Source organism: Lutjanus erythropterus, chromosome 1 (genome assembly GCF_056507025.1).
Source record: "Lutjanus erythropterus isolate fLutEry1 chromosome 1, fLutEry1.hap2, whole genome shotgun sequence".
Taxonomy (NCBI): Eukaryota; Metazoa; Chordata; class Actinopteri; order Lutjaniformes; family Lutjanidae; genus Lutjanus; species Lutjanus erythropterus.
Genome location: NC_139317.1, coordinates 41,554,082 through 41,626,170, shown reverse-complemented (window position 1 = coordinate 41,626,170; position 72,089 = coordinate 41,554,082). Strand labels below are relative to the sequence as shown.

The window sequence follows — 72,089 nt, the reverse complement described above, 5'->3', positions numbered from 1 at the left end:
ACATGTTTTCAAAGACGTTGACCTAAGTCTGACATAGTGGTGGGGTGCCTGATGAAAGTGGAGCTGAGTCTGACAAGCTGACCCTGAGATGTCCTACCAAGGCCACCATACAGTACATGAGACTAATAACTTCTGTCATATCTCCAAAATATTCCAGTTCCAGTGTATCAGTGAACACTAGACAGTTTATCTTCTATAATTTATGCGTATTTGTGTGTTTGTTGTCATCTCTCTCATCTCCCTGTCACTTTTCACAGATGTACTTTCTCGTTGCACTGTTTTTCTTTGTCAGTCACTCTGTTGTGGACATGCTGTGAGAGCATACAGCACGTCATTTACCGAGACAGGCTTTCCTCCGTCGAGCTTTCGCTTCTCTTTTCTTCCACCTCTCCCATCGCCACTCCTCCTCGAGGCCGCTCGGTATGCAGACGAGACGCTCTTGATGGTTTTTGCTGTGAGCTGAGGTATCCTGTGATTTCTGATTCAGCTTTCAGCGGCATCAGACGCGGGAGCCGCCATTCTCCCTGAAGCCTGACAGCCATGTTAGGATCTGATGAGAGCCACAAAATGCAAGACCGACATTTTTTCTGTCATCCTCTCAAACGCCCAAACTCCAGACATCCTTTTCATCTCCGGCAACCTTGCTTTGTTATTCTCTCCGCTGATTCTTCCCTTTCTCTTTCCCCCCACGCCCTCCTTCTATTTTCAATAATATATACATTTAAACATGAGATCTGCCTGATTCATTGTGAGGTCTCACAGTAGGCCGCCTATCAGTGTGATAATCAAAACATGTCACTCGGTGGCCTTGTTGCTCCATGATTAGAATTTCATTTCATCACAAGCAAAAGCGCTCTTAATTTCCTTTCTTTCTCTTTCCCTCCTCTGCCTCATTCCTTTTTTTCTGTCTGTTGTCAATTTGTCCTCATGCTGTGTCCACTTTTGAAGTCAAAATCTTTTTTGTGAAAAGTCTTGAATGGATGTTTTATCTACAGGGGCGAACAGTTGATATGCATCACAGTAGCTCACAGTGAAATTAACATTTGCAAGATGTTTAATGAGTCACACAGCAAGACAGAAAAAAAGAATAGAGGGAACAGCAAAAAAGTAAGAAAGGTAGAAAGAAACAAACAAACAAAAGAGGAGAAAGAAAGAAAGAAAAAAAAGACCAAAAAGAATATAAAGAAGGGAAGATAGAAAAAAGAAAATGAGGAGGAAGAAAGAAAGAGAATGGAATAGAAGGGAAGAAGACAGAAAATGTATGAAAGAAAGTGAGGAGGAAAGAAGGAAAGTGAAGAAGGAGTTAAGAGAAAAAGAGAGTACAGAAGGAAGGAGGGGAGGAAGGGAAGCAAGAGGGGAAAGAAGGGAAAGAAGAGAAAGAAAGAATAGAAGGGGAGAAGACAGAGAATAAAGGAAGGAAGGAAGAAAGGCAAATATAAGAAAAGCAGGCAATAGAATGAAAGCGAGGAAAGAGAGAGAAAAGAAGGATGGAGGGAAGGAAGGGAAGCAAGAGGGGAAAAGAAAGAAAAAAAAGAAAGAAAGAAAGAAAGAAAGAAAGAAAGAAAGAAAGAGAACAGTGTCAGAGACTGTGCCAAGATGGGGTTGGATAAAGAGAAGAAATCCATATAAGATGTTAGATGTTTTCCAGAGGCCACATCCATACCCAGATCTGTCAGATTATGCAACTGATAATATATGGAAGTGTATGATCTCACAGTCGGATGCAGAGAATTTCCCAACATCAAGTTACCAAGGGAGGCCAATCAGAAGCAAGTAACAGGTGTTTAATGTGTTTCTGTGGAGTGTAAAGAAATGACTGGTAAGATCATTTGCCTGCCCCTTGTACAGAAACCCTGAGGGCAAATGAGAAAAATGGAAATCCATTTTCTAGGTCTGACTCTCTATTTTATAAGTCTAATCTAAATATTTTTCTCTCCTGTGTTTGAGTCAACAGGTGATAAAAAGTTTTTTTTTTTTTTGGCAGGATAATTTTTCTAATTCGCTAAACTTGTTTTTCATCTGTGAACAAGGTTTCTCAGTGAAAGAAAAACCCAGCATAATTTTTTTCCAAGTGACTTTTTTTCATCAGGGGCAGGGGAATTATAACTGTTCGTTGTTGTAATACTCATTCTGGCCACAAGAGGCTGAAGTGCAACACCTCAGTTCTAAATAAATTCATGTTCTCATCCAGGTGAGTTTCAATTTCTCCATAGATTTTAAACACACGGTATATTGTGTTTTAGCAAGTTGTGTAACCTGTTGATTCCACCAAGGTCTGTGCCATCATTCTGATCCTTCCTCCACACAGCTGCAAGCCCCACCAGCAGCATTTCAAAACCATTTTAGCAACAGAGCATTTTGCCCACCCACCATGTTTACTTGCTCAGATTTTCTTTCCTTGCTCTTTGTCCTTCTACCATGGAAAAGAAGGCTAGTTTCTTTTCTGTATGTTTTTACGATCACGAGTCTGTGCTAGGTCTTTTATTTTGAAAATTAGCTGGATTCTCTCTGCCTTTTCTTTGTCTGACTTCCTGCCAATTGATCTGCTCTGTGCTAATTGAAACGGCATCCACCAAAAATAGACTTGGGGTGAATTTGAAAGAGAGCGGAGAACCTCCTCTGGGATGAACCGAGGCGCTGCTGGTGGTGGAATCACAAGCATTGTGTAGAACGGTCGCAATCAACTCTGGCTGAAGTGGTGCAGCCGTAACACAGTGCAGTTGCACCTGGTAGAATTTAGCCATAACACTACTGTGAATTTGGCTAGAAAAGTGAATGTATTTTGTATAAAAAAAATTTCACAAAAACCCACGAACAGCCACTGTCGTCATAATTCTTTTTCATTGGTTTGAACTGCTTCTTTGAGACTGTGCTTTACATGTAAACCTGAACTTACAGTGATAATTTTGTTACAGCAAAAGATAGAATTGTATGCATCTCCACCATCTTATCCTCTATTTGTACATCCATCCACATCTGTGATCATTCATTATTGTTAATAACTTTGTGTTCTCTGCCTTTACATTCACAGGTTTTTTTTCATATTAGCGATAAGACAATGATGAGACAAGACATAGACATGACCTAATGTAACAACTAACAAATTAAGTATTTTAAAAGTTGGTCTTATTATCACAGCTGTAAGACTATACTATACTGCAAAACTGGAAGATTCTTAGAAGCCCAACTGTGAAGGACCGAACTGATGAAATGATTAAGATTTCATCTTACGAGCACTTGCTGGGAGGAATCAGTAGTGTGGGGAAAATAACAGAGGCAGGGGATCAGTTCTGGCTGCATGTTAAACTGACCTTACAAATGAATGTAAGTGCTAATTAATGCTCAGAAATCTTTTTTATCTATGGTTTTAATTTACTGTATGTGAAGGGATGGTTATATTCTGTTCTGTGTAAACGTCCTGTACTGTATCTGCCCTGTAATATGCTGCACTACTCCAGAGAATAAATAAAATATCTGGCATGTGTGGGACCCTGCTGTGGGTTTTCAGGGTGATGTAAAAAGAAAAAAACAAAGAAAGAAAATCACACCATTAAGAGTGTGACCAAAATCTGTATCATGTTCTGAGAACCGCCTGGTGCAGATGTGCTGATAAAGGGACACTCCTCACACCTTGTAACAAACGGTGACAGATGGTAACAAGCAGAGAAGCAGGAGAAGTGACTACATGTGTGCTATCTTTAAACGGTTCATGCGCGGCTGAGCTCTTCCACTTTTTCATTCTCTGCTCATGATCATTACCAGCCAGAGGAGTGTGCACACCTAAGAGTAATACAGTGGGTACAATAGGTGGAAATCCTATTTATAGATTTATACAATCTATGGTTTAAACGAGTTGACCCCACTCCATATTTGAAGAAGCGCAACATTGTAATCTGATCAGTTTATAGTGAAGGACTCGTCATCAATTATTGTCAGATGTTTTTAACTGTAAGTTGTCTGTCATTGTAAAGTTAAGTCAATTGTCCTGAAATAAAAAAGACCCAATGCTCTGAAAATACACAATGGAGTTGAGTCACTGCCCGTCTCACTGCCTGCCAGACTCCATTAACATATTGCTCAATTTAACCGTTATAAACATCTACTCCTTCTAAAAGATTATTATTGATTTCTTACGAGTAATAACAGACACCTACTCATTCAGCAAAAATTTGGCTTTAATTTGAACTAGAACAGTTATTCCAGCCAAGTACCAAGTACCAAAATATAGAAAATATGGAAGTATTTATTATATATGAGACTACAGAAACATGTAGTGGGAATAACATAATATAAAATGAAACACAAAATGAAGAAAAAATATAGCACTTAAACATTAAGTGCAGGACTCAAGGTGGGGAGACAGAACTGGAACAGCATGCAGGTGGAGGTGCTGTTTTGAGTGCTGGCAGGACGGTGGTTATATGGCTGAAAAGTGCACGGTCAAAATTTAATCAGTAAATGGACCATAGCATCTGTTAGACCAAACAGAACTCTGCCAGGCTGAACCACGGTTAATCAAGTTCATGATTCAGCCAACACTGACCTTCCAAACTTCCCCAGCCGAGCCTCAACCGCCGGCAGGTGACACCGCCTCTAAGCATTGAACTTTTCTGTGCCATTTTGTAATGTTCGCCACCAGATTTAGTTAATTTAGTTATATTTATGCTGTGAAAGCCCCTACGCATCCATAGTTCATCCACGTGGGTGTTTTCACTCGCTTTTTCTGATTTGATTCCACCTGATACAGCTCTAACAAAGATAAGGTAAGGTAGGATGAGATGAGATGAGATAAACTTTATTGTCCTGAAAAAAATTTGTCTTGGGCAAAAACGCTGAGCAGAGCTGCAATTCAACAATACATGACTTGTATAATTTACAGGACAATGTAGACTCAGGCAATATAGTAAATATACAATTTACACCAAGGATTAAAATGAAATATTGCACATACCCTGTAATAGAAGTTAAATATGCAGGAACACAAACCATAAGACCATGAGACCATAAGAAATACAAGAACTTAAGCAACAAAAAAGGTGAGAAAACCTGCTATGCACTAACAGACACTACAGCAATGATGAATTAACTGCTGGTTATTAAATGGTGCTTTAGATGCTGGGAGGAAGGAAAGCTTAACACATCTGCTTTCACATCTGTTGGCTCTGTAGAGTCTACTGACGGGAACAGTTCATATTCATGGAAGAGGACATGTGTTAGAATCCCATATACATATATAATACACAATATATTTGATTGGTTTATTACATATTATCCATTGTTTTAGATTAAATTCACCAGCAGTACCCTTACAGAAAAAACACATGGATTTCACATGTGCAAAATCTCATGTATTCAAATGTTAAAGATGTTCTTTGCATGTGGGAAATGTGGTTTTAGGACATTTTCATGGTTACATATGTATATTCCTATGTGAAACATGCCACATATTACAGCATGTTTCTTATATGTGATCACATGAGAAATTCATGCGTTTTTTCCCATAATGGTATAAAGTAGTTAAATTAATTAGATCAACCTTCCTTAAAGTGATGCTTATAGAGTGAAGCATCAATAATATGACAATGACAGAGGTCATCCTGCTGCATAATCACTACATCTATTTTTAATACTTACATTCATTTAACAATACCCCTGTACTTCAGTCAAGTGAAATATTCAATGCAGTAGCGTTGTAGCACTTGTGATACATCTAAAAGGGACAGTTCACCCCAAAATCAGAAATACAGAGTTGCCTTCTCTTCAGCATGATGTATCAAGTAGTACTCGGCTTGGGGTGCTCAAAGCATCAAAAAGAAAACTGGAAAAAAAAAAAACTTAAAAATTGAAAACCAGCATCTTTTTCCAAAAATCATGACCGAGTTACTCAAGTTAGCCCACAGTCTCTGTAGTGAGCAGTTTCATGTAGGAATTACTTTCTTGCTGCTGAAGAATCTCTCTGATCTACTTAAGAAACTACAGAAACGATGTCTTGACTACAACACTGGAATGCAGGACATTTACTTATGATGGAGTATTTTTATAGTTTGGGATTTCTACTTTTACTTATGTAAAGGTTCTGAATGCCTCTTCCACCATTGGTTATTCATTTTTTAACCTGTGCTAAGAACCTGTCAGTCACCTTAGTGACAGATCAGTTCACTTTTTGATGCTGACTTGACTTAAAAAAGAAAACACACAAAAATCTTCCCAAAACCTTTAATCACAAGTCCGATCAACACACAATCATACTGATGATGAGATATAAGATACATTCTGGTGTTAATGTGACAGGTCACCAAATACAGTATAGGTATATAGTATAATTTATATCAGATGGTTTTGTTTTATTAGTTCTGATTACCTTTTCAAATGAATGACTTTTAATAAAACATTGTATGTATTTATTTTTGATGACATCTCATGGCCAGCCTGCAGGGCATTCAAAACCCATCAGTGGGCTGTGGCCCACACTTTGGAAATCACTACTGTAGCGCACCGATTTTCAAACTTGTGTGTCCGAGGCACACCCAAAATCTCATGCTACAGCTGTATGACCAACCAGTAGCATACTAGCCAATCAGAGTAACTGATTATTAAATGTATCGTTGTTCTCTCTTGAAAGAGAGGGTTGGTGTTCCACCCTCTGGAAACTGCGCAAACAGTGGAAAGTGGAGTTTACTTTGATGGAACGTTTTTTTTTTAAGAATTTGCCTCCGATTTGGGAAATGAAAATGTGCACAGTACTGTTACAGTAAATTAAAAATCATACATGACTTTCTGTATAGTTGTATATTACAATAATAATGTGTGCTTGTCACAAAATCCCAAGGCACACTTGGACTTGCCTCAAGGCACACCGATGTTTAAAAACCACTGCTTTAGTGGATTACAAGCCAGAAGTTAATTATACAGATAAAATGCAGTACTTTTATAAAGAAGTTGATACAAAGTCATTGTTCAGGTAGAGGCTATTCAGACAGAAATTAGCCATGCATTAAAACAATCCAGGAAGCTGTGCAGTGCAGTACAGTGCAATGCTTATTCTCAACACCCTGGAAGAGAGGTGTTGCTTAAATAATTGTAAAATCCATGAATGATGAAGTGTGACTCTCTATCCATAAATTTACAGCAGTAACATTTCCCTGAGGTCTTCATCAAAGCCAGGACACAGGACACATATCACAGCGCATGAAATTATACACAGCAGATGCTACTGCTGCTTACCTGAACAAAGAGGGGGGTTCAGCATATGTAAAGTATGACAATAATCATGGCAGCATTATTCATTACTGAGCAAAGAGGCGCTTTTTCTTCAGTTTCATCCTCACTGTCATCGTGCATCGTGTCAGATAAAGAACGCCTTTAAAACCTTCTTTGATCTTCAAGGAGACATAATGGACATCACACCCACCTACTGCGCTGCGCTTACTGCACCATCTCTAGAACAATGAAGCGTGTGAGAACAAGGCCAAAGGAGAAGCGTGTCTGATTACACTATGTACATATTTCACACACTGTGCATTTCAAAGTGCAAAATCAAAACAAGAAAAGAATGTAGATAGATTAGTGCAGAATAGAAGGAACAATTAATAAAAACTAAACTTTTTTTTTTTTTTTCAGAAAATGTTGCGGTAATTCTTGATTTAAAAGTAGCAAAGGTCACACAGTGTCAGACATGAGTTTGTTGCAACCATGTGTAACTGTGCTCAGCAGGAGTGGGATCCAAGTCAGGGGTCGCGTTAACCGAATATTTTCCGTCATTGACCGGTTTTTTAAAACGGTGACGGAAAAATCTGAAGGTCATCTGTCATTTTGACAGGTTGCAATTCACACCCCTGACCACTTGGTGGCGAGTGAGCATATTAATTAGCTATTAGGTGCGTTCGAGATGAACTGCGCCTCGCCTGGAGAGTAGACGAGATCAGGCGGCCACAGCAGGAGGTGGAGACAAAAAGCTGCAGTCAAGTCGGACAGTTTTCAGCAGACTTACGAGAGAGTAGAGGAAGAGACACGAACATCCTGTTAGATCACCTGTAGGTTACCTGTAGTCTGCAGGTCATGATCAAAGCTGAAGAAATAAAGTGCGTTCTTGATCGCTGATTGAAGTTAAAATAGAAGAGATCCTCCTTTTGACGCATGTAACATCTGTTCTTTTATCTGCCTTGTAAAGCACTAAACTGTTCTTTTGATAAGTCTAATATAACCCTTATTATTATCAGACACTAAATATCTGCTTGCTGACAGATTAAAACTTCATTGCACAACAGAAGACTGATATGTCCAGCATTAAATATTACAACTACACAGAAAATTAGTATTTTATACAACACGTGGTGTTTGTTGTCAAAATTATGAGCCAATCAGAGCCAATCAGCTTGTCGATCAGGTGACAGCCAGGCGTTTGCAGTCGGTGGTGGGCAGCTGCAGCATCTGGCTCTACAAACTGCGGCCGCCTCGATCTCGTGAGGTTATCGTTGCCCACATGTGCATGACGTCAGAGCAAGTCGGGATCAAGTCGGACACAAATCTAACCAGCATGCACTGTGTGGCGATCACCGCTGATCAATTCTGGGCAGGCCTGGATCATTTCAGACACACCTAGTGTCACGGCAGCTGAGTGTCAGCAGCTGAAGTTTCTTCAAAAAGCCCAATAATGATGATGGTGTTGATAAAAGAGGTACGGTGTGGATTCTCTGTTCAGCTTGTTTGGACTGAATATTAATTAAAAATGAATGAAAAGTAAATGCTATTGAATATGTAATTATTATCATTTTAAAAATTAAAGTGACGGGTAAAAATAGATTATAACGGGATTTTTATGACCCTGTCCGTCAAAATGACAGACAACGAAAAAGTCTAGCGCAACCTCTGATCCAAGTATTGCAATATTAAAGTACTACAACTTGATTATTTTCTGTTACTTTTGGATTACCTCCAGTTTTAGCAGTTGTTCTGTGTAGGTAATGTGAGCAGTTGGCCTGTTTAGCAAAAGTTGGCAGTTGATCTGTGTAGCCATCAGTCGGTCTGTGCAGCTAATGTTAGCAGTAGAGTTGTTGTGTAGGTAATATTAGCTGCCGTGCCATTACTCCTCAAGCCTGAGGCTCAGTCGCCATTTTTTTTCTTAAAAGGAACATGTACTCTCTCAAGAACGAGGGGGTTCATATTATAAAAGCACATGAGATGTTTTTTTTTTTTTTTGCCATGTGCAGTGGGTAAATGAGCAGCACTATTTTAAACCCAGTTCTGTGACACAATGAAAGCACAACTGGGTGCTTGTGTTCAGCTGTCATGAGCCGTAGCTGTCTAACAGGCTCTTTTGGAAAAACCTGAGAAATAGTCCAACTACTGAGATAAAGGCAGGAATATGCTTTTGAAAGACTTAAAAATAAATCTTTGAAGTCTTACCATATTATCTCAAGAATAAAGGTGGTTTTATTACCATCATTAAATTCATTCAAAAGATCTAAACCAACAATATTTTTCTTGCCAACATGTTTTCTCTATATAGCTTAATGCTCTCAGTATAGTTGGTGCTCGACACGTGCCACCTCTTCTGCTAGCGTGTGTGTAGACTGACAAAGGTATACTTTATTATCCCCAAGGGCAAATTACATTCATTTCACTCTGTTGTAATTTTTGTACATACACACACAGGCCCTAAATACACACACATGCAGCAAGACCTATTGACATGCATCTGTGAGAGGTGTCAGAGCAAAGAGGCTGCACACATACATATAGTCAGGCACACCGAGCAGTCAGGGGGTTCAGTGTCTTGTTCAAGGGCACCTCGGCAGTGCCCAAGAGGTGAACTAGCATCTCTCCACCTACCGGTCCACACTCTGTACTTTGGTCTGTGTGGGACTTGAACCAGCAACCGGTTTTGTTTATTTTTTGTTGTTGTTTTTTTGTTTATTTCATTTAAAGTAGAACCTCCTCTACCAGGGATGCTGGAGCCTTTATAATGGTGTCATACTAAGTGGTGCATAATATTCATATTTTAATTTGACATCCCAGGACTAATTATATCTATAGTTATTAACAATAATTCACAACTATTTGAGAATGTTTTACGCTACAGCAAACACCAGCATACTGTGGAAATTTCCATCTGATAACTTTAAATTTCAGGTTTCTTGTGCAAATTGAACACTGCATAATACATGAGAACTGCAGGTAGATGAAGAGGGAGACAAGACAGCGGAGCAGAGAGACTATAACATGGATCTATACATCTGTTTCTCAGTGTAAAACAATCTCCAGTGTAATTCATACACTTCATGCTGCACTGTGACAAAGTGTGTGAAATCACACCATTTGTCCCCATTTTTCAGACTGCTATATAGTTTAACCATGCTTGAGTCATAATTTCATCATTCATTTCTTTAATGTGCACAGGCATACTATTCTGGGTTTGTTTGTATTTTGCATTATATTTAGATACAGTTCACACCAACATTTTGATTAAAGTAAAACACAAGCAATATGAAATCAATAAAAAATTAAATTTAACCTGACTTGTCTAAGTTCATTCATTTATTGCTTGTTACTCACTGTATCTACCATGTGCTCATGACATCATGAGGTCAAACCAAGTATCGGAGTTGTAAATTAAGTATATTTTAAGTCCATTTTGACTTGATTTTGTATGGATAAATCAATTAAGGGGGGAAGTGAGGAGAATGTGTATACGGTTTAGTGAAAATGAATTAAATTTAAAACTGGTCTCAGGTACAGAATTAAGTTTATCTGTACAAAATGGCACAGCCCAATGAACTCCAGCTGACAGGAAGCTGTATTTAAGGAGTTGCTTTGGCTCTGCCTCTCTCTCTGCTGCAATCACATTTTTATTATCAGCTGATAATGTGATCACTGTTGTCTCTCTCGTCACTCACGTTCATGTTCATTAATGATCTGTTCTGTTCACCGTTCACAAACCATATGTGTACATTCAACGAACCCCGCTCTTTTAATGCACTCATGAACAACACTGGTGCTCTAAGCATAGAAGTAAACAAAAGCAGCGTCTCATTTCTGGCTGACAACCATAGATTTTGTCAGCTAAATTAATGACACTCACTGGCAGTTTTCATAAGTGTATCTAGATAATGCTACTGCTTAAACTCTTTGAGTCAGCAGACAATTCCTTCTCCAGTGGACTTTTTAATGTTTCTATCTGAGACATTTTAAAAAGAGGACCTTGTGAAAGTGTATTTAACATGTTAAGTTACTCAACAGCTGTGTACATGATGTAATGCTAATGCTAAAAGACTGAGGCTACAGCTAGCTTACACCCCAGCAAACATTGGTCAGATGGTGAAATACAAAACATACCTAATAGATACATAATATAGATACATAAATACATAATAGATGACAGAAATACAGTCATCAGTATGGGAAGAGGACGTACAGGGAGCAGATTAGTGCAGTGGACCTTGAGACGGTCACCCAGCCAGTGTCCCAAGCCCAGATAAGAGCTAAACAAACCCACTTAGATGAAAGTAAGCTAGCCAGAAAGAGATGCTGTCATCATCGACTTGGCAGAAACTCCCTACATAACAAATGCAAATAAATTTGTGTTTAACACAAGTTTGGTTGGAGGTAAATTGCCTGCAGCTAGTATGCTAGTGTTAGTTAGCCGTACATGTTAACATTCACAGCCTACATTAGAGCAGATAAAGTTTTATCCATTCCCCACACGTGTGTAATTGTGTTTTACGTTTTTGAGATACCACAAAAAAAAAATGCCATCATCCACACTCATGAAACATGGAGTATGGATGGTGTCAGAGCGTTCTGTACACCGCTTCAACATGGAGAGAAAAGCAAGGCTTGAAAGGCCTGCGGCACCCTAATTACGGTCGCTAAGCTATGATTGGACAGTTGCAGGAGGGGCTTAGCGAAGCATCAATTGGACTCACTGAGTCTCAGCTTTCCAGTCAAAGCCAGTTCATAATATTTCAATATCACGGTGTGAGTTCCTCAAATATTATTTTTAGAACATGCAAAAATAATATATTAATGCTGCATGCAAAAAAAAAAAAAAAAAAAAACTGCATGGCTTTTGACAAAAACTGCATGGGAGATCTTGATGTGAGAGGTCAGTGGACCCAATTTGAAATGGCATTATTAGACACCAGTGTCTTCACTCAAGTGGGCATAGTTGAAGTCACATTAAATCGTGCAAATGCTGTACTTTCTAACTTAATAATCATTGGCAGTGCAATTGTTGTACTTTCAAAGCATCAAATTGATTTTTTCAAGTTTTACAAATTGAACCCCACCACCACCTCCCCTTTAACTGGGGGATACTGAAGAACCGGAAACTGGAAAAAAAGTTTTATCTTGAACCATTGTGCTTTGCATTGGAAACAGTTCACTCTTTACAAGTAAAGGTATATAGAAAAATAGAATAAGAGAATCATCTTACATTTCAGTGCTACTGAATTGATGTTTCTTGATGTTCTAAAGTTACTGGAATATTCTACTCAAGTAAAAGTAAGTACTTGTAAAATGTACTTAAGGTAAAAGTTAAGCATTAGTTTGTTAAAATGTGCCCTGAATGTTGCTGTGTTTCATTTAGGAAATGATTGTGTGTGTTTGCGTTCAATGTCAGTCCACCAACACTAGTGGGACAACATCACACCAACAAGCTCTGACATCCAAACCACCACTAAATTCAATTTTCATGGACAGATTTTGCAGCATGTGCATAACACTGATTATCTATTATAAATAACAACGGCCTTCCTCTGCAGAGCCTGACTATAATTAACCAGAAAAGAGACAAAACTCAGACAATTAAACACTAATGACCAACACTGGGCCTAAATAAAAAACTATGGACACCACAGTGGGAGCAACAAGTAATATTAGGCTATGGAAATGAAATAAGTGCAGAATAAAACATCAGCAAAGCAGACAACACAGAGATGTATGAACTATAAACTCCACAGCAGCTGCAGCTGCAAACACACATATTAAAGTAAAGGCAGTTGCTCAGTTGTTACACACCGTGTAGTGCACACACACAAGGCTATGTTGCTGGGCAAGGTAGCATTTTTACTCACCTGTATGAAGGTCAATGTGTGAGTCTTGTGCACCATGAAGTCTTCAACCATCTGCTCTTGGTTCAGCTTCTTTGCTTGACCATTCTCAGTAGTCCACTCAGCGTCTGTGTCCCACTGCACTCAGCGCTGCTCAGAGTTTTCAGATATTTTCAACTGCAGTCACACTTGTGATAGAAATGGTCAGAAACAGCAGGAAGGCCTCCCACACCCCACTGACGGTAGAAATACATAAGCAATGTAGCTTTTTTTTTTTTTTTTTTTTTAGAAAATCTTTCTTGCAGAAAGCTCTGAAAGCTAACTTCTCCTAGATAAAGCATACAACCAAACCCACAATGCATTTCTTCCATACGGACCTCATTAAAGACACCAAAGTTACACTAAATGCAACTAGCTGCCTTATATAGCTAGCTAGCTGCCCCCCTGCTACAATGAATTAGGTGGACAAGACCACTTATGAGGGACCAGAACCATATGAAATAATAAATATCTACATAAATCCAATACCATAGAAACATTGCATAAATAATTAATAAAAAGTTCAGATCAATAAATTAATTACACATACACTAAAAATAATGAATTAAATCAGCATTGTAAATTGTAAATAAATTACCCTCTCCCCCTCATGTTAATGGTTTGATCCTGGAGCTCATAAGCAGGTCTTCAGGTTTCTTGAGTCTTTTGCTCTGCCCCTGCTGAGGAGACAACCAGGAAGAGGTGAGTACATTTGTTTGAATGTGCTGTTTGAATTGTGCTTCTACAACCATCCTCTGCAACTACCACAGCAAAGAAAGCTACCAAACATTACATAAAAATAGAAATATATATTCTGTATCACACCTGGGAGAATATTTGGTTTATTTTGCCACCGATTACATTATTTCATGTCACATAAACACTGAACCGCATTCTCAAGCAAACTTAATGGCATTAGCTTGACATGCAGCTCGTCTCCAGAGGTGTAAAATGAAAATGTAGTCATGGTCAGTGGTCCAAGAAGTATTCAGATCTTTTACTCAAGTAAATGTACCAATACTTCACTGAAAATACTCCACTACAAGCCAAAATACTCCTGTATTCAAAACCTTACTTAAGTAAAATTATTATCAGCAAAATCTGCATCAAGTACCAAAAGTAAAACTAGTCATTCTTCAGAGAAATGGTTCCAGATGTTCATGTGATGTTTTTGCTGAGAGACACTATACACACACTGCGGCCTCTGAGGAGACCAGTCTGGTGTGCATCATTTTAAAACAAGGCAATGATTATCTGTCTCTCAAATGAGGATTAGTTACAGCAAAAAATAAAAGTAAAAAGTATTCAGACCATTTACCAATGCAAAAGTACTAATATCGCATTGTAAAAAATACTGAGCTACAAGTAAAAGTCCTGCATTCACAAAACCTTCCTGAAGTTAAAGTATGGAAATATTGTCAGATAAATATACTTAAGTAAAAGTATTCATGTTGCAGTAAAATGTTGTCTGTCAGTGTTATTATGTCTGATGTTTTTGGATTCATATTATTGCTGAAGTGTTACTGCTGCAAATTGAGCTCATTTTAACTACTTTATAGGCCACTGTTGGCTGGTTTAATCTACAGCAATGCATCATGGTCTATAAGACCAAATGTCTGTAGCATCGCTGTCCTGTGAGAACCATGTATCTCTAGTAAGTAAGAAAACAGCCTTTTTATCAGCTTTGTGGATTAAAAGGTGCAGTGTTTGCCTCTGGAATGTAGTGTAGAGGCATTAAGTTGGATAAAATGGAACTCAAGTGAAGTACAAAATAAGTACAGTACTTGATGTAAATGTACTTAGTTACTATCTACCACTGATTACAACTCTGAACTGATGCAAGATAGAAATTAATGAACTGATAGTGACTCATGATTTATTAAATACTTATAAATAAATAAAAAATAAATACAAATTAGAAATCAATTAACTGACTAATTACCAGCAGCAGACCCAAATATCACTGTTATGATGATTTAGTATATTCTACGTGTTATATATTCTAAAATTTATGTAAAAGTCTATATTTACATATCCTAAGATTCTACACAAAATATTCAAGAATATGTTTTGTACCTCATTCTGGTCTATAAAGATCTATTTATTCTTTGACTAACAGACTGCGAACTGTTTGAAACGATGGAGGATTGTAGTAGTAGCACTGGGGTGACTGTGTGGCAAATGGTTTACATTGCTCTCCAATCAGTTAGGAGGTTTCCTTAGCAGAATTTTGCAGAGGGACCCAAGGAGCTCAGGACAAGCTCTGTATTTTTAGATTCATTTTACTGCAGCAGATGTTTAAGGTTAAGTTAATTTTAACTATTTCATATACTGCTGGGTTATTTAATCCACAGCACTTCATCATAGTTTTCATGAACTCAGAAAACCAGCCCTATTTTCAGCTTTGTGATGATGGATTTTCCAGCTAATCCAATGCAAAGTTCACACACCACACCCCACATTCCTTTTTTTTAATCAATCATTAACAATGATGGGAGAAGAGGCTGATTAAAAAATGATCTAAATTACAAATTAAAAATAAAGGTCAATACAATAGCTTTAGCAAAGTTTTGTTTGTTTAGTTTTCCCTTCATAAATCACATTGATTCAACTTGGTTTTTCTCCATATTTTCCTGGTCTTCCACTCCTGCCTGCAATGGCTCTTGTCAAGGATGGTTTTGTTTGTTTATGTCAAAACATCAGCATTAAATTAAGACTTTTTCATAACCAATTAAAGCAATAGTTTACCCAAAAATGAAAAATCACTCAATATCTACTCCCCCCTGTGCTGATGTGAGGATGGGTGAAGATCTCCAGTTCACAAACCCTCCTGGAGCTACAGCAGAAAACAGCGCTGCAGCCAAATCCAGTACAATTGAAGTGAATGGTGACCAGTTTTAAAATGTAAAAAAACACACAAAATGTCTCCATACTGCTCGTGTGGTGTACTCCAAGTGTTCGTAAGCTGCAACATTAAAATTTGACCCAAAAAGACGCCATTTACACCATGTTTTTAGCCTAAATGTCAACTGTAGCCTCTCAGACTTCTTCAGTACCAAATACAATTATCGTACATTCATCTGTCTCGAATTGGAGGACATTTTTGCATAATCCACCACTTGTTCCATCCCTTACGTGACAGCTAATGCTACATGCATTAAAGCATCATCAGCATTGCCAGTGCAAAACATGTATTCAAAACATGTATATAAAATGTGGAAGAAAAGGGATTTGAGCTTCACCACTTAAATTTGTTTGGATCCCGCAAATAGACACAAAGTAGAAGAGAGAGACATTCACATATTTGTTTGAATGACTCACAGTTCACAGAAAAAAAACCTCTTAAGGTAATAATAAAATGAGCTGTTGATACTGCAGCATAATTGAAAAGCAGAGTGTGTCACCTATCCCCAGACTGTGTGCTGCTTTTCTGTTAATAAACCACAACAATAAGTGAGGCTTTTCAGCGTGTCACTCAGCAGCTCGACGCTAGTGCCGCTAATACTGAACCACACCATTTAAACATTTAATTAGAGTCTCAACATGAGAAGGACAGAGCAGCGGAGACATACTCCCACTCACTTCTTCTCTACTGTTTCAGGCGAGGGTGCACACACACACACACACACACACACACACACACACACACACACACACACACACACACACACGTACATGAGGCTTACAGTCTCAAGCTTCTGCGAGTTTGAATGAAGCGTGCCTCCCTCCGATTAATTGTGGCCCACTTATTTTTAATTAAAGTTTCTTTGTGTGGTTCCATGCTGGTAACATGGGAGTAGGTGTTAAGTAAAAGAAGCCTGTCCTTGTTCCGTCAAATGTGTTTTAATCAAGACGGGCTGACAGGAGGTGGTTCAGTTAACCAATAGAGGAGACTTTTCACTGACACTCAGCGGATGATGGGCTGCAGCGGCTGCTTTTACTGTTTTTTTTGTTGGAAACTGAATGTCGATCTCGAAGTATAGAATGAATTAAAATGAAAAATGTCAGTTTTAAGTCCTGTTTCATGCTTGAGGAGTCCTTATGTCTTTCATGATGCTACTTAGAAATGATTAAGATGTCACCAATAGAAGCCAGTTTGTTTGTGTGAGGGGTTGCTATGCCAACAAAGCTAAATTACTCTATTCTTGAACCACAATCATCAATTCCCTGATGAAATATGTTAGTGTTGGTTTAAGCGTCTGTGCTACATGGTTTAGATTAAATCAATTCTGGTCTGTTGAGGTGCTTCAAGTGTCAAGTATAACATTGTTGGGAATTTCTGTAGATGACATGTTGAACCAGGGAGAACAACCTGATTGGATTAGGAGAAAAAAAATCATAAATGAATTGGTATAACAAGGTAGGTTTGTCATCTTGTCACCACTAAATGTCTCCTAATTCTATCCCTATTTTTCAAACTGTAATACAGTTTGGGCAAGTACTTGTCTGACTACCTCTATTTCTGAGATTCTCACTATTTATGATATTAATATATTTCAAATATGTGTTTTTATTTATAAAATATGTTTAGCTGAAGGTAATATTCCAAAGCACACTTACATTCATTCATTCATACATTCTTTATCCTCCTAAATTTCTCACTTACAGAGGTTAATTTTCAATAATTTAGGGAAGTAAATTATGGAATGACTTTTTCTATCTGGCAAAAAGCTGTAACCCTGTAAAATATTACAAAAGATGCTTGAAAAATAATTTAACAGTTGTTTTTGAATCTGCTTTTCACTCACAGTGATGCATTTTTTACTGTTGCTCAGGGGTCGATACAGTTTAAATGTAGGTGTCTGGGTGTATATATGCACTCACACACTCCCTTACATATCACATACTTACTTTTTTTTTTGCTTTTAAAGGGACGCTGTTACCATTTATTTGTTATATATCAAACACATTTTGTTCCGATTAGTTTGACATCATTAGTATTATTGTCTATTGTAGTTTTCTGTATTCTGAGTTCTTATTAACTTAAACTTTTATTTAGGTGCAGACTTCAGATAAGCTCTCTTGGTTCATTGCCTCTCCCTGCACTGTATACCATTAGTCATTTTTGTGTATATTTGTGTATATTTACATTGTGCCAAAAAAAAACTAAACTAAAATTAAAGGAAACCCTTTGAATATTGTGTTCATGTTGTAAGCTCACGAGCAAGACCTTTCATTTCAGATCAACCAGAAACTCGGGCAACCTGAGGACATCAGCTGACATGCTGGCTGAGGAGAGTGTGGCCTGGCTGCTGTCTGTCTGGCTCCTTCCTGAACAGCTCAGGTGTGTCTGACATATCTGGACGGAAATGGCCTTTCTGTGCATAAGCACCGTGTAATATCACTGCTCCGTCTGCCTCAGACTGGCTTCGGAACGGGCAAGTTAAAGGTCTGGGGCGCCCCCTAGCAGCGCACAATACAACATATCTATTTTCTTCATCACATCCATCATTTCCACCCTCATGCCTGATCTGAAACTCTTTGTCGTGGGCAGTGACCTGGAAGAAAAGCAAAAGAATTGAAGCTTTCACTTTGGGAAACTGTAATGTCCATCAAGGTGTGAGCAGGACCTGGTTTAGCTCCTCTGTTCTTGTCATCTGTCTCTGTATAGATGGTTACTTAAAAATACAATGTAAAAAAAACGAGACAACTCAAAATTTTAAAGCAACTTACTGCTATGGATTTATGACTTCTAAGTTTTGAAATAAACTTTAATGAAAAGGTTTTTCAACCTATAATCCAGCCAGTTTGACTGTTATCAGCCCATTGAAAAGGACATATCAGCACATTTACTTGAGTACAAATTTTACTTCCTACATATTAACACAAATATCAGTACTTTCTACTCCTTACGAGACTGATTTCAACCAAAATGGATGGGACAATAACACCCACATGAAAACGTTGTTAAAGATGCAACAAGACGAAAAATGACGTTAAAGCAATCTAGAAGATGTAATAAGATGAAAATATCTTCAAACATGTAACAAGATGACAATAACATGAACAATGTAACAAGATGAAAACGACTTAAACGATGGAACAAGATAAACAACTTCAGATGCGCAACAAAATGAAAATGATATGAAAGACATTATAAGGCGAATACAACGTGAAAGATAGTTAACAAGATAAATAAGACATAATGTAATAAAACGTCATAGGACATAACAAGACCAAAATGACTAAAAAGGCTTGCTTAGATGAAAACAACACAGCAAGACAAAAAAATGACATGACCATGTGAAACAAAATAAAAACAACAATAAAGATAAAAAAAAAAAACAAAAACAACAAAAAAAAGCAACGTAAAAGACATAACAAGACAAAAACAACGGTAAAAAGATGAGAACCAAAGGAAAGATCTAACAAGACAAAAACCATGCAAAAGACATAACTAGACTGAACTGTGAGAAAAAGTTAGGTTCAGCTACTTTTGCACAGAAAAAAGCCAGCAGCTTCTTTTCTCTTTTTTTACTTTGAGTACATTTCAGAACTTGTACTTTTTTGCTTTTACTTGGGTAAAGAAGTTGTATCAGTACCTTAAGTCATTTTTAGTTTTTTTGTTGTTTTTTAACACAAGTATCTGTACTCCTACTTGAATAAAGACTGTGTGTTCTTTTGCCCCTGCATACTAATCCTAGTAAGTTCAGTAGGCTGTTATCACCCGTTTATTTGGCTCAGAAATCTGTTTAACCCAATAATTTGGTTCAGAAGGCTGTTTTAACCCAATAATTTCATTCAGGAGGCTGTTTTAACCCAATGATTTGGTTCAGAAGGCTGTTTAACCCAATAATTTCATTCAGGAGGCTGTTTTAACCCAATGATTTGGTTCAGGAGGCTGTCATCACCTGTTTATTTGGTTCAAGAGGCTGTTTTAACCAAATAATTTGGTTCAGGAGGCTGTTTAACCCAATAATTTCGTTCAGGAGGCTGTTTTAACCAAATAATTTGGTTCAGAAGGCTGTTATCACCCATTTGCTTGGTTCAGGAGGCTGTTATCACCTACTTATTTGGTTCAGGAGACTGTTGTCACCCATTTCCTTGGTTCAGGAAGCTGTCATCACCTATTTACTTGGTTCGGGAGGCTGTTATCACCCATGTATTTCAAGGAGCAATCAGTGTGCCTGCACAGACCCCAGTGTGTTTTCTGCAGATCAGACCATTTAAAATAGAGTGATATTTAAACTGCTTATTTGGTCAGTAAGCAAAAACAATACAGAAAAGAAGTCTTGAGGTGACATGAGTGTTGATGTGAGAAAATTGTTTATTATAACCAATGTTTTGTGGTGCAAGCTTGAAGTTACAGCAAAAGGTGAGCTCATATTGTAGCTAGGCATGTTTTTACGTGTCTGCTTTGAGGTTGTCAGTGACGTTAGGTAGATGTTATTACAGATATATTAGTGTAGTTGTGGCTGATTGGTGAACCAAGTCATTTCTGATTACGTAATAAAATGATGAACTAATTTTACCCAGCATGTCCCCTTAAATTTCCCCAGTACCTTCAAAGTTAGCCTTGAAAAATTAAATTTTCCACACAGCAAGACAATGTTACGCACATATTCTGTATCTGCTCTCATAATACTCATATTGAGTGAAATGTTCAAATTTGATGTTTTATGGCTTCACCGGCAGTATTAATGTTAGGCTGCATTAAATTGAAAAGTCCAGATGTCTTGGGCATAAGGGTTGCCCTTCCAGAAGACAAAATAGGGCAAAATGCAGTCTGGGGTGTCCCTCTAGGGAAAAAATGTGGTGAAATACCCCCTAAGGTGTCCTTCCAGAAAATGTGATGCAGTGCCCTTTATTCTAAAACTTATATGGCCTCTATATGCCTTTAAGTGGTTAAAATCCCTGTGTGCTTTTATTATAGAGTTGTTGGACAATAAAACAATATTAATCTACAACCAGGAATTTAAACTTTTTTACTTTGAATGCAAAAAAAATTTGCCACTCTGGTGCCCTGGTGAAACAAGTAAAAAGAGCACCAGCTGTATGTGGTGTACAGCTGGTGCCCTTTTTATTTTTTTTTTGCCCCTGTCCCTAAGACAGACTGAGTCCACCACTGCATTTGATCTAACACGAGGGACTTTAGGGAAAAGTTAAATCAGGCCGCTCCTCTAGCAGCACACCTGTTACCTGTGAGTGTGAGCTACAGGTTTACAGTGACGTTTAATCACTGCCAGATTACTAGAAATACCTGGGTTTGTTTACCCATATGGTGATATCAGGGCTGTATCGGCTCTGTTGTGTTTTTGTGACTGAGTCATGTTGTTTGCTAACATAAGCATTAATTGCTGTCAGCCAGCCAGACAGACAAATACCACTTTACCTGACTTCTTTCAAGTCTCTGTTTCCCCTGTCTGTCTCAGGAAAACATGTGTTCCTGTATTTACCTGAAGGCCATGACTACATGCTGCTACCATGCTGCATACACAAATAATGTGAAGGTCACTGTCATTTTACAGTAACAAAAATTACTTTGATGTATTTAAATTTCTTGACACATTAAGGGATCCAATTCTATTCAACGTGGAGCAGTGATAACCTGTAAGGAATTCATCAAATTTGTGATGCATTTTTAGAAATAAACATTAGGTTGTAGGTGACGCACTGAAGTAATTTGCCTCTTTCAATATGATGATCTTTAAATTAGTCCATGGTCATGTCTTTATTGTATTTCCTTTTTTCAGTCACAGGATGTCAGGAGTTTGAGGTCTCTGTTGATGAACACCTTGAGATGGAGAAACAACGCAGAGGTAAGTCAGAGTTCTGAGATTTGAAGTCGTGTTTTTGAAATAAATGTTTCACTTTTGTTGAAGACTGATTTGAGCTTATGAGAATGTGAAAATTAACAGCCGCATACCATTCCACATCTTTTTCCTTGATTGTAGAACATTATTAATTATCACAACTAAAACCTTTATGGAACCATCTAGGATTATACAGTGGTATGCAAACTGACTGTTGATTTAAAAAAAGACATAAATAACTTTGTAGTGAACCATGGCAAATATCACCTTGGCGTACCTTTATGTGTAGAACTTTCCATATGTGCCAACTGCCAACTGATCAGAAAACATTTTTCTTCAGAACACATCATATCTGTTAGAAATTAGAAAACATGTGAAAAGACTAAGAACTATGTAGAGAAACTTTGTCAAACTTTGAGGCTTTGTGATCAAAGAAACAGATTATTTAGTGTTTATATCTTGACACTCGTGCACACTCTGTGCCATTTTCTCTCTCAGGACAACGCTCATGTTCATTTTTGCAAACTGATACGTTCAGTTCACCAAAAATATGAGGACATTCAATGAGTGCCTCTGTTTAACTGCATTCATTCATGCACAGCAGTGTATGTAGTCTCTGTGGTACTGTGTGTATAATTGTATATGACACATTATAGTTTCCTCTTTCTTGGCCCCGCCTCCCTGTATTAGCAAATGAGAAAGGGTAACTGCGAGAGAGTGCCATCAGCAAAAACAAGGCAGTGACTCAGAGAAATGAAATGTTATTTTGTGATTGTTTTATAGCTGTTATGTTCTAAAGCACAAATAAAAACGCCCACACCTCTACACAACGCCAGATTTTGTGTGAATACAGCCAAAGCGATCCTCAGTCTGCTCCGCCTGTGTGTGTGCATATGTGTGTGTGAGAAACTCTTCCTTCAGCTCTCAGCTGTTGAAAGAGCTGGAAAATGCAGCGTAAACGTTGGTCGCTACATTTTTATATATCTTTAACCAAAGAGTTCTGAACACGACAAAATGTGAGAAAAAAGGAAATGCAGGCAGAGAGCTGCAGGGCCTGTGCAGACACAGACACCACCACATACTTTTGGTGGGTCATAAGTGATGATTGAGAGGGATTATGTTTATGTGAGACTACAGATTTTTTTAAGGAAAATGTTGCATATTATACCATTAACAAATCAATAAATAAATGAATAAATAATAAAGTCTAATTACAAATGTTCAGTCATGGTCAGGTTCTCATAGCTTCATAAGTGTGGTTTTGAGTATTAATAGCTATTTACAGACTGTGTAGGCTAAAATGCACAGAAAACTAATTCTCCTTTACAGTAAATCCTTCAGTAAATATGCAATAATTCATGGATGGAATATTATTTGCCACAGAACACTAAATTTGTGCCTTTATGGCCAAAATCTTTCTCTGGGCTTGAGGGGTTGGCATGTCCCTGGACCCTCCAAGCTTGCAACTTTTTTCCACAATATGCAAGTTTACAGGTGGTGAGGGATCATGGGAGTTGTTGTCTTCATTGTTAGACAATCACCATGATGAAAATCTGTCTGACACAAGTTGGGTAGAAATCATGTTAATGGATGAGGTAATATTAAAGTTTTAATTATGATACGTTTAGTCATGTTCACAGACTTCCTTCATAACCAAATATATAACATATAAAATACAAATATTAAAAAACAAGTGACTTTTAAAATCTTCAGGCCACATTAACATTTACTGTATGGTGTTTTTGGACTGCAAACATTGATCCTAAATTCCTGTTTGTTACAGTTATATCAACTCCTCAGAGTGAAATCTTTTCTACTCACTTTAAGGCATTCACTTTTGATTGTTCCCTGAGCTTCTAGAGACAAAACATGTTCTTTTCCTCATTTTCAATTCTTTTTCTGTTTTTCTTTTTCATTTTGTTTCTAATTTTTTGTCTAAGTTTAGCCATACCAGACAAAACAATGTCAAATGAGGTGCAATTGCTGCCATGTCTATTCATGAATACATTATTAATTGGTTAAATTCTTAATAGCAATTAATCAATTATTGATTAATCATTAACATTCTTACACAAAATGTGTGGTAACAAAACATTTTGTTTTGTTTTTCATCCATATATTACCATATTCATTGGCCCGTTTGCAGTCAGATCACATTATTGGTAAACAACATGGATATCCCAAAAAGTCAGACTATTCCTTTAACTGAGAGAGGAAAAACAGTTTGGCTACTCTGGAAGCTAAAAAAAAAATAAAATGTCAACTAGTACTTTCAGTTTTTGTTGTATTACTTGTTTAAGAACATCATCCTAACATCATCTTGTATTTTGATGAGACAGTATGATCAAGATGTTGTCTGTATAATCATGTTTGTGGAAGTTCTGATGAAATAACACAATCTTTCAATAACACCATGCTTGCAAACACTTTGAACCCAAATCTCTAAAGAAAAACTAAACTGTGGGAACAAATGTAAATATGTATTAGCTTGACATTAATGCAGTTGCATCATTTATGTATTAGACAATCATGCTGCATTTAAGGCAGGCAATCTAAATAAAGCCCAGCTGGCAAATGATAGCTCAGCTGTGCAAAGGCATCTGTAAGAACACATCGGGTGTTAAAAACAAATCAATAAACTGTACCAGCGGGCATTCTTATGTGTGCATATTATTCTGTATTTGTACCCATTAATCAGTCTGAGGTTTTAAAGGCAGAAAGGGCGATTTTCTTTCAAACACATTATACATGTTAGAACATATTTGCTCAAAACGTGGGAACACTGACAACTATGTAGTACTGAAGTGTGGAGTTAAGGCTCCTTTATGCTCTCAGATATGCATACAGATAGAGGTGGAGCCTTCTGTCTGTTCTCTACGTTAATTTTGTCTGTGCTTCTGTACGTTTTCTGAAAGCTTACGGACAGCTTTCAGGGTCAGTCTGGTTATCAGTCTTCCACAGCCTAACCAGACAGTCAGAAAAGCTATATCCTCAGTTAGCTCCGTTACATAAAATATAATAAAATTTGACAATTTTTCACAAATTGGATTAGTGTTATGGATAGGTCCTATATTTTTTTAGGCTACCATCATGATAAGAATAGACAGATTAAATGAAGGTATTCTGTTCTGCACAGAGACATTGTTTTCAGAATTAATTTTCATGAAGTTAATTTTTAACTAAGGAGCTTAGATGTGAACTATACTGCAGCTGTCTATTTGAAAAGCATAATGTTGGCCTAATAAAGCTAAAACTGTGACAGGATGAATGGAGCACATCACTAAGGGACAGCTTATGAGTGGTTCAGACCGCCCTCCTAAAGGTAAACCTTTCAGAAAGTATACAGTAGCTAAGGACTCTGGGAAACAGCATGTAAGCTTAAGGGAGATCTTAAGGTATACCTTGTGATGCATGTAGCGCTAAGGTGGCTCTGTGAAACGGGGCTCAGAGCAGTACCTGCAGTAGTCATGGGGGCAGTGTAGCCAATAGTTTAAGTTTAGCAAAGTTTTAAAAATCCAATAAAATGGATTAATAACCATAGCGAGGCAGAATAAAGGTGCATTCCAGTTCCCTTTCAATTCACATTCCTTGCTACATCTTTTTTTATCTTGCTACTACGATATTTGAACTTTAATTTTGGGGCTTCATGGAAAAAAATGAAAAAAAAAATCTAGAAGAAATGAAATTTGTGCATTAGATGTTTTGTTTATACAAAAAATAATAATCAGGATACCAGCTGGAGCATTTTCATATCCTGACTATTATGCCCAATAAGTGATGAAATTTTGCAAGAATTAACATAAAATCTGAACTGACACAAACTGAAAAACTTGACAGTCAACCAGATAGAGATCTCAGCTGTTGGCGTCTCTCCACAGATGAGCCTGCAGGCATATGTGTTATTATTTCTGTGTTATTGTCTCATCCATTAAGGTTGGGAAGGCAGTGCACAAAGATGCAAACTAAAAATAATAATTCCTCTCAAATGCACTAAAACTAAAGGAACAAGTCTGTTTTGAAATGTAAGGAGTGGAAAGTAAAGTTATCTGTGTTCAAATGCAGAGCATAAAAGTAAAAAGTCAAAATAAATACTCAAGTAAAGTACAGATATCTGACAAATCTACTGAAGTACAGTAACTAAGTATCTGCACTTTTTTCTTAGACTTCAGCTTTCCCTTCAATAATCAGGTAAAAGCATGAAAGAAGAAACTGAGGTATGATGAAGTTAACACAGTGTGTAACTTTAAAATTATGAACTCATGGGCATTTATTGTTATTGACAGCAGCTGTGCAGCCATGTAAATAAAATACCACTACAGGTATTTTTAACAACAAAACCTGGTAATATATGGACTAAACCAAACCTGTGCATATTAAGGGTGATAAAAATATAAATATGGTGCTGAGAATTCTGTTGCAGATATATATTTTTAAAGTTACTGAGCAACACTGAAAAAACTTACTGTTTGAGTTGTCAATGAATCCAACTAAATGCACTTTTTTAAATTGGCAGACAGCACCATTTATTTTTTCTAACTCTGAGATGAGGTGCAGACCAACAGTGGCCTTCAGTGCTCTCAATTGGGAAAAAATAACCCCTTTCATTCAGAAACTAATGGAATTCCTCCGGCTTGTGCGTCGCTTCATTAATGACGAAGAAATAATCCAAAGAATGTTTCCACATTAGAATGTTTGGGCAATGAGGATTTTTCATTTTTTAAAATAACCTTTTGAACGGAACCTTTTGAAAATAATAGACCCTTTTCACTGCAGAATTTTTTGGCGTGAAATAGTAGAGTAGGTGTTACAAATGATACTAATAAAAGTTCTGCTCCATTCAGGTCAAATAGAGTCAGGGCTCCGCTCTTGCGCATGTTAGCTCACCAGAAAGGCTCTGCTACACTAAATGGAACAGGACTTTAATTAGTATCGGTGGCAACACCTGTGTTTATTCAACTATGGATGAGAACACCCATGACCCCATTTGGGTGAAAACAAGCACTGTAAAAAAGGCCAGTCAGTCAAATAAGTCCCTACAACCCCTGCTCCATTCTACACACTTGTTTTGTGCAACATATATAAAAAAGAAGTGAGGAAGTTAATATTGTTGCTAATGAAATTACAGCTATCCTCTCATCTCTTCTTCACACAGAACCTTCCCATTGAAAGTATCAGCGTCACATTGTTAGCAGTTCTTAGGTTCACTGAGTACACTTAACCTCTCTCCTCTGTAGTGGCTTTAGAAGGCATACAGACAATTCACTAACCAATATTCATCCACTTCTCTCTTAGTGCAGTATCCACTGAACTGTGTGGGCTGGTTCAGGACCTCGACCTTGTTTTATTCTTGATTAATAAGATCCACTTCACACTGCTGCGCACAGTTTAAGTACAACTTTTATTAATACTGGAATCATCACAGTGCGTTTTGTTACATTAGCAGTGACTAAAGTTAACAAAAAAAAGGGTCAATTTTACAAAAAGGAAGACGGAAAAAGAAAACCTTATCATCAGCGACAGAGGCGAAACAACTTTAGAAATCAAGTCACAATAAATTAAAGAAGAAGAGCAGAAGAGGGGACAGAAAGAAGAGAGAAAGACAAGAGCACAGTGCCTGCAGGGCTACTCGGGAGGGAGGAGAGGAGCAAGAGATGGGTTTGTACAGAAAGATGAAGCAGATGTTGGCTCTGTCACGATGTTACCCTTTGAACAAAACTGCCCGATAGAAATGATATCAACGCCTCGGTGGCGAGTTGTGAAGAGATTTCACAGTAGAGGAGGCTACAGAGGACGAAGAAGAGAAAGCGAGCGAGAGACACCACTGTAGAACTGGAGTACTGACAGTAAGACATTCAGTTTAGTTACGGTGGCCGCGGCACCAGGAGGCCACTTTGGCCGCTCTGTTCTGTTCTGCATGGCTGTGTGACAGGAAGTTGCGACATGTTTCATCATGATCCTCTGGAGGACTTCAGCGGACCACCATGCAGCTTCAGAAAATCTACCTTAGTCATGTTTGCTTCAGACGAGTGTGTGTAAGTGTGTGTGTCTGTGAATGTGTTTTGGGATTCTTCAGTATAAGACAGCAGGAACCATTGACAGATTGTGAGTGGGAGGTGGGAGGGAGGAACAGTAGGGGTCTTAACCATGTTTCCTTGTGCAAAACACACATACATGCATACATACATAAGAACCACATTCAATCTAACCTGTGCAGATGGCTAAAGGAGTGGGCTGTACAGACAGCAAATTCACAATACTTCTTTTGGTGTCATCATAAATGCAACACAATCTGTTTGTCAATGGCCGGCAGCATGGGGTGCTTTTCATCATAATCTGTCAGATAAAGAGCTTCAGCATGTTCACTTCAACTATTTCAATCTGGTGACATTTTTAAGCTTATTAAGAACGTACAGTGAGTTTCCATTTGAAGTGAATCAAAGGATGCATTCCACATCACAAACAGGTCTATAAAATTTCCACATACGCTGTGCTCATGCTGTGAGCAAATGCTCACAGTGGAATTCTGCCAATTTCTTGTGAGTAACCACGGAAACCCAGCTGAGGTACGGACAGTCAACAAGTTTACTGGATAAGGGAACCTAGACGTGGGCCATGGTTGAATGTATGTTCATCAGGCATCAGCAGGCAGCCTGAGTTTCTCTTTTACCCTACATTTAATTCCCATGTGGAAACAGCAGATGACAAGATGTTGACTGTTGTGGCTCGAGCCTTTGCAATAATGTCAAATAGTGGTTGGGAAGTACAGCAATTAGCACTGTAGCCTCACAGCAAGAAGGTCCTGTCACCTTCAAGCAAGACTGTCCTGAGTTTGAATCATTCCCAGACCAGCCAGGGGTTTGTAGCTGGTGCAAGACCTTTATGTGCAGAGTTTGCACGTTCTCCCTGTGTCTGTATAGGTTCTCTCAGGGTACTCCGGCTTAATAGGTTAATTGGTGACTCTAAATTTCCCATAGGTGTAAATGTGACTGTGAAAGGTTGGCCTGTGGGACTGGGGACTTGTCCAGGGCATACCCCACCTCTCTCCCAGTGTCAGTTCGGATTGGTTCCAGCCCAGTGACCCTTCAAGGATAAGCTGTTATGGATAATGAATATTGAATAAATGGTTGGAGAGTAGCCAATTACTGATGCAGTAACAGCAGAGGAATCACACTGTCTGGTGAATCAGTTCCAACCCCTTTTCTAGCATGTGGGGAAAGCTGCACTGCTTTTTCTCCATTTTAAGGGCACCCATTAATGCGCTGCATCATTTTTTCAGCAATGAAAGGTCACACCAGTGGCCACATCGTTACATGTCCTTGCACATTAGGTCACTATAGATATTGATAAACATTGTTTCATGTTTTATCCACTGTAGGGGAGTCCAGAGGTCACTTTTGCAACATTCTTTTCAAAAATGGGACCCCAGGGTGGGTGAACACCCCCACTACTCTGCCCTGAGTCCAGTGTGCAGTAATGCAAGTTTTTATTGGTTTGCAAGGAATGTTCTGGCAGTTATGCAAGATATGTATTTAGTATCACCTCCTGAGCAATGCCAGAATTTAGCAAATGACAACCATGACGATGGCCATGCAAATTTCTAAGTTTCATTACTTTGCAAGGCAGCTGGATTAGCAAGATCACTTGAGTATCCATCTTGCCAGGCTTCAAGTTATACATTAGTGTGTGCACCACAACCGGTGCCAATGAGCATCCTTGGTGGGACTGTTGGTAGCTATGGGTGTGGTTTTAGGCATGATCACAGCAAGAAACTCTCATGGAAGCGACAAATCTTGAACAAACAATGGCAGCTCCTGAAAAGAATAGTGTAGATACTGTGATAGCATCAGTTATATCAGAAAGATAGTTAACTGATCACAGAGTTGGCTCCTGTCCACATGTTGAAGTGTTGAGCAAGACACTGAACCCTGGGTTCCTCAAAAGCCACTGGGGATGCACAACCCAGCGCATTCCTACTTGCCAGTCCCAAGCTCGGTTCAGATGGGGAGGGGTTGCATCAGGAATGGCAGCCTGCACAAAAAGCCTAGGCTGAATGAAATATGCGAATCATAAAAATGTCAGATTCATATGAGCTTTGGCAGGGCCTGGTTTGACTGACTGATGATCCACTGTGACAGAAGCCAAAAAATATCTTATTTTTAGGTCCTACTTAAAGTGTGTAACTTGAAGCACATATATTTTTTTCTTATAAATTCATGGCCAGTGAAACAAACTCTTGCTCAGATTAATATACCCAGCTATTTTCCTCTCCAGCCTTGCTTGGTCTGGTTTTAGCAGTAACTAATAGAAACTAATGGCAGCTATTGTTAGCAGAATTTGAATTTTCTATTCTTCCTTTCTTATGCTAATGTTATATTACACCTTAGCATATACCATTACACTGTAATTGCTACTACAGTGACAGCTGTTCAACTAAACTTTAAGTGTATTTTTACTTGAACCTCTTTAGCTCAATTTTACAAAAGTACAGTACTCTTTATCGATTAAGATACAGTGTTTTGGTGATGTTTCCAACCCTATGTTTCACATACCAGCAGATGTCTTGTGATGGCAGTGTGGATAAAAAAGCCCACAGCGTGTTGAATTACTGATCGCACTTCCATCTCGTAGGTTTCTTTGACAGAAGCTCACCCAGAAACCATCAAAGTCATGTAAGCTGCCTGTGAGATGATGCCAAAAAAGATGCCTTAAAAAGCCTGATCAAAATTAATTAAAATGTAATCTAGCACTGGGAGGGAGCGTCAGACCTCCAGCTGCTTGCCTTGAACCCAGCTCATGTTACTGTGTACAGCAGGGAGAAGTTTACCCTAGCTAATGCTTCCAGCCCTCCTTTGAACAACACACCCAGGAGCCATCATGATCCCACCCGTTAGCCATTAGCACACACGCCCACATTTGAACCATGCCACACATGCACACTGAAACACAGTACACAGACACACACAGAGAGCAGGGAAGGGGGAGTGTGAAGGGGAGATGGACAGAAGGAGAAACACAGTGGAGCTCATATTCACTGTGGACTGTGGTGAAAATAATAAAGACTTCATCAGAATTATTTTTCATTAGCTTTGATGGGCTGCGAGGAACAAAGAGCCGGCGTACAGCCGATGGGACTCTCATCATGACAAGTGTTGTTTTCTAACTTGTCAGCTAGACAGCATCCCTGGGTGGACTGTGCCGATCAGTGAAGGAAGCTGAGGGGAAGAGGAAGATAATAGAGAGAAAAAAGAAGAGAGAGGGATACATAGGTGTAAAAAGTCTGGGATCAGATCAGGGGAAGGTGTGAAATCAGTTTTCCTTTGCTTTCTCTGTACTACTTGGTCAAAGATGTGAGTGCTGGAACGGACATTCCATAGTTGTTTAATCGGCAGTTTTCAGTCGCATCCAAGCTTTTTCAGACAATGGTGCTGTCGAGTGCTTACGTCTCATTCCTACTGTGGTCTCACCATCTCAAAAGACTCATCATTAAATTTTCATTGCATTTCATTACACCAGATTTACAAGGGATGCAGTTATTCTGGACCTGACGGGGCGGGCATATGTCTGCAAGTGGTCTGGTCTGCCATTAAATGCCAAAATAAGAATAATGCCAGGAAAAACAACAGCATATTGAAGATGCTCGCAATGCAGAGAGAGCTCTGCCTCAACTTGTAGAAAAGAAAAAAAACATAAGAATCGTGTATGGAAATATTTTGCATTCAAAATCATTAAAATTCATGGGATTTATTGTTTTATTTTGGTTTTTTTTTTAGTGTGGCATCGAATTGTGGAATTTCACTGATATTGGTATCAAATACTAAATTTCTGCTTCAGTGACATCCCTAGCCACCAGGCGCCAGGCAACCAGCAGAGACTCCAGGAAGTTGTTGCACCCAGCCAAGAAATAATTCAATTCAATTTTGTGTGGATTAAACAAACAAGTCACAGGGTATTCATTTGAGAACTTTAGAGATATCGGTGGGTGGATTATTTCTGTTTAGACAAAGCCAGGCTCACTGTTGTTCCAGTTTTTGTGCTAAGCTATAAGCTAACCATTGGCTAGCTGTTTCATATTAATTGTAAAGACATTAGAGTGGGGTATTAATTTTCTCAGCAAACTCTCAGGAAGAAAGTGACTTAGTGTATTTCCAAAAATGTCAGACAATTCCTTTAACACTTGATAGTTTTTGCAAGCTCATATTAGCCAAGGCTACGTACCTAATACTCAACAGCACCATAGTCTGTCAGACTAGCTATATGTATAGAAACAGTATGTTCTGTTGTTATTTCATCCTTTAATCAAGTACTCATAATGTAACTGACTGTAACATAAAAGAAATTACCATGTTGCATGTTTGTATTAATCTAGATGTTGTCTAGCTCACATGCTAGCCTTGCTAGGCAACAAGACAGGTAACAGCAAAAAAAAAAGAAGTAGTAATGTCACTGAGAGTTGAGATGGGATATTTTCAACCTTTTAACTCAATCAAATTATGTGATTAATGTTAAATAAAATGTTACTTTTTACAGTGCTAGTTTCATTTTGGACATGCTGTAGTTAGGTCTGTGCAGTCTCCCCAGTTGAGGAAGAAGGAACTGTTCTATGTGTGTGTCCAATGATGTGTATATGTATGTGTGTTTGTGTGTACGCACGCATGCCTGCACGCATGTACAGTAAATCTGGCTATGTGCCTATGTATGTTCCTACAGAATGTCCCGTATTCACTGTAGCTCCTGCTTTGCCCATGTGCCAGTAGGCCTACTTCTACCCACATACACATACACTCATATGGGCATATTGACACATCTGTAGCAGAGTAGTTATTTCAGCTTGTTCAGACAGTTAGTTCAGTACACAGTTAATTCAGCATGTTAAAAAAAAAAAAGACATTATTGTTTAGTTAGATAACTTTTTGTGCTGTTAACTGGGCATTTTAAAGGAAAATAGCAGTGCTTTATCCACTTCTCACCCCACACTCATCCATCATCATTTGGGCTTGAACAGCGTATCTGTCCTGCAGGGCATCATAAGCCCTTTTCATTGAGCAATAACTTACTGTAGATAACTGGCAGTGAATTCAGTTGTTTCAGTTTGCACTAAGCATACACATTCAGACTAGTGGAGTCGGCTCTAGCAGCATCATTGGACGTATAGTAAAAGGTCTCTAAACTCCAAATCATACCATCAGAGCCATGCAATACATGGGGAACACAAGTATCCACAGAGTGGACAAAACAGTGGTATTTTCCTTTAACATACCCACACTGGAACATCATTGTGAATGTACGTACATGCACACTATCTCTGTATTGCTTTCCTACTGTTTAAACTTCATTCCATTGTACAAGAACAAAGTTCTGACATTGCAATAGTTCAAGCAAGTCATAAATGTACAGTTCGATGTCCCCCTTCACCTCACGGTACATTCAGCAGACGTACGTATATTCATGTACAGTGTGACCTCGACGGGCGGTCTGACACAAACTCTTCAGATGAACATTTTCTCACCCAAAAATCTTTTCTTTTTTTTTCTTTTCTTTTTTCTTTTTTTTTCGTTTTGGCGGGGGGGATGGAGTCCAAGCCCGCTGCTCTCCCCTTCCACCCTCTCACCCAGTCAGATTCAGCTGATACAACACACAGCATCCACATGTGACAACACACATACAGTATTTCCCCCACCCCCAGACAAAATAACAAAACATCCCCTTGCAGCACTGTTTTAAAGTTCAGCGGAAAAAAAAAGTGTGCTGGCAGAGGGTGACAAAACATTCTCCTCTCTATCTCTTTAAATTAAATCATAATTTTCTTCTTAAACAGCCACAAATAGGTTTAAAACAGTGCTCTATTCAAAATAAAAGAAAAAAAGTCGACAAAAAGAGCATGTAAGAGCGCTGATGTCACCGGCTATGTTCAGGTCACTGCTAGAAGAGTGTACAGACATGATGATGAAGAGTTCACTAGCCTACAATTCAACAGCCAAACGAGGACACACTCACTCTGGGCCCACACATCCTACATCCATAATGTTACACAGCTTAGTAGTTTGTGTTACAACTGGAGTTTTTTCTTTTTTTTTTACATTAATTAAAAGTCAGACTAAATATTCAAACAGTACTGCAGAATGAAAAAAAAAACTGAATATTTCATGTAATATTTTCTAACAAACCTTTATACCAAATCTGTGCGCCTGATTCTCATTTACAAGTATAGCACATAGAGTAAATATTGTTTGAACAGGCAGTGAAATGCTCATTCCACACATATTTTCCTCTCTCTGTCAGCTCATTTAAACCCTCCCGCGTCTTTCCACCATCAGCGAATGCATCAAACCAGCTTCACCTTTTTCACGCATCTTAATGTCCATAAATAGTCCGTTCATACAGCTGTGTCCTGAGCTGAACTGGGTTATTTGCACTGAACTGAGCCGAGCCACGCCGGGGCACAGCAGCCTGGTGAATATTTTACTTTAGACAGTAAAGGAGGAAGGCTTTAACTCTAGTGAATCTGGGGCAAAAAACTGTTGTTCAGCTATGTTCAAGGCTTACCTTGCTGAACTCGTGATGCGAAAATATACAGTATTTATAGGTCAGAATATGTCTGCAGATAAGCTGGTGTGCTGATCTGTATTTGAACGTGATCAGGAGTGAAGATTGCTTTTTAATATACAGTAGTTTGGTTGCTGGAAATGCAGTCCTACAGAATTCAGAGTCGGAAACTCCGGAGTACATTCATGCCACTCAAATGTATATCCAATGAAAATGATTGGCATGAATACATTATATTTATTACATTTAAAAATATCCATTATTTTTTATGTGCTGTGTTTCTATAAAACCTATGCATGCTGAGAGTTTTGGTTTCATTTGCCAAGGTTTTGAGATTTTATCCTCTGATACAATGGAGGTGAATAGAATTATTTTTGTCGTGCTCACAGTGTTAATAAAGGAATGTCTCTTCTGAAAAACTGTCCTTGTTACTCTCGACAATCTACTGAATGTGTTGTCAACACTTATTCAGTTTTCACCGTATTGTTGTGGTAGAATGTAGTCTAATTAACACAAGGTCTATAGATGATCCAGAGTAAAGGAGCATTGTTGCTGGGAAGACATGGAGCTGTCGTACTTGCACTTTTTCAAAGCAAGGAGCACAACAAATAACATCACATTCACCTCTATTATTATGGGCTGGAGGACAGGAGACGGATATCTGCCCAAGTAATCTATTTGCATGGTTAGGTAAAAAATATCTGATGAGATTTTCTATTACATCCAATTCTATAATGTATTATAAACATGCTTAAAATGCATTCCACTGTGCTTAAGCACTCATAAATGTTCAGATTTACTTCTAACAAAAAAACACATAAAGCATTTTAAAATGACTTATAGGGTCAAATATTATACCTATTATACCTAGTCTATTACTTATTAATTGTCATAAGTGTCATACATTATAACAATTTTATAATGCATAATAATCACTAAAATATAACTACAATTATACATTGCTCTGAGCACAATATAACATATAAAGTAGGTTTATAATGCATCATAAACATACTTATAATATGCTATATTGCTCAAATAGAAATGTAGAATTTTAGTTATAAGCATTCATGAATATTCATAATGACTTATAACAATAATCATAACATATTAAAAGCATTTCATAATGAAATAAGGCCAAGTATCATTAGGGGTGTCCCGCTCCGATATTTATATCGGATATCGGTCCGATATCAGCCAAAAAACGAGTATCGGATTTTATCGGACTGCATTTAAAATCTCCGATATAAGCGCTCCGATCCAGTCCATTTTCCGCTCCAGCACTTCTATCCATAGGTGACTCTGGTTGCTGACTATTGTTCTCTATTTGAGTAACATCACTTGATCAAGCCTTTTCTAATATCCCACACTACAAAATAAGTAATAAAAGTATGTATGATTCATGCTGATATCGTATCGGATCAATATCGGTATCGGCCAATACTCAAGGCTGCAATATCGGTATCGTATCAGAAGTGAAAAAGTTTTATTGAGACATCCCTAAGTATCATAATACTTCATAAGTGATGTTTACTTATGGACATTTTATTTAGGTTATTACAGGTGTCACAGTTGTAATAACATTATAACCATATTACAATGCATTATAATCACTATAATCTAACTATAATTAATAGAACATAAGTATGTTTATATTGAATTATATTCTGCAGACAAAGCAGAATGTCATACGGTGGTATGATAATTGTTATAAAGCATTATGAATATTTATGAGGGCTTATAACTATAATTATGCATATCTATGAGCATGGTATAACACATTATAAGTGTTTATAATGCATCATATTGCATTTTATAAACAATATAATATGTTATCGTTTTATAGTACTATGAATATTTATGAGTGCTTATAAGTATAATTTTAAATTTCCGTAGGCACAATATAACACATTACAAGAGTGTTTATAATGCATTATGATGCATTATAGAAATGGCCATCATAGAAAGTGTTACCAAATATTTCTATTTGCAATTTGGGTGGAGCAACCCTTTAAGCCTACATCCAAACAATAGTCTGACCTATGTGTGCAGTGTATTTTCTGCATTAGGAGTTCAGGCCTTCAGACACCAGTGCAGCCACATCATAAAAAGCCTCAGTACCATTCACAACCCACAGCAGGCGATGGCTTGTTGCAGAACCCTGAAGAGCACTGACGTTCAATCCATTTCTAGATCAATATTTTTCTCTACTTTCTTATCCCGTCTCTCATTTGACCAATCACTCCAATTCCACCAGTCTTTATCACTTCCTCTTTGTCCCTCTCTCTCTGTCTTCTTCTTCTACAAATTAAATAATTTCCTCAGGATGCAGTCTTATTGGCAACTATCTCTCTCACTTCCACTCTCCCTCTATCATACAGTATGACTACAGCATCACCTAGTGGCTATTGTACACACTCTACCACCTATCAAAGTGCTTACAGTTTTTTTTTCCTCTTAACAATTCTGTAATCCATTTCCTCCAGCAGAAAGAGACAGGGACAGGGAGAGAGACGCGCCAGAATGAATTCACAGTCAATGTGTAATTTAGCATTCCTGATGATTGCCTGAATGTGACAAAGGAGAACCTTACAGTCCTCCCATCGATCCTCTTCTTGGAAACAAGAAAATAAAACACATTTATTGCTCCATTTCTGATTTAACATTTTTCTCTCTGGTTCTAGAAAATATATATGAATATATCTATACGCCTGGATTACTTCTCGTAACTTCTCGTAACAGTGGTAACAAGGTAAATGACGTCACGATATAAACAAGAAAATACACGCACAACACACAGGAGAAAAGCCCTGCCCTCATTGGGTAACCAGCTGTCCTGCAGCAGAGCTCTACCCACCCCCCTCGCACGCACGCATACACACACGCAATCGGTCACATGTACACACACGTTTCATGTTTGCCCACATGCATACACATGAATGCACACACACACTACACGCACAGAGAGAGAGGGGAAGGGGGCACTAGCACGGTTCAATGCCAACAGTATTTTTTTTAAAGACTCTTACATTAGGATGAACCAGAGGAGCCCCCTGGCTTGTTAGCTCCCCGTGCTAATACCAAAGCTTCAGTTCAGTGGGCTAATAAGTACAGTATGTTGCTGCTGAGACAGCTTGGATTCAAATCCAGCTGTTCACATGGCACTCTGACCCCCCCCTCTCTCTCTCTCTCTTGCCCCCACTGGCCCCCTCCGTCAGTCATCAGTCTTTCTGGGATTAGACAGTTGGTTAGTTGGAGAAGAGGATGGGGAAGGGTGTAAGTTGGCAAACAGAACCCAGTCTTTCTCTCTTTCTTTGCCGTTTTTTTTTTTTTTTATCTTATCTGTTTTACCTGCGAGTCTTTCCGTCCCTGGGTGAAGGTGTAGAGAAGACAAACATGCGTCCAACACACACTAGTTATAGTGGCCAGCTAGGAGCCTGTCAATATTTAACTTTTAATTGTCAGCATGGGTTAACATTATTAATGTTAATATTATCATTATATTATATATCATTTACTCTAATGACGTCTTTAGGCTTATTTTTTGTGTATGTTTTTGTTTTTACTCATCTTCTGTTATATTATAGCTTTCCCTACATGGTTAAGTTTTTGTGTATGTACTAGGCGGTTGGGTTGCACCACACCAACACCTGATTCCCTATTGGCTGACAAGTATCATCCTCTTCCTACTTCTCCTCCAATCACAAGATGCGCGGTGCCGAGCGGTCGTTGGAGACGGTCTTGCGAAGGCGGACTCCTCTCCTGATGGTGGTCAACATGTCACCGGAGCCTTCGGCCCCTTCTGTCCCTGTCTGAGTGTCGCTGGGGCCCGTTGGTGGCAGGGTGGGGTCGTCGGGGAGGGCAGGGAAAGGGAACTGCCCCTCCCCGAGGGCGTGTGCGCTGGCTACCAGCTCGCCGATCTTCTCCACTAGGCTGTGCCGATTGGCCGCGATCATCTGATCCTCCTCTGATCCGGCCCCTGAGCCTGTTGCCATCGCGAGGCCCCCGTGCTGCTGGGCGTAGACCTCTAACGCCGCCCCTGATCCCCAGGCGGTGTTCGGCAGGCTGAGGCGCTTCGGTGACGCCTTCACATAATCAAGCGCTCCTTGTGCATCCTCAACTCCAGTGAAGAAAACACACTCTTCACTGCCCACACGCACAGGCACGCCACCCGCGTGCCCTCCACCTGCGTACCCACCACCAGCGCCTGGTGAATGCGAGTCTCCGGGAACAGTGGGTGTCTTGACAGGCACAATGGGTGGTCGGATGGGGATGGGCCCCGCGTTGGATAGTGTGCGCCTCACGCCCGGTTTGGTAGACGGGGTTCGGCGGATGGTGGCAGTGCCTGGAGTACCTGCTCCACCTCCAACAGCTACACCGGGTTGTCCTGGTATCCCGTGAGCCCCGGGACCAAGAACCCCACTGGGTAACCCAGCTGTGCTGGCTGGCCTCTTAGTCTGGATCATACGCCGGTAGTTCTGGGCGATGTTAGAGTGGCGAGGGATGGTGGAGGACTTATCAAAGTCTGTCTGTCCATCAGGGCCTTCAGCATCACCGTTCACTGAGTAGCAGTCATAATCTGAACCTGATGTGGGGAGAAAGGAAGGGTTAAAAAGGAGATAATGAGGCGTGAGTGATTGAGAAGAGCAGAGAAGAGGTTCATTGTTCTCACAGCCTAGTTTTGTCCCATTTGGCCATGTTCACTGGGAACTCTCTGTTCAAGAAGCTAAGAACATTCTCGTTCCTAGCAGTACATCTATGAACTTTAGCTGCATGGTGGGGGGTGGGGCTAACACACAGCACTATTGGCTACTGTAAATGCTAATCAGTCCCTCCCTACAGGAAAAATGTAACTAATAAGCATTTAAATGGATTAACAGGCAAGGCCACATTATTTTGGTAGAGTATTTGTATAAATCCAGCACAGTGATGCAGAAATACATTCAATATTATTCAGTTTCATCTTTATATTGTCACCTCCCAGCTGCCATCAAGGAAACTGTCATAAACTGTGCCTGCTGCGTAGGTGATAATTCACTTTGTTTGATTTTGATAACACTACGAATTAAAAACAGGGGTGTGAGTGAAAGTGAAAAAGTTAATTAAGGATAATTATGCAGAGCTTGTAAATATTGGTATTGCACTTTAATAACACCATCCTTTGACAGGTTGGCTTTCCTGAGACTTCACAAAATATAAAATGATAAATTTAGCCAGGAGGGATTTAATAAATGAATGATGAACAATATTAAAAGCTGCAGTAGGTAGAGTGGTGGTGGACAGCAGATTAGAGTTTCACCTTGTGAAGGAATTGTGTCCTCGGAGCAGGACGGGGTTGTGGTCTCTGTGCTGTAGCCACTGGAGTACTGCAGGGAGTCCCTGCTGCTTTTCTGCTGCTCCATACTCAGTCCTCTGGTGAGCACCATGGCCAGGTCACTGGCTGCTGGAGAAACCTCTTCTCCATGCTGAGGACACACAGAGAGGAAAGAGAGTGGAAAGACATTTAATTAGCCAGCTGTTTCAAGAATTATTACTATCCTTTTTTTTAATAACGTGGAATATTTAAGAAGTTTTACCTACTGTTCAAATAGGCTCAGACATGGTAAGTGCAACACCAAACAGCCAGTTAACGTGCTAATATTTCACAGTAAAATATTATATAAAAATAAAAATAAAATAAAAACCATTACACCATCCACAGCAATAAAAGCAAATCTACTTAATGGTGGCTGAAATTTCCGCTGATGCTTGCTTATGACTTGCTTGCATATAAATTCATGACTATAATTATTTTAGACGTGGGTGTTTAAACAAAAGCTCTCATATTGGAAAATGTTCAGTAATATGAGGTAGTGCTTATCATCTGGACCAGCTCCAATGAAAAAAATATGTATTTTTTTTTGCCATATAGGTTGGTTCACCCTCAAAGGAAAACAAGGCAGTGAAAAGGCAAAAGCTTTTCAGGCATAAAATGTACCACCAGCTTTTGGCTGGATCGTGCATCCCGTCTAGAGTGATCTCTCTTTTCCTTGATACACAGTGTGATCCATCCTTACGTCACTTTTTTAAAACGATACCCTCAACCAATCATCAGTTACACTTTAATGTGATCTCATACAACAAATCAATAACTGCCATACATTCTTTTACAAGCCTTGTAATTTTTCAGTTTTTCTGGGAAAAGTAATAATTCTACTTTATGTTTATTACTGAGGTCATATAAATAGGTGTTTCTAATATTCTGGCCAAAATGTTAGAACCACTTTTCTATGTAATGTAGTGCAATTCAAGATTTATGGCAGAGCTTGTGTAGTGGATAATTTGTTGTCAAGACACTCTTGACAGACAGCCTTGGGTCAAACATTGGGGGACAAAAAAAGGCATGTAACGTTTGATGACGTTTGAAGACTGCAGGCTCCAGTTATCCCTCCTGCCGACGCAGGAAAGAATTCCAGTGTCTGTGATCAGTCATCCACTAACATAGGTTACGAACTTGTTGTTGTTGATTGGAAATGCGTTTGACACTCTACCCACGAAGCCCGATTTAGTGATTGACATGATTGCATGTTACATTTCCAGATCTGCAGCTCTGAACTGTTGTCTGGTTTTTAGTCTATTTAATTGACTTTGACCTGTCTCATGGCTGCTAACAATCTCGCTTTTCCAACTCTGCTGTTAAGGATGCAGGATTAAACTGGACTTAAACTTTTTTCTCTTCTGTGGCAGTGAACGCAACACTCTTAGCTTTTTCAGTTACCATTATGCTGCAGCCTGAGCTTATCTACACTTTACAGCTGACTAAAGTAACTTAACTACCTCTAATAGCAAACAGCACTTTTCTGTGGCTGTGTGCTGGTGCTTCTCTCACTGACACTTCCCACAACAAACCTGCAAGTGTATGTGACACACACAGATTACCCACACCTTACCTAAAGAGGCTCGGTCAGTAACACACAAGAGCAACACAACACATACTATATAAATTAAATATTAAGAATGATATAGCACGTGATACAACTTTATTTTTTTCCTGCTTTGCCTCAGGATTGGGGAAACATCGTGCCCCCATCTTTAACTTGGGAGAGGCAAAAAACCCCGGTCTACGGTCCCCCGTAGATGATGCCGAATGCAGACAGCCCATATTTATTAAAGTTCTTTTATTTATGACTATGCAGTTGTGTTCCTGGAATTGTATTTTTTATGCCACATGGATGATGGATTTTTCTTTTCCCTTAAAAGTCCACCACTGAGTGTTGGGGACACCATAACACTCACATTTAGCCTATTTTCTTTTCCTTTATCAACTTAATGTTACTTGACAGATGAGATTAGTGAAGTCTTCAGTTTATCAAAGTTATTGTACAGTAATTAGAAGATATATTGCTTTTGTAATCGACTGACCACAGTGACATACATTGATGCACTGCTGCACACTCACTCACAAATTTGCACAAATATTCATGCTTTTCCTTCTTCTTTATTTTTTAGCCTGTTTGTCAGCATTCAGCATTACCTTGGCAGCAATGGTCGCTGGGGTCATCCTGGATCTCTGTGCGTCCTCAGGGTGCGATGGCCCAGCATATCCCTGGGAGCCTGGCGACGCCTCGTTCTCCCTCAGTCTATCCAGAGGTTCCTTTCTCCTCTGAACCGCCGCCGCAGCCACCGGCTGCTCATACTGACCTGCTTTGGACCAATCCTGAAGAGGTGAGTGGAATTAATAAATAGGAAGTGGCAGGTGGATTTGCACGAGAGACTTGTCCACTATCCAGCAGTTTGAAGCCCTTCATCTGAGTGCAGAGAGAAGGGGGCCTTTTTTGCGTGGATTGTGTCCGGGTGCGTGGAGGAATGAGAGTGCGTGGGTGTATGTGGGCGGGGCTTTTTTTTTGAGTGTTTCAATATGTTCATGTTAATGAGTTTTATTGGTCAGCTCTCCACACCCTGCGTAGTTTTGACTAATCTCCAGTTGGTAGATTGCAAAACCAGTGAGCGAGACAGGGGAGGCCAAAAAAAATATGCATGCACACGCAGCAAGTGGGGATGAACATATTAAGGAAGCAAAGCAATGTGGTTATGAATGAGTTAATAAGGTGAAGAAATTAAAAGAAAATAAACCTTCTGCATTAACTGCAACTCATTAAACAGAAGAAAAAGGTGCAACTGAAGAGATGGAAGCGAATGGAGAAACAAACCTTCCAGATAGGAACCTTTGATGTGGGAGAGGAGGAGCTGGATCCGGGGGGGCGGATATAGGGTGGGGACGCAGGAGCAGGAAGAATGACAGAGAGAGGCCTGGTGGAGCCAGAGTGAGAGAGAGCGGGGCGGAAGGTAGCGAAGGACGTGCCAAACTGCGGGATGAGAGACATAGTCGCGTCATCAGAGGAAGAAAAAGACACAGAGAGACAGAGAGGCAGCCGACTGAGCCACGCACATGAGAATAAAAGCAACACATGTATTCACACACCTACGATAAACACACACACACACACATCGCGTTCTCAGTGTGAAACAGCAGAGCAGGAACAGATATGACAACACAGAATTAGTTACTGCTGTCCATGCATCAGAATGACTCTAAATGAAAACTAATTAGTCTAAGTGCTAAGACAGTGAAGCTTAGAATGCCCACATTTCACAGCTACTTCATATGTTTATGTTAGAAAGGTCATGGGATGTGTTAAAGCAGCCCCAAGCATGCATTTAAATTGGCTTTAATTTGACAGTAAATCTGCATAATTATAACACTGAATACAGCCAATGGTGGGTTTTTTTATAACCTTGTTGCTAATGTGCTTGCATAAGTCTGTATGGAGAGGAGGCTTTGTAGTACTGTCTCATCAAGTGTAGGAGATGGATGGTCCCTATAGAGCAGCTCAGGCAGCAGCTGTGTACCACTCTTTATCAGAGGTGGGGAAGTTAACCAGATGTGCATTTGCAAAACCGAGCAGTAACGCCTCATCCCTCAAGTTTTTTTCTCTTGTAAAACCTCAGCTATAATACTGTTTGAGAACTTTTTGTGAACAGGCCCACACATATTTTTTTTACAATTTTTTGTGGTGATCCAGAATGAAAATATTTTAAATTGCTCTTACTTTCGAAACTGCATTTTCGTAAGAGCCCTTCACACCATGTCAGATTCAGCAAATGCTCGTAACCTCAGATAACTCAGTAAATGATCTAACTGTGTGTGTTTGAGTGCATGTGTATGATAAATCAGCTTAAATAATGTCTCAATAAAAGCATATAAGGCAGTGCTTGCCACCCCTTATGCAAGGAAGTATTCATTCATGAAAATGGCATCAAAGAGTAAAAAGAACTTGAGGAGTTTGGAGTTTTAAATTCTCCTTTCAGGGATTCATAAAGTCTGTAATTTTAACAGCGACGACAGTGGAATTTATAGACCTGCTCAAGCCACGAATGGGGAAAAACAAGTGCTGTTAATGCTGCGTTTCCTGAGGGTTGAGCTGTCACTGTGATAAAGCAGAAACGTCACAATTTGAAAATGGTTTCAAAGAAACAAAAAAAAAAAAAAAAACAGTCTCGCGACAGCAAAGGGCAATTGATGATCACAATGGGAGGAGGATGTCAGTGGGGAAGTTTCCATCACAGAGACACAGGACCGAATAAGTGAGAATGTTCCCATGTGAGGAGACTTTAAACATAAACCTCCATATGCAGATGCAGCCAATACACCTGACAGAAGGTAATAATACATCATTAAATTAATGATGAGAGGCTTAATGTGTAAATTTATAATTATATTTATAATTATATTATAATTTGAAGTGAAGTAAAGCCGGATAATGTCAGCCTAATTATGAAGTGTAATTTATTTTTCAAGCTCAAATTGTCTTCAAACTAATGAAATGTACAGTTACCAGTGACACACTTGGGTTTGCATAATAGCATACTGACTGCATATGACTCCTATGACATGCCTGAACAGCACAAGGGAGTTTTAATTCTCTTGTGATTTTTCAAGGAAAACGTGTGTCTCCATTGTGTCCAGCAGATGTCACAATCTCAACCTTCCTCATTAATTTAAGGGAAAAAAATACCCAGATACAAGCAATAGTTTTTGCGTGATGCGTGCTGTACATCAGCCTCAGGTTGGCTGTGCAAGGTTTAATCAAGGTAACCAGCAGATGTGGGGCGTGCAATCCATCTTGACAACCCATGTCACTCAAATTAGAGATGGATCTCAAACGCACTGCCTTCAAATGGCTGTAAAGGCTCGACTGAAAGGAAAAAGCAGTCATATACAAGCTGTTGTGGGTGATAGATTCAGCTTAAAATCAGACATGAATATTTACTTGGATTTGTATTGTTTCCTGCAAACAGATGTGCATACTCATCTCTCAAGCATAAATACAAGGAATATGTGATTTTGGAGAGGTTTTTTTGAGTGTGCTTCCACCAATTATAGTAGCAAAAACAGCACAGAATAAAAATGTTTCATGCATAGTTTGCTGCTGACCTGTTTTGAGTTTAAACTAAAATTGTTATTGTCTGCACTGAACCACTAAAACAAACTAAAATACAAAATAAATTTCCTTTATGCTTTGGAAGATACCACTTTGCACTATGTGCCTGCAAAAAAAAAAAAAAGAACTGAATCTAATTGCTGCAATAAAATACTTGTCGTCTGGCGAGCATAAGGAAATACATTAATCGAACGAATTTCTCGTGTCTGAGGTGCATTCTTACTCATTGTTCTCTCGTAAAGAAAGTCGATGCTGTTTGATTTCATGTTACTGAGCCACCAAAAAGCATTCTCAGCTGGAAGCCCATTTAGCACCTGGAGAGCTACGGCTGCCTGTTTGTTGGAGGTTTGTCTGACCAATCCGACAGTCAGAGTTTCCAGCTGTTTGAAAAATCCATTAAACTCTTAAAATACAACTCCTGCTACTTTGCTGAATGCAACATCTCATTTAAAACAGCATGTGTTGTATAGTTCTATTCCACCACAGCCATCGTAGTTCTTTAAACAATACCTCCGTTTTACCAGAAATTACTTTTTTCTTTTTTCTTTTTTCATCACTGCTGCCTGAAAATGGTATTAAAAAAATGTGAAAAAGTGTGTAACATGTTGTTGAAGAAAAGTACACCTAGGATCTGTTTTAATAGATTTATAACCACTACAAGACTGGATTTTGGATGGATGAGCAAACTCACTGCAGAACCAATTCTTCTAAACTTGGCTAATGATATCAGATGAGTTATACTTTCTGTGGACACTAATGGACCGAGGAAAAACAAAAACTAATAACAATAACTTGTAGGTGTCAGAGTGCGCATGTTGAGTGAGCAAAATTTAATAAGGGAAAATTCACCATTTTTTTATGTGGATGTCCAATCTGTGTTTATGGTAAATGTAGTCAATTGAAGCCATAAATTCTTCAGTGGGTGCTATGTTAGCCTTGTTTCTATTGCAGGAACTTTCTCCAGGGACTTGGAACCTTTGGAAGAACTCAGTGTATTTCCACCACAGAGACCAGGGTCTAAATTAAGTTACAAGGACATTATTTTATCCCTGCTTGGGGAGTATTACTTTCAAAAAGTAAAGGAAGTTTGGGGTTGGGGCTTGTAGTGTTAAAAAACAATTCTGATTGGTTGAGTACTTGTAGCATTTTAGCCACCAATTTTCAAAATCTGCACCTGCATGCTATTTTTGTTGTTTTTGTTGTTCATTGTACTTCAACACATCAACATGTAGTTACAGAAGAAAGGCTCCAACTGACAGACCGAAGTCCAGGTCTTATTGCACCTTTATGCTAAGGATGAAATCCAGCAGGAACTGTCCTCCTGTCGCACAAATAATGATGATGGTTCGTCGCTCCATATGGCTTCATTGTCGTCCAGCTGTTGTTTTTCATGAAGGAACCTTTTAGTTCTTTGAACAGTAGTTCCTGGAACTTAACATTCCAGGTTCTTTCTGTGGAGATGCAGCGTTCGTTCCTTGAAAAGTAGTTCCTGGAACTAAATGTCCTGGGTACTTGTCGTGGAAACGCAGCATAGACTGAGAAAGCGGAGCATTTCTGCTGCAAAAACTGCTGTTTTAGCTGCATCCACTGAGAAGAATTACTAGCTGTCTCAGCTCAGATTTCAAGGCTCCACCTTCAGGTAGCCAGGGTGTGTGTTAGATGTATTTTTAGTATTTTTATCAGTTAACACTATGTTTTTGCCAAGTAATAGGTTAGGGTGGTGATAAACGGGAACGCAGGTGTGGGTATCAGAAGCTCACATGCACTGCATCCTGGTACATGTAGGCACTGCCTGCACAGTTCCTTGGAGGAGAAGGAGAACTGTGCTTTCTTGGACAATTTAGCACCCACAGACAAATTTATCGCTTCAACTGACTATATTTAAGATTTACCGGAGACTGGACATCTGCATGAAAAGTGCATAATTTTCCTTTCAAGAATGAAGCCGTGATTTAAGAGGTACTCCGTTTGGAGATTGCTGAACTCACCAATGTTTTATTTTGAGAGACTGCCGCGAGGCTCAGAAGTATGGGATTAATATTTACAGTTTACTGGACTTTAAGTTTTAAATTTCACCTCCTTCTTTTGCTGATGTGGTTCATGGAATTCTCTTAGGATTTTTTTAAATAAAAACAAATGGCGTCCAGACTGTTTTAACTTAACACCCAATAATTTAAGAGCTGTTTATTTGTTGGCATGAAATAAACACATATAATGGTCTGTTTTTAAGATAACAGAATGCACCTGTTCTTTTTCTGTCTCGCACTTGAATTTCTTTCTAACTTTTAATTTGTGTGAGTGTCATACTGCAGAAGACTCCCTATTGTACAGTATGAATAAGGGTACTTACAGTGGTGGGGGAGCTGCATTCACTGACAGACTGGCATGTTTCTGAGGCCTCTGATGATGCTGAGCTGGATGACTTCTACAGGAGAAAAACAAAAGAAAACACAAAACTTTGTTCACTGATTTGCCAAAACCCATCAGGAGTCCATATGTTCTTGTGGGCATTGAGTGTGAAGCTTAAATATCCATGTTTATTTCAAATAACAAGGTAAACATCCCAGTATGCTGAGATAATTCTGGTTGATCTCCAGAATAAATTTCGAAAATCAAATGTCGATTTTTTGTTTTTATGCTAATTCAGTGACGTGGCTGGATACCAAAATTTCCGTGTGTGTGAGTCATTCGTACCTGGCTAGTGATGTCTGAGGGCATGGGCGAGGGGGGCTTGGAGTAGATGTTTGCATCCTGGGACACGAAGCCTGAGTCGTGGGAGGAGACGCTGCTGAGGCGGTGGGCGGCGATGCCCCCCGGTGGCGGAGGCTGGTGCGGCAGGCTGCTGCGGTAGCGATAGGAGGAGGATGATGATGAGGTGGGTGAGTGGGGCTGGGAGCCTCCACCACCACCAATACCAACACTACCGCCTCCCCCCGACGAACGGGAGGCACTACTGTGGGCGCTGTTGACGCTGCTGCAGGAGGGTGGAAGGAAAAAGGTGCAGGGGGAGGAGGAAGGAGGGTGGAGTGAAGGAAGGGTGAAGAGTGTGAGAGTGAGGATGAAGGTGGTAATTGCCGATGCAGAGCAAGAACAGTATTCAGGGGTAGTGAGCATGATGACAGGGAAGTGTTAAAGTAATGGTTTGATTATGGAAGAGGAAGGTGAAGTAGGGGGGCGAGTGGTGAGGATGGTTAATTGATGATCGGAGGGTGTGTCGGAGGATTTTGTGATTGGTTTATGTGATGGAGTGAATTTCAGGTGTAGTTGACAGCAAGTTTGTTGGTTTATCAGGTTAGTGAAAAATGCAAAGATGCATTAGAGTCACACAGCAGTAACAGTTATAAGCAGAGACCCCGAAATGAAAGGAAACCGGGTAACCAATCACCCAGCAGCAGAGAAAGAGGGCAAATCACATGAGTGCACACAAATAAGACACACAAACACACACACAAAAACATTAGAAGATAGACGAGTGAAGAAAAAGACGAGTGATGGTTGTGGTAAGGGAAAAGGGGGAAGAAAAAAGGGGAGGAGGGAGGAAAACAGAGAGTGTGTAAGCTTATGAGGATCCAGGGTGCACACACACAAACACACAATATACACTACAGGCAAAAGGCTGTGAAGTCACATGCTGCAGAGCTTTGCCTGGAGGGCGACTGCTACGACATGCATACACTGACTCAGACAGGTTCTCACATACACACTCACAAAGTGATTTTTTTTTTTCAGACAAAGAACGAAAGGAACCCATTTTTAGTTTATCTTCTTGTAGTTTTCATTTGGTTATTGAAAGTTTCTTAAGCATTGTTGGCATTTGCAGGTAAAGAAAGCAGCAATTGTGCATATATATGCTGATGATATCTACTATTTATGCCAAAATTTAAAATCATTGTTCACTCAGCTCTGTCTGGACTCAGCTTGGTCAACATGTGCAGTACATCAGCATCTGTAGTGGCCGCATGGATAAGTCTGCTTGGTAAGGCTGGGCATTAACTGATTCCAAATTCCAATTCAAAAAGAATTATTAAGACATTTTAATTTTGATTCTGCTTATTGATTCCAACGCAAAGTTCACTCATGCTAGTTTTAAATTAAACCTTGTACTGCATACCTACCATATTTAGCACAAAATGTGTGAGTCTTGTAACAGTCACTAGTGTTTGTTGTTGTAATACTCATTTTAGCCACAAGAGGCTGAAGCAAAAGTTAGGTAACATTACTGTCATGTCTTTCTTTTGGCTGCTGATTTTTGATGTTAATTAAAATACATATTTGCCAAAAGAAAGACATGACAATAATGTTACATAACTTGATTGCTGTTAGTCCTATTTAGAACTTAGGCGAGGGAGCAAGTGGTGCACTTGGCAAAAATGAGTATTATAAAGCCAACAATCCTGGCAAAAAAGACCTGCTGAAACTTTTTTCATCTGTTTTTACAGATGAGAAACCTTTTTTCCTCTTGTTCCTAAGTCACTAACACAGGAGAGAAAATAACTCTATATAATATATTTTTCTCACTTGCCTCTCAGGGCTTCCGTACTGTGATTCCACTAAACTGAAGATGACTGGACAAACAGTAATGATGGACTGACACACAGACAGAAAGACTGACAGTCACAGTGGAACATAAAGATCAAGGAAGGCTCCTCTTTCTGATACTCACACGGTTTACAACACAAGGTGTTGGTCATGTCTGGGTGTACGTGTGTGTGTGTACGTGTGTGTGAATACCTGCACATGCTGCTCTTGCGGGAGCCAGAGCTGCTCGGAGATGAAGGAGGGGTCTGATAGGACCAGGTGTAATCTGACCCCTTCAGATCCTTAATCACCTGTGAGAGACAAAAGCAGTTTTCACATATGAATGCTGTCCTGAGACTCAAGCTGGGACATTTGTCCAAATTTGCCCTCACACATATAAAAAACATTGGGAGATTGTCTGCAACAGACGTGTTCTCACATGTTGAAGACATTCTGTATGTTTTATGGGTGGACTCATCTGTAATGATGATGTTTTGCAGTTAGCTCTTCTCTGGGTTAGAGTTAGTCTGCTATTGATTTGTGCTACAGTAGCATTTTTCGACAAGGAAGCACAAATCATCAGAACACCGGCATTTTGCATTTCTCAGCTGATGGTAGTGCTGAAGCAATCACTCCATAGCACTTATTCCATTTTATAAATAGCAAAACTGACTAGAGCTGCTTGATGAAGCACGATACCATGGAACAAAAGCACCAAAATTACTTCTTTTTTTTTTTTTTTGGCATATGTCCAATCAGAATTCGTGTGCACACAACACAGTACACACACAGTAGCACGGCAGTAGTTCAGTCTGTAAGGACTTGGCTTTGGAACTGAAGGGTTTCCAGTTCAAGTCCCACATGAACCAAAGTACAGAGTGTGGACTAGTAGTTGGAGCTAGTTCACCTCCTGGGCACAACTGTGGTGCCCTTGAGCAAGACACCGGACCCCTCACTGCTCGGGGTCTATAGGTCCTGTTCGTGCATGTGTGTGTATTTCAGGCCTGTGTATGTGTGTACAACAAAATTACAACAGAATGAAATGAATGTAAGTTCTCCTCTGGGATTAAAAAATGTATGCTACCTTCTTCTTCTTAAAGGAAAATCTGTTTTAAAGCAAGTTACACCTCAGACTATAATTAAAAATGTATTAATCAATAATTAATCATGCATCCCGTCGAAATGGCAGCAATTGAATGTCATTTGACATTGTTTTGTATTTATCAAGCTTAAAATTAGAGGAAAGTGAGAAGAAAACTAGAGAAAATCAAAATAAAAAATATAAAAAAAATATAATGTTAATGTTTTCAACTAAAAGTAAAAAATGCCTAAAATTTGCAACCCCAAACTTTGGTATAGGTGATGTAATGTAAAAACTATTCCCTAGTCTGAAATCTAGCCCCTATTTTCCATCATGCTTGCTGGACTGGGTGGTTATATCTTATATCTTATTTATGTTAACACTATTTCTTTGAACTACCTATTTATTTTTATGCTCCCTTATAGTTTTATACAACCTTGAATGTTTCCCTGACTGGTTTGACATTTTAATTTTTCGTTGTACATGCTGCACTGACAAATAAAGATAATCTATTTTATTCTGTTTCTTAAGTTTGCTATTTACTGCAAATGTTAGAACCCGGGGGCCCGGCCCCTAGGTCAAAAAATTACTGGTCAGGATAAGTGCAGTTGCAGTGCACGTGTGGGGTAAAGGGCTAAAGAGAGTGAGGTTTAGTTATTATTTCTTTCTTTCTTTATACTGTACGTGTCCTGCATGCTGGGGGGTGTTTCACCTGTTCACTAGCTGGGGGCAGTTTATGAGGATCAGTTGTCAGCACAGTGAGGTCATCGATGATGGCCTGGAGGTGGGTGATCTCTCCCAGCATGGCGATCTCTCCGTTCTAAAAAAAGGAAGACAGAAACAAGGACTGAAATTCCTAATCCTCCCTGTCTTGTATATGGAGTTAAATATGGAGTCCTGTACTGTGATCAGTGGTTTAGTGTATCACAACAAACAGCCCTTGAGTCACTATAGTGACACAAAGCCCTCCTCCTGTCTACCCATCCTTTCCTCCTCCCTTCCCTCCGCTCTGTCACCACCTCTCCATCCCTTGCCCCTCACCACGACAGGCTGAAGGAAGCCGATGAAGGTGCAGAAGCGGCCCCTCTCCTCCACGAGGGCCCGGCGCACCGCCTGCTTCTCCGTCTCCTCCATCAGCAGGCACATGTCAGTCACATCCTGCATGGCACTGTCCAGCTGAGGCTGCAGGTCCCCTCGCCCTGAGGTGGGGAGGGTACATTGGTGGTGAGAGAAAAAAAAATATTGTGGTAGAAGACAGTGAGATGGGCAGATAAAGGGAGAAGATAGTGGTGCAAAGGTTTTCACCGGAGGAGAGCAATGAAAAGGAAGTAGGAGAGAAAGATGGAGGTGTAGATCAGTGAAAAGTGTGCGTGGGTTTTTATCAGTAGAAAAAAAAAACAAGCATTGACATGCCTGTGTTTCCCATAGTGCACTGCTCTATCAAACTATATACATTATGCAGCATAGACTGAATGAAACTAAGTAAGCAGCTACACCTTGTTTGATGTTTTGGCTCTGTACTTTAAATCTGTGTATGAAATCAGTACTGTAAGAACATCATGTTATGTCTGTATCATTTATCATTGTATTAGATAGCCACTCTAATGACCTAATGTCTTGTGTATTTTGTATAGAGAGATATAAAAAGCATATCCAGAGAGCATTTAGTACTGATGTAACTGATAAGCCAACAGCTTGATGGCCTATGTCTAATCATGTGGTTATTACAGTAATAATATTTTATTTATCTCCTTTATCATCTGAAACTGAACAGATTTGATCAAGTTTAGTTGGAGACATAGCACAACATTAGCATTCATGTTTGTATCCACCCTAACAAATGTTAAGTCCTGTATTTACTGTCTTTTACCTCTGTTTTGGTCTCCACCAACTTCAGTAGCAAGTCGCTAACTATACCTGTCTGTTGTTTGGTGCTAGACAGCTAGCATACAGTGTGTTCTCAGAGCGTTTTCAGGAACACAGCTGCCTGCCGTGGCCAAAACCACCATTGACGAGAGCAGGAAAAGTGAGACAAAACGGTAAAGTCGCAGTCCGTAAAAGCAAAAAGTACTTAAAGGACCAGAGTGTAGGATTAAGTAGCCTCTAACAGTGAGGTTGCAGATCGCAAACATCTTGCCTCAGTGTGCAGGAGAAGCTGTGGGGGCCGTGAAAGTCATGAAAAAAATGTAAGACCCTTTCTAGAGCCAGTGTTCGGTTTGTCTGTAAACCTCTATAAATTGGACACATTGGTCCTTTAAAGGTACTTATAGGCTGAAAGAAAGTGAAGAGTCAGGTGACAGTCTGTCTGCCTGTCTCTATGTACAACCCTTTTCACATTATACATTGCAATATTAATATAAAAATATCAATTATAGCAAATAATCAAGATTGGTTCAGTAGGGGGAAATATTTGTTAGCCTTTTCTGAGCGTTAGCTGAAATTCAGTTCAAGACAGTTCAGTCTTGTGGATACTTCCATGTATATATGAGTATCTGTCTTCTGTGCTAGCGTTATCAGAGTTGTGACTTTTTGGGGAAACACCCAATATAGCTTAAGACTTGGGCTAAATGTTTGCATACAAAGTTGATAACAGTGTGTCAGAGTGTGCAGTCTTCTCTGTCTGTGTCCCGGTATAATATCAGTACAGAGCCAAAGCACAAATAATGTGTTTCAGTCTTCAAACATTACTACCTGCTGTGATTTCACAGCAATCGGTTGATTACAAAAGGTAAGACGTAGGTGCATAACTATGGTGTAGAAAATCTGAATCCTATCTATTGTTAACATAAAAACATGATATGCAATGATTGGAAAGAAAGACATGAAATAAGTCTTTGTAGTGTTACAGCATGCAAAACAGTCAGCAGAGATGACTGCGGTTACAGAGATAGAATGAAAGAGGGAACAGGAGAGGAGGAGTAGCATGAGAGCAGAAACCCTGCTGTGTGACTACAGAGCTAATAGTGGCAGCTACAGAAGTCATGCAGGAGTCAAGGAGGAAGAAGTTAAATTACATCATGCACTGTCGAGGATGAAGCTGCACGACTTCAACTTCTCAAACAGCTATAAAACTACAGAAGCTGAACTCTAGTCTGTCTCCAGGAGACTAAACCTAGAGCAACTAGTTTTCTAACCAAAATCACAGCAGCTGGTTTCACATAATTATTAATAACTTTGAATTTTGATAACTGTTACATAACCTTCTGTCAGTGATTGTTAGACCAGCAACAACACAAGACAAAACTGTGTTCTCAGGAATATTTTGGTGCGTGGTTTCATGTTGTTGTCTGTGTGATGGCAGAGTGAGCTCCAAGATCAACCTATGGCAGTTAGTTTGTTTTGATATAATTGTAAATTAATTTCTTAATATTGTATGTACCACAAAACCTCCTTAACCCCTTAAATGTGAAATTATAACAAATTCAAATACTCCTGCACACTTTGATCTAGACCTGTTCCTTGAGTCACACTAACTGAGCTACAAATTATATAACATTGGTATTTTACGAGAACATTGCAACTTTCAACGATTTTTTTTTTTTCACAAGGACTGCATTTTATGTTTTTATACCTTCACAGGCTACTGTAACTGCTCAGTAAACATGAATTGATCACCTGGGGCCTGTATTTCAAAATCTTTAATCTAGATCAGAATTATCCAACAACAATGCAACAAATAAAAATCGATAATAAAACTGATCTTGTAGGTTTTGTATTCTTTATTTAAAGAAGTTTCAGTTTGGATCATTCTGATCTAGATAACAGAATCTAGACTTGGAGTCTTTGGAAAGGCCTCCATCTGTTGGTCAAAGTAACACTTCATTGATACAGGCACGTGAAAATGTCAGGAACCACATAATAGTTTAACATAATATTCATATTAATTTATCTGCATTAGCACTTAATGCACAGGCTAGAACTGTGGATTTTGCTGGTGATGGTTATAATCATCTCTGCAGTCCAGTTATCACTGTATTCATTATTAGCACTTTGGGTTGATGAAACAAGAACACTGTTATGGCAGCATTACTACTATTTTTATCGATCAAAAGACCCTCAGTAAAATAATGATTATCCAGCTGGTTGTACTGCTGCCAGTTGTAGGTCAGGGCCATGAATGATCCCTTCCATCACAGCAAAGAACTCTGTGTTCTTCAGTAATATTATGAAGCTCAGTGCAGGGCAAGAATTATGTTGCACATAGCACTTCTGTGGGAATAAATGTGAAATCCTTCATATTTTTTGGAGCTTGAAAATATTTCTTTTCTGGTTAATTGTAACATTTGTAATGAATCTTCTTTTTGGCATGATCTGTGTTACTCTGTGTTCCACTTTGAAGCCATTCTGAATCCACCCTTCCAGTGGGACCAGGATTATCCCAAGTTTTAGAGTGAAAACTATCATCATCTCCACCCTGGAGTTTTGAAATATTGCAAAACAATATTTGATCTGGATTCTGGGTAGGATTCAATTACTGAATTTGCTTGATCAGGATCACATCTTCTTGTTTTGAAATACCCAATTCTGAAATTTAATCTTGTGGCCCCAGAGTAATCACAAACACTGTCTTGTTGTCAGTGCAACATGGCTGTGTGCACCACACAAAGCTGCACACTAATATAACATGAGGCTTAAAGGGAAACTTCTCTGCAGCTTCGTATCATTACAGTGTGGGCAGTATATGCAAATGGACAGTGTTTAACTTGCCTCCATGTTACACCCAAAACTCCCTGCTCATTTGCTGGAAAAACTCCTCCAGATGATATGTTTTTTCAAACAACAGATTGTACTTCTGCATTATTTGTTTGCCTGCCTCTGCAGACAGTCTGATCGAGACAGAAGCAACTCCTCACCACTCAAAAATCAATGCAATGTTCCTGTAGATATTGAAGGGAACAGTTTTGATAGCATAATGCTGGAATCAGACGTTAGAAGAAATTTCTGCACACTGTTAGGCTCCAAATAAATAACTTAGATATGTTGAGAGTCATGCAGCTGGTAAGGATAATGGTGCAGAGCTGAAACGCACCAGAAACAAGTGGCAGTGCCACTGTGGTAAACGTGCACCAGTGGAAACAAAAAGTTGAGCCACTGTGTTGCAGAAAATTTCACCACATATGGACTATGGGAGCACTTGAGACATCCTTCAGAATACCAAACACACAGTGATGTTACAGTGTGAAAACATACAATGTACATTTTTTATGAGGCCCTTTCAAGAGCAGCTTAGTACAACCAGTGGCCCAGTTTGCTACCCAGCAGTGCTATCAGAGTTTAGCCTAACTTTAGAGGGTCTGACGGGTTGTGCAGGTCTTCTACGTTTTGAGCAAAAGTAAATACCATAGCCCTGTTTCTCTGTTTTCTAGTGATAGTAAGTGTATTATGTACAGTAGAGGCCCGTCAGTATTGTCCCGGTTTGGAGAAGCAGCAGGAGTGCCAGAAAAAATAGTATCCAAATTTTAAGTCAACTGAATTTGAATTGGGGTCGTTTTGTAAATATTCAAATCAAACTTTTCTCATCAAATAAGTTTTATATTATGTACTTGTTTGCAGTGTTTTTATTATTGTGAAAACAGGCATCCATGACTTATTGTAATGTATTAGAGACACATAGCATATTTTCTTCAAACTATGAAATAGAAGGGTCTCGGGAGAGTTTTGCCTCTCAAACAATGTATGCTGGGAGTAATATGCTGATCATGTTTCTTGAGAAACTTAATTTAATTTAAAATAAATACTACAAATTTAAAGATTAATCACCTTGAATAATGTATATTTATGTAGCGTTAATGAGAAAATACTAGTAGGCTCCACTAAATTCCTGTATATAATTTTGACAGTGAGAGAGCTTGATATAAAATCTAATTTTAAGGCTTTTATCATTTCAGTTTATATTATGCTTCTGTGAAAAGGAAGTTAAGTTCACAACCTAATAAATATTTACTAATTACTGCAGTGTATAAACATAAAGTGGGGACGATAGATTAATCCAGCCCTGATTACAAGGCTCTCTCTGTTGCCCTGAGGTCAACTTTCATGACTAATCCATATCATAAAACAACTGCTTAACATACACAGAAATGTTTCCATGGAAACACAGGAACATTTCTGTGTGTATTAATCATAAACCTTTGTGTCACAGGTTTGGTATCAACCACCAAGTTATATGTTGGATAAATTGAGTTTAGCTGGGTTTTAGTCTCTACTACATACATGCTTGTGAGGTCATCAACAGGAGAAGGTTGGGAATGTGGGTAAATCAAGGAGGTGATGCGGCAGAGCTGCAGCGAGCGACAGGCTGATACTTACCCTGCATCTCTATTACAGGGGGACAGATACCACAGGGAGGGAGGGAGGGAGGGACAGTGGAGACGGTAGCAGTGAGAGGAGGAGACAGCAAAAAGGAAGCAAAATAAGGAAAGAGAAATGGGGGGGACAGAGAGAGAAAAAAGGGGAGAGAGAGAGAGAGCAGAAATAGCAGAACTCATTGTTAAGGTTAGTACAAGGAAGCCATCACAAGACAGCCACAGTGCCACTGCAGGTTAGAGCAAAATAACACCGCTGCAACCAAAAACTAAATCCAGAAATAATATCACGAAGCATCAGCACTGACAGGACTGAGCAGACACCCGCAAACACAACAGCAAAGGACACTACACTGTTACAACTGATGTTGTATTGTTTAATGTTTTTTTTAATTTTACAGTCAGTGTATTACCTACAGTAGATGCTGGTTGGCACACCCCTGGTTTGAAGAGAGGAGTACCAGCATACAAAAAAAAAATCTATATAATTTTAAGTGTATGCTATATTTAGAATATTTTCACTGTGTTACTTTGCTGCCAGACAGCCCTTTCTGATGAGAAACTGACAGTATTATAAGCCAAATATGTTGCTCTACAAACCAACCAAACTCCATATGCAAAAACTTTAATTTTATCTTGCAGAAAACAGGAGTTGCTGGTCTATTGCTGCCTTTATCTGTTGGTTTGTTTGTGTTATTGTGTGACTTCAGTTAATCCAAACTATCCTTTTAAAACACAGAAATCACACGATAATACAAACAAACTAAGAGATCGATGCAGCGGTAGACCAGAATCTCCTGTTCTCTGGAAGGTAAAATTACTTTTTTTGCCTATGGAGTTTGGTTTGTTTGGAGATATTTGCTTCATGTAACAACAGTTTCCTGTCAGAAACAGCTGTCAGATGGCAAAGTAAAGCAATGAGAACACCCTCAATATAGCACATACTTAAAATGACATTGAGTCTTTTAGGTGTACCATTTTTTAAAGTGACTTAAATATGTTTTGTGGCTAACCCTGTCCACAGTAGTATATTGCTTAGCTTACATGTGGCATCTACTGTAGCTAATACACTGACTATTGATAAATACCTCATATAACCCCACTTAAAATAATCTGAACTATCCCTTTAATGTAGGTAATACAATTCTAAGTACATAACATGAACTCACCGTTACAGTGCAAAATCAAAATAACACAATATATACATAAAAGGGACTATTATTTTGAAATTTACTTCACAGACATCATGCATTCATGTAGTCATCTGCCTGGCAACTGAATGGAAGCAGTTCCTGAGAGAAAGCACTAATTATTGGTTGCTGCATCACTGAGTGAAGTGTTTCAGGACAAATGAGAAAAGACCTGCAATGCGATTTAGCACCACTAGATGGTGATATTAGCCCACAATTCTTTTGACCTAGACCGCATGAAGTCTGTGGTTCTTGACCTCAGTCAGTTTTCCGTATGTGTGTGTTGGCACTGAATGTAATCACTGTGTTTTGAGTCTGTGTTGTAATGGTTTTGTCATGCATCCCAATCAGATACAGACCATAAATCAACATTTGATCCAGTTCTGGCTCAGGTGTTATTGTTGCTGGTGTTGATTTAGGCTACTCTTCCCTGGCACTACTACTGCAGTAACAGTGGTGAGATCACTGAGATACTGGAGGTAAAAATGAGCCGAATGTCCAAAAGTTTCCACAGCTACAGCACATGAGCTGCACAGAACCACCACTGATACCACTGGAGTAGAATTTAATGTGTCTGAGTAACCTTGCACAATGTTATTTGACCTCTACAATGTGACCTCCTGTCTCTTGTTCTGTCAAATGTGAGAGGAGCCTGAGCTCGACTGTTAGACTGCCGGTTGTTACCTTTACGAGCCTTCTTCTGTAGTTTCATGGTGTCAGATGACTTCTTCTTGATCTCGTGCCGTGACCTCTTGTACTCTTGAAACAGGATGAACAGAGATGCTTTAGTGACAGGAATGTAAAACCCCCAGTGTGAACTCGTATTATCTTGCATTTCCAATATTAACTTAGAAACGCTTCCAGAAGCAGTGCCACCAAGAGTTCACTCATACAGACTTTACATTAATTGGAGGAAAACAGTAACCCTTAGTGATCAAAGTCGGCTTGATTTATGGCAGTCACTCCCGGAGAACTGAAACCAGTAAGAGTTATATAAAAGGATGAGAAAACCCATTATAATACATAGAAATAATCTCAGAGTGTTTTCACATTCAATTTAAAGTTACTACTTTCTAAAATCTACCATGATCAAATCTATCTGCCAATTATGAGCAGTCAAGAAAGTGAGTTTCTAAGCAATCTGTAAGTGAAACATTTATGATGTATGCATCAGCACATGACAGAGGGGATTTTCCCTGATCAAACAGATGGTATAAAGGAATTATACCAGTGGTTTGTTGGACTGTGTTCTACTCCGTATATTTTAGCAGTTCCTAACTAAAAAGTCACATAGCGACCACGTGGCAACTTCTCCCCTCATAATATTACAGCATAAGATGCAACATTCTGTCAGCTTGTCACTATTTATGGCATATGAGATCCAGTTACAATCTTGACTAATAATGCTCATAATCAGTTACTGAATTGTGAGCCCACAGAAAACATAACTAAACATGACAGTATCAGTAAAGTGCAGCATGACTTGCAGTCAATCAGTGTATGCATGTAGTGATGACAGTCCTCAAACTGTCCAATCGTGTGACGTCATGCTTGCAGCTCTTGGTTTCTTTTAGTCATTGTGAACATAAAATGAACCAAACAACAACAACAACTGTTTTTTAACTGGATCTGGACTAACTAGATGTGTGAAAGCACCCTCATGCTGTGACCTCACTGACAACAGCACTGCATTAAGAGCACAGCTCAATCATCATCATTCATTAGTTTGGCACAGTAAAGAACTGGACACAAAAGCTCTGCCAAGAAATATAAGGCATACAGGCTAAATTTTGTGCATTTTTGGTTGCCCAAATGTAAACATTTGTAAAAACAATACAGAAAAGGCTATTTTACACGACTTAACACAGTCTTCCTTAACTGTAACACTTGTGTTATCCACTTTTTTGATGAGTTCTGGTGTTTACTGAGGCCATTGTTTCTGCTGAAAAACTAGCAAGACTCCCTGGCTAGTTGAGGCAACTGGCAGCACACACTGCAATACATAATGTCTCTAGATGTGTCATATTCTAGGAAAGTTCAACTCCTCCTTCAGTTCACCCCTAAATTTTTGTTGCAGTTATTTTTTTCATAGTCTGCCTTGAGTTTGAGAAAGCTGAGCAAACCTATACTTCAATAGCACTGACATACTATATGGGTAGCTAGCTGGAAACAAGTTGTGTTTACTGTTTAGAAAGTTGAACTAAAAGGAGTGAAGGAATTGTGCTGCTTGTGGAACTGTAAAGTTATGTTGGCAAGGGCTCACAGTCTGGCCACCTACATGGAATATTTGGTGACCACAGGACATGGTTAATGTTGAACTTTGGAAAAGTTCAAAAGTTGAACCTGGCTTAGCTTTGGCAACATCATTTGGAAACATCCTGCATTAGAAAATCAAATACTTGTGAGATCACCTTCCTGGAGGATGACTTTGTAATGTGAATGGTGAACATCAACCTCACGATTATGAAGATGACAACTTTTGACAGTTAGCCTCATAGCATTAGAAACAGCTGTGCTGGGTTTGTGGGTCTGATAAGCCTCCAAGCTCTTGGAAATATTAATCAGACTGGACTTGCTGGATCTTATTACATTTTCTCGCTGGTTCTTGTAGTGACATGTTCACACCAGCACTGTTCCTTTGTATTTTTTAATGCAGTGCTATTCTTTAGCTTGAACTGGTAGGTTGATGTATAGGCCACAGATATGGGGCAAGAAGTTTGTAGCGCAGTGGTTTCATGAATTAGCATCATAACCTTTGTACCTTTGGCATGATCCTTATCCAGCTGGTTGGCTGTCTTCTTCCAGTCCTCAATCTTGTCCTGGAGAGGAGTGATGAGACTCTCCATCAAAGCACTGCAGAGACAGGGATTTAAAAGGAAGGACAACTTAGATACAACACCAATAACTACTGCCTTGTTTCAAAATCAGTCCTGGGACTAATATTTCCACTGAGTCTTGACAGTAGTGTAAACGGCAGCGACCACCATATTCCGACCACCAGGCCCCACTGAAAAATGAAAACCTACAGTATATTTCTGGAATGAGATCATAGTATAAATTCCCTCCACGTGTCGTTCCACTTCATAATTTTAGTATCTGGAACACTGCTGCCCCCCTGCCTACCCACACATGCATACATGTGTGATACAAATGCACACACATACAGTAAATGTAGGATCACTGGAACACATGCACAGATACACAGACACACTATAGCGTCTAGATTAACTTCAAAGGGACTCCGCTCATTACTACAGTCATAGATCATCATCATCATCATCATCATCATCATCATCACCATTAATGTAATAGCTTTTGCCATGGAAAAGTCATTAGAGAGTATGGAGAATGAAGGACAAGGCAAACAATGGTTGAAAACAGACTCTGGGTGAGGTTTCCACAGTGGGTTGTGTTGCGTGCCAATGGTTGTATTCATTTACAGTCGTTTAAATATGCACAGGCATAGCAATGCCCCTAATGGAATCCATACAGCTGACAAGAAAACCTCAGCAAACATTGGTCCCATCATAATCCTAGAAACAAGGTCAACTTTCGATGAAAACACACGAGGATTAACTTCTGAAGAACCCTGATGCAGTCTTTCCCAAACTTCATCATGGAGCTCTTTTTATTGGGTTGCTAATTGTCAGCATAAAATACATAACAATGCTATGATGTGTAAATTAATTTCCTAATAGAAGAAGAGAGTGCGATCTCTCTCTTAGGACACCCTAAGATTTTGGTATTTGATACAAGTCAGTGTGGTTTTGCAGGACGATGCAGCGCACACTTCTGCGAGCTCTGTCTCAGCCCGAGCTCTGAGTCACAGATACAATATAAGGACAGTTTATTTAAGAATGAAGACATATGGAATAAACTATTTATGCTTTCCCTTAATTTGTATATTTGGTCTCACACCTATGTACATGGAAACTGATAGTGTGCTTGTAAACCTGTTTAGGCATCCACTGATACAAAGTATTAACATATATCTGGGTAGATTTTTGTAGTTAAGTCCAATTAAATGTCAATATATTTTAGCACTAATTAGCTGTACATACTTCTAGTATAATGTTATTATGACAGAGAGATAAAAGTCATCTTAAAAGCAGGGAAGTCTCGTCACAGTTCTGGCTGTTCCAGCATTACAAGGGGCAAAAACTAAAAATTCATCTGTGTTTCAAGTTATTATTAGGGCGCAAAGTCTCTTGTATAGTTAATCTTGGGGCTAAGGCAATGGTTATGTTATTATACAGTGTTATAGGTTAGTGTTTTGTTCATTTAACCATAAAGTGAAAAGACAAATAACGTGCATCAAGCATTCAACACCATGTGTGACAAAGGACAAGGACATGAAATACCAAATTTTTAGGGAACTGGGATCATGCTCTCTGGCTGAGTTAATGTTGAGTATGACTTCCATGATTTCCTCACGCGCATGATGTCCAAACAAAGGGAAAAAAAAGTTTCTAAGTGTTTGCTTAAAGGGACAGTTCACCCAAAAATGAAAAGTCAGTCTCTGTCGACTCACCCTCATGCTGACTGAAGGTTGGATTTAGTTCTTTAGTCCACAAAACACTGCTGGAGTTTCTCTTAAACAATTGAAGTGAATGGTGACCAGGTTTCAGATGTAAAAAACAATAGAAAACCCCCAAAAAATGCCTCCATACTGCTCATCTGGTCCCAACATGCCAAGCTAACTTGAAAGACGTCACTTACACCATGTTTTTAGCCTAAATCTTCACTGTAGATCCTTAGCTTGGAGCCACATTCACGTACATGTGCACACTGTCTGAACTGGGTGTTTTTTTTACGTTTGAAAACTGGTCACTTAAATTGTTTGGGAGATTCAATGATGCTGTTTTCCTGTGAAAACTCCAGTTTGTTTTGTGAACTAAAAAAAACTGAACCTGACCCTCAGCCAGTATAAGGGTGAGGAGATAATGACTGAATTTTCATTTTGGGGTGAACTATCCCTTTAAGCCATTTGAAACACAGAGGACAGAGACAGTGTTTTGACAACAGAAAAGTAAGTCTGTCATGTGGTTTATTGTGTTCTATATCAGAGGTTTCATAAATGTAGATGTTTAGGCAGTTCATGATGTATTGTTGTAAGTCTGGACACCAAATTTCTCTTTTTGTTCTTGAGCTGAAAACATCTGGGGGCCCCCGGGTTACAGTGTGAGGTAAAGGAAGGGAAGAAAGCAAAAGAAGAAGGTCAAGGAAGGACATGTATCTTACTTGGTGAACTGTCGAAGTTTGGCCTCAATGCTGCGATGCCTCATGCACATCCTGGTCAGAGCTGAACCGATGTCTCTGGTTGCCCCTGGAAACACAAAACAGCCAGATTCACATGATGAAACACACACACAGACATATTGTACACACATACAGATGCTACCAAAGAGTCTGATTGGACATTTACCACAGAAGGCCCTTTTTTGTTGCACAGACACCACACAAAACTATGATTAATATTTACATTACAGTTATTAGTGTGCTGTGTGAAGTAAAAGCGCTGTATTCTTCAAACAGATGAACAACTACCAAGCTTTTGTATTCTTTTACATTCAGCCAGTATTTACACAAGACGCTGCTCTGCCTCTCGTAGATACTCTACACACACTCCTGCTCCGTCCAAATAAAGTAGTGTCTCGTGAGTGTGTGTTTGTGTGAGAGCCAACCGCCCAGAGACCCAGTTTCGTGAGCTGTTAACCTGCAACTGTAAACACCAGTCTATTTTAAGGCAGAGTAGCTCCTTGTGGAAAAAGCTGACCCCGGAGTTAAAGTCAGTTTAACCGATGGCAGACACTGCTAACTTCCAAACAAGGTGCTAAGAGCTGCCGCCGCCATGCAGGTGGAGGGCCGACAAGGAAACGTGATTACAGCTTCACTCTGGTGCTATGTACTTAAAGACTTTCCAGCAAAGGTAAAGGCTTATACAGTATACGGTGCCTAGAGAATACCATAATCACTGCTGCCACTGAAATGTACACACTGGAAAATTCAGATTAAACATCAGCCAAATGGGATTTCCTCGAGAGACACTGTTTATCATAAGGGCTTAGACAGGCTTACACAGTCAAATGCAGGGAGTGCAGAGGGAGGAAGGGCGGTATTCCAAAATGTTCTGCTCCAGATTAATATTTTCATCCAAAATTGAAAAATCCAGTGTTGAACTGATCCAATCCACAAGTTACGAATGAATGTGATGCAATTTTTTATCAGCTGCACCAGAGATGTACAGTGACCACAATGTTGAGGAAAGGAATCAAGTAACTCTTTTTTTTTAACTGATCTGCCATAGTTCTTTAAATATAGGTTGATTTTCTTACAATATTACGGCAAACTATGCAGGATTGTCCCAAAAAACACTGCATAGACTCATACAAAAATAATCCCTCTCAACAATCACCCACGACCCACCAAGCACCTACATCTGCAGAGACCCTCCCCTTCACCTGTATCTTCTTGATTTCTCATTATTTACCAACCAAGACACTGAACAATCAACTATCCTCATGGTACATTTTTAATTATTACAAAGTAATTTCATTTCAAAAACTGAACTTTTTCAATTTGGGTCATTTACATTTTCAGACGACACACTCACACATGATTTTGAGCCAATGCTTTTTTTTAAAAAATCTTTATTTATTCAGGGTAGGTACACTGCTTGCAATGCTCTGTTTTGCATGGACACCCTGATCACATTCATATAGTTACACATTCACACATGGAAGCTGCCCAGTACAACCACAGTCTTATCTGCTGGCCACTGAGCAGCTCCACTGGAGCAGTTGGGGTTAAGGGCCTTGCTCAAGGGCACCTCAGGGGTGGTAGTGAGGGAGGGGCAAGCGCTGCCTTTCACCCCTTCCCTCCAACCCAAATTTATCCTGCCGGTCAGGGCATTGAAGCAGTGACCTTCCGGTCACAAGCTTCTCTAACCTTTAAGCCACCACTGCCCCCAGTTTTACATCATTTTAACCCTGACCAAAATATCTCAACAACTGCATCGTCCATATTTACATTCAGTATTTTCTCATGTTTTTGTGCCTAAGTGACTAATGTGCACAACACTTTTTGAAGTATCGAGTGAGACCGCTGCACCCATTAGCCGCTAAACGGGCTGCAATTTAATCCTTGGGGGCAATTTTTGCCACTGACAGGCTCAGATTGTTATCTAAGTGTCTAACATTATGGAAAGAATCCCTGCAGGAATAGACCTTTTTGTTAAAGAGTAAGATCCTCCCTGAACAAGGTCAGTGCTGGAGAATATGTGGCAATATGTCTGCTGGTCATTTTCACATTCATTGAGAGTGTCCTAACATTTCTTCCGATTGTATAGATGTGGTAACAGAGATCAGATCTGTAACAGCCAATGCTTGATTTTCATCTTAGTGCTATATATTTGGGAAATGTGCCAACTGGCCTGGAAAAAACAGGACAGGCAGGTGGTAAAAAGATAATAATCAGAATACAATTGAGCAAAGAATCTCCTACAATCACTGAGTGGGTGGAAATGCGACATGCTGCCTATCTGAATCTGAAATTATCTCTTTGCTTGGAGAAATTTGTCTTTTTCTCATCTGCATTTTTATTTTGTACCAACAAAATGGACTTTTAAGTTATGAAAAAATGGGAGACTTCTTCCTTCTTAGAAAATACTCTGGCTTTGCACTAATGAAAGTCATGGACTCCAAGGACCAAAATTTTGATACTGCAATGTAACCCAGATTTATTTCATTTTTATTTTACATGTCAGGCGTTTGTCTTCACCCATTATGACCCTGCATGTTGTCTGTTGTGGTTTTCTCAAAGAAATCCAACAAAAATAACCAGTTTAACCAGAGACAGCTGTTTTATCGTTCTCACCAAAGCCACCGGACTCCATTTATAGAAACAATAATTTTAACATCTTAAAACAGGCTTCATTCAACAAAATAAAACTTCTCCACTATTTCAACAATACCCAACTCAGTCAAAATACATTTGCTGGTGCTTCAAGCAACACAAGCCGAATGCTATTTTGTCTCATTATATTGTAGAGAAGACAATCACCTCCAAAACTCTGCAACTCTCACCAAAGATCTAGATGGACAAATAGCACTGAAGTCCAGTGGTGACTGGGGTGAACTGGCCCTTTAAGGTTTAAAGTTTCTACATAAAAGGCACACTATTTCCTGCACTGGCACTGGACATTGTTATTTTCCTGAGGATACCAGGCTGAGTAAATGGTATATCGACTTCAAATAGTGAACTTTTCTGAAAGTTTAACATGAAACACACTTTAATAACCAGCATATAAACTGTCAGGGTGACAGTTTACCTGCAGTGTGTGGATAAAACTGCATTATCTCCTATGTAAGATTTCATGAAACTCAGCTCTAGCGTGCAATTTCCTCTGGTTCTAATTAAAAAATGAATGTCCCCGTGCTGCCCCGGTCTGATCAACCTGGAATGACTTGCTTATGAGCGCCTCAGTGGTAATTAGTATTACTAGTTTAATTTCCTCACCAGCCAGTCCACAGATTCACACCAGCAACCCTCTGATTGAAACAATCACAAGGCACATATTCACATATGTTACCACATACCCATACACTCACAAATGCCACACCACACACACACACACACACACACACACACACACATACTTACACTGTGTGTTATTCACATCCAGAGAGAAGTGCTCCATTCATAATTAACAAATTCCTCCCTCACGCCTCCTGTTCTACCCGGCAACCATTCATTAAAGGAGAGCCACCCTCCCCCAGACACGCACACACATACATGCACACACACACACTCCAAGTATATCAGTTGTGGAACTGAAGCAGTATTTTGAATTGTGCGTGGACAGTGTGATCTAATCCCAAATAAATCTAATCCTCAATAAACGGATCTTGAAGCTGACGTGGGAGGAGAGAGAAGCAAGAGTCACATGACCGACAAAGAGACGGTGTGTGATATTTAGTACTGGACGAAAAGGAAAGATTAGGAAAGAAATGAGAGAGGAAGGGATGGAGGAGAGATGAGAGAGCATGAAGACAAGAGGGGTCGCCTCGCACATTTTAATGAGCTCACTGCTGGCGAGAGAACCATGGGACTGGAGTTACAGCCAAGTGTGTGTGTGTGTGTGTGCGTGCGTGTGTGTGTGTGTGTTTGATCTCTACATTTATGATGGTCCTCTTCCTGTTTGTCTGTTATTACCATGCCTCTCAGACTCAACAGGAGATCAACAACTAGATGAGGCAGCACCGAACACACACCACTCACATCTGGAACACAGCTACTGTGTGTGTGTGTGTGTGTGTGTGTGTGTGTGTGTGTGTGTGTGTGTAAGTCAGTGTTAATTTGCTTCTAATGCAAATCAACATGCTTCAGCATTTTATTTAAACCAAAAGAGGCCCAGCAGTGGCTTGAACTGCGTTTAGTTTGGCTTGTTGTTTTTTGCAGAATTACAAAAAACAAGTAGAACTGCATTTTTAATGTTGATTCAGTTCTATTTTATGTTCATGAAGGTTAGTTGTTCTCACACTGTGGGTTGGTGATGTTGGAGTAATGATTTGGCAAGAAGCATCTCCAAAAAAAAGAAGAGGTGAGAGGTTCTGTGATAGTCAAAAATATGAAATTTCAATGCACTACAAAACCGTAACACTATTTGCTCTGTTCTCATCATAAAAATGGGCCAGCAGACAGACAAAGTTAGTGATTAGCTTGTGAACAAAGTGTAGCATTTAGCAGCTAAAGGATCAGATACTGGGTGGAGAGTTTAATGGAGAGTGAATTTTGGAGTTACTTTCTTCAACTGACAGCATGACAAATTTTTCCCATCATCCCAAGTTAATGCAGATTTACTCCCCAAAATACACAATATATTATTTTTAACTGGACAGGCAAATGGTGCACACTCATAGGTAAACTGATCAGCAAACCAGGTCTCTGAATTCTGAATTTTTCAGCCTGGTCTCACTCCAAACTCGTCAGATTCTAACGCATTGTTACCACTCCTCAGCAGCTCATATGGTCACCAGTTACCATCCACAACTGAATCCGGTGCACCAGGTTTTTAAAGGGACTTCAATGTAAGTCCATCTGCGGCTGTATGAGAATCCTCGGGCTGTTGACGTGGTGTAAAGACGGAGAAAGTCTGCACACAGAGGAGGTGGGGCGGATGGATGGCTCAAACGAGCACAAGACTTTGACACAGGGGACCAGGGTTCCCAGGTGAAACCAATATGCTCTTAAAAGCTGTAAGGCCCATAAGTTTATGTGCGTCACTTTCATCCCATGAATTTTGTCTTGTGTGTCGTTTCAGTGACATCACATAATGTACATAACATAATGTAGTTATTGCGACTCCAAAGTTTTTTTTTTTTGTGCCTAAACCAACCCTTTCACACTATCTATCATGTGTTAAGAGGCCATTTCACAGCATTAATCATTTGTCAGCTCCAGCCGCTGAAGGGTACCTTCTTGTTAAGCATCAGACACCATGTGAGAAATTGTCTGAATGTGACAAGTTGGGATGAGAATGTGTTGGGTTTTTTTTCCTAAGTATCAGCGTCTTTTTTTGTTACCAAGGAGGCGCTGTCCTCAGCGCTTCCGCCTTTTTTGTCCGGACGCTCTGCGTGCATGTTGTTGAAAATCTTTGAACTTTTCAGAAAGGCACAGGTGATGAAACTTCAGAGCCTTCCCTAAAAGTTCATCTCCGTCGCTTCTTTTCAGGGAACCAATAATGTATTAGATGGCGGTTCCAGTAACAAGGAAATTGGAGGGGAAGCTTGTTCTGTCTGTGTCTGTGTCTGACAACATTGACAGAAAAGACATTTTTTTGAAGCAGATTGACTGGACACTGACAGTTGCTGTTGAGTATTATGCTTTTATTCCTCTGTGTTGTAAACTTATTGTCGGCTGAGTAGTTACGTAGCATTAAGTTTGCATTATAGTTAATGAAATCATAATGTGAAATCCATGCACTCTGTTTTTTTTCTTTCACTACACATATGCTTTATCCTAGCATTTCCCAGCACTATGTGGACATAGGCACTTAAATGTATTTCAAGAAAACAGCAATAATAATAATAATGATAATAATAATAATTATGTAGTGTGTTTTTTTATTTACAGTGTACTTTATTTAGTATTTAGTAGAAAAAATATACAGCCAAACAGTTGTAAAACTTCACAGCAGAGCCCTTATTCAGTGTGTTTCCTCAGGGAATTAGTGAAAGTCAAGTTCAAGCTAAAAGGGCAGAGCCTGTGAGACTTTCTTGCCCCGACAGCACAAAAATAAAATACATATATACATATTTGGTTGTTACTCGAGTGAACCAGTATTCAGAGACAGTCCCCCACCCCACACCTCCTCTCTGTCTGTCTGTCTGTCTGTCCCTGCAGAGAGAAGGAAGTCCCTCCTGGGATATATGACTTTACTCCTTTTCCTTCCTCTCCCTCTCACTCGCTCTCTCTTTCCTGCTTTTGATCTGCTTCCTGGCTGCAAAGCTCCCTGTGAAATTACATGTGTGTGCCTGTGTGTGTGCCTGTGTGTGTGTGTGTGTGTGTGTGTGTGTGTGTGTGTGTGTGTGTGTGTGTGTGTGTGTGTGTGTGTTGCGAGAGGGACCCACCCAGACAAGGTACTGAAGCACTAGTGCTCTACAGATGTAGTATAAATAAGGATTTTGGGCAACACTTCATAACGAGGTGCTTAAAATATAATAAGTGTCAATTAATGGGTAATAACACCCTAATAAGATGCTTATAACATTAATATGTGATAATAAAACTATATGTGTTAATAATAGCATAATAACCTTCATTATTAGATTATAAGAAATGTATAAGTACATGTTAACAGTTTATAGACTGCTTAAGAATGTTAATGCCTCATGAGTTTCTTGCAGTTGTTTATTACAAACTAATTTATTAAGTTTAACTAACTTACCTATTATATCATTGTTAAAACTTTGATATTTTGTTGAAGTTGTTGTTGCTTTATTAAGATTTCTGCATATTTTATTATTCATTTATGAAAAAAGACTGAAGAAATTGTAAAAATATCATGAGCAACTGTTAACAGGTGCATTGTAAAGGATTAATTAACCTTAATCACCACTAGTTACACCACAGATCCGGTACCCCAAAAGTCCATAGTTAACTGTTAATAAGTGCAGAAATGACCATGATGTGTCATCAGAGATTAAGGAAACATGTTAAATTGAAATACTGGCTTCATATGACATGAACGCTGCACCTGAGGCGTCCCTCCTTTGAAATTTCCATTCCAGATCAGAATAACTGTTTTTTTGTTCATTTTACATTAATCATAATTCAAATTAGCGCTGAATTTTTACCGAATGAGTAAGTGTTGGTTTATGAGTCATAATAAATCATTAATGATCTTGCAGAAGGAGTAGACATTTGTAACTGTTAAATTAAGCAAAATGTTAATGGAGTTTGGCAGGCAGTGAGGAAGGCAGCCACCTAACTCATCGTCTAGAGTGCGTATTTTCAGAGCAGTGAGCTTTTGTTTTCAGGATAACAGGCTTAACTTTACATTGACAGACAACTGACAGTTATAAACAACTGATCAACTCACAGTGGAGGAACTGTCGACTTGTTATTGTCAATTTAAGAGGGTGCAGCCTGCCTGTCTCTGCCGTGTCTGGCGTGGAGGAGGCAGGGGAAAATCAACTCGCTATAACCAAACATTGTGTATGAAACAGGATCACAGCAGATGTAATAAACCGTCAGTGGCTCCAACTGGTTATTTAGACTGCTGTAGCCATTCTTTGCACCTGCACTTGCTACATATTTCTCCTTTTTGAAAACCTTGAGCAGATTTGATCATGTTTGGTCACAGACCAGACAAAGTGCTGGCCTGCCCAGTAAATGGCAAAGTAACTATTTTTCTTCATCACCTAGCAACTGACTTAACTGACAGGTTTGTTACCGTTTCCATGACAGCGCAGATCTCGGCCTGTTGCTAAGGTGTGAATCCAAATGTTTGTTGCTAAGGTCAAATTGTCTGCTGCTACGGAAACGAATGTCTGAACTGCACTGCAAGAGAGAGAGAGACTGAAGGACAGAGAGGGACTACCACACACACACACACACACACACACACACACACACACACACACACACACACACAGTAACCTCACTGTGAAAACCGGAAGAGGGCTTAGAGCGTAGATAAAGATAAATCAACACACACACACACACATACACACAAGTACCCTGCTGGAAATAATTACATTATCAAATGATCAAGATTGCCACAGTTTTAGAAAATTGCATGTGCAATGACACTGTTATGCAGAGAGGCGTAAACAGTCCAGCAGCTGTTCAACTGTGGATCAAAATATGGGATATCAAAATGCAAGGAAAATGGTTGCTTTTTAAAAGTTAAAAAGTTTTTAGAAAGATTTTTCCATCAAATAATCTTCCAAAAAGCAGAAACAGAGCTGCGACACCACAAGGCTGACCACACCTCATCTTGTTCACATCCTGCAGGTACTTTTTTGATTACAGTTACAAACACACCCACACATATATGCTGTGATATACGGTGTCTTTCCCAGAGAATATCAATGAGCCTCTTTAAACAGTCTGCTCTCTAATGATAACATGCTCTCTCTCTCTCTCTCTCTCTCTCTCTCTCTCTCTCTCTCTGTTTCTTTGCCTGGGGCATCTGTGGCCTTCCCACCGGTGCATCTCCATGGCAACTATTATCTATAATCTTGCAGAGGGATTCGTCAGCCTCTGTCTCTCCATTTGCTGCGCAATGCGAGCAAACTGCAAAAGTGATGAGCAGACGCCCATCTGACTTGGCTAAATGCATCCAGCATGTGTATGTGTGTTTGTGTTTGTGTAGTCCTCTTTTTTTATGTCACATCAGAGGAAAAAAGTCTTTCTTCATTCATTAATTCTGATCTCATCTGTCACTCCGTTACACTTAAAAGTTACAGTCACACTAGCATCAGTATCTATCTATACTACTTGTTTATTTACTTTAGTTGAAGACTGTACACCAGACAAATTCAAGGATATGTTTCGGCACAATCTTATGGCCTGCTTCAGCAAACTCTCAAGTCAGTGTTCAGTTTTGTTTACACTAAATTGTGA

At 39.3% G+C, this 72,089-nt stretch overlaps 1 protein-coding gene across 2 annotated transcripts; it reads right to left on the bottom strand.

Annotated features, from left to right (window-relative positions):
• Positions 1 to 36,049: 36,049 nt before the first annotated feature.
• LOC146333308 (protein MTSS 2-like) lies at positions 36,050 to 63,281 on the bottom strand. 2 transcript variants are annotated; one of them, XM_084722062.1, is made up of 12 exons: positions 63,201 to 63,281; positions 60,721 to 60,812; positions 58,644 to 58,718; positions 51,506 to 51,663; positions 51,177 to 51,284; positions 49,597 to 49,694; positions 47,560 to 47,839; positions 47,216 to 47,290; positions 42,574 to 42,729; positions 41,898 to 42,080; positions 39,684 to 39,849; positions 36,050 to 38,969 (listed from the first exon to the last, which is right to left on the bottom strand). In XM_084722062.1, the coding sequence occupies exons 1-12, from the start codon at positions 63,248 to 63,250 to the stop codon at positions 38,086 to 38,088; spliced, it is 2,325 nt and encodes a 774-aa protein (XP_084578188.1). In that variant the 5' UTR covers positions 63,251 to 63,281; the 3' UTR covers positions 36,050 to 38,085. The 2 variants fall into 2 exon arrangements, with proteins under 2 accessions (XP_084578188.1, XP_084578189.1); XM_084722063.1 differs by lacking the exon at positions 42,574 to 42,729.
• Positions 63,282 to 72,089: the final 8,808 nt, after the last annotated feature.

What these genes read in the sequence shown, in the direction of transcription:
- LOC146333308 (XM_084722062.1), bottom strand. Translation starts at nt 63,250, where the DNA reads ATGTGCATGAGGCATCGCAGCATTGAGGCCAAACTTCGACAGTTCACC. An exon ending in CGCAAGAGCAGCATGTGCAG is followed by an intron (nt 47,840 to 49,596) that starts GTATTCACACAC and finishes ACCCTCCTGCAG; the next exon opens with CAGCGTCAACAGCGCCCACA. An exon ending in CAAAGGTTCCTATCTGGAAG is followed by an intron (nt 42,081 to 42,573) that starts GTTTGTTTCTCC and finishes TCACCTCTTCAG; the next exon opens with GATTGGTCCAAAGCAGGTCA.